This window comes from Marmota monax, unplaced genomic scaffold (genome assembly GCF_021218885.2).
Source record: "Marmota monax isolate L192 unplaced genomic scaffold, Marmota_monax_Labrador192_F-V1.1 WCK01_AAM20220418_F8-fsc00001, whole genome shotgun sequence".
NCBI lineage: Eukaryota > Metazoa > Chordata > Mammalia > Rodentia > Sciuridae > Marmota > Marmota monax.
In genome coordinates this window covers 30857437-30929525 of record NW_026693777.1, presented here as the reverse complement: position 1 = coordinate 30929525, position 72089 = coordinate 30857437, and the positions used below count along the sequence as shown (strand labels likewise).

The 72089-nt window shown below is 36.2% G+C and overlaps 2 protein-coding genes and 1 non-coding gene across 4 annotated transcripts; 2 read left to right on the top strand and 1 right to left on the bottom strand.

Moving 5' to 3' along the window:
• Window positions 1-8221: 8221 nt before the first annotated feature.
• Window positions 8222-22931, bottom strand: Gmfb (glia maturation factor beta). 2 transcript variants are annotated; one of them, XM_046461468.2, is made up of 7 exons: window positions 22787-22931; window positions 18374-18470; window positions 16996-17045; window positions 16389-16438; window positions 15662-15747; window positions 13945-14018; window positions 8222-11943 (listed from the first exon to the last, which is right to left on the bottom strand). In XM_046461468.2, exons 1-7 carry the CDS (start codon window positions 22787-22789, stop codon window positions 11872-11874), a joined length of 432 nt encoding a protein of 143 aa, XP_046317424.1. In that variant the 5' UTR covers window positions 22790-22931; the 3' UTR covers window positions 8222-11871. The 2 variants fall into 2 exon arrangements, with proteins under 2 accessions (XP_046317424.1, XP_046317425.1); XM_046461469.2 differs by having other exon boundaries at window positions 15662-15744; window positions 22787-22930.
• Window positions 22932-30535: 7604 nt separating this feature from the next.
• On the top strand, window positions 30536-71685 carry Cgrrf1 (cell growth regulator with ring finger domain 1). Its single transcript, XM_046460787.2, has 6 exons — window positions 30536-30784; window positions 39476-39615; window positions 58839-59016; window positions 59161-59308; window positions 69910-70017; window positions 70245-71685. Exons 1-6 carry the CDS (start codon window positions 30681-30683, stop codon window positions 70563-70565), a joined length of 999 nt encoding a protein of 332 aa, XP_046316743.1. The 5' UTR covers window positions 30536-30680; the 3' UTR covers window positions 70566-71685.
• Window positions 65248-65411, top strand: LOC124104863 (U1 spliceosomal RNA). Its single transcript, XR_006855547.1, has one exon. It is a non-coding gene; the product is annotated as a U1 spliceosomal RNA (small nuclear RNA).
• Window positions 71686-72089: the final 404 nt, after the last annotated feature.

The following is a 72089-nucleotide window of genomic DNA, read 5'->3' as shown; positions in this document are numbered from 1 at the left end:
GGGTGGGCATCATCCAGTCCATTGAGGACCTGAATAGAACCCAAGGGAGAAGAAAGAAGAATTCACCCTGTTCTGCTTCCTCTCTGCCTGAGCAGGGATATCAGTTTTCTCCTGCTGTTGAACTGTGATTTACACCATTAGGCATAAATCTTGGATCTCCAGCTTGCAGTGGGAAGACTGTGTGATTTCACAGCTGCAAAATTACATGAATCCATTCTTCATTATAAATCAATATACATTTTATATATGTATATATATATATATGTATTTATTTATTTATCTAGATCTATAGGTATTTATATCTATCCCTCCATATCCATCCTCTGAATCCATGAGTTCTGGAGTTATGAATTGAACTAACTACAGATTAAAAATATTTGGAAAAAAAATTGCATTTGCACTAAATATTTACAGACTTTTTTCTTGTCATTATTTCCTGAACAATACAACTATTTTCATAGCATTTACATTGTATTCGGTATTATAAGTAATTTAGAGATGACTTAAAACATACAGGAGGATGTGCATAGGTCATATATTCACTTAAGATAGGAAATAGATAGTTATTGTCAGGTTGTGGGAAAGGAGGAAATGGTATGTTTATTATTTAATGGTATGTTATTATTTAATGAGCACCAAATTTCAGTTTGGGAAAACATAAATTATGGAGATGTTTAGTGGTGATGGTTGCATAACATTATGACTGTACTTAATCCACTGAACTGTACACTTCAAATAATTGAAATGGTAAACTTCATAATATGTATATTTTATCCTAATTTTAAAAATACTTAAACAAGACCTTAAAAAATAGAAAAATAATAATAAAAATAAACAAAAAGAGAAAAAAGTAGAAGACCCTGTGTTTCAGTGTGCAGTCTTGGACCTAGTCCTACTTAGTCTGGAATTTGAGCTCCTCCATTCTCTCTGTAATTCTGTGCAACTTCCTTTCTTTGTTCCTTAAAACCTTTGTTTGTAAAATAGGGAAGATAATGCTTACCTCGTAGAGTTTTATTCAATCATTTATCAAATGCTTACTGATCATCAATAAAATATGTGGCAAATTAATATGTGCCTCAAATATGATCTGTTGAAAATACAACATATAGTATTTAAAAAGCTTAACCTAAATCTAACCATTAAGAACTATCTGGCGGCCTGGGGTGTGGCTCAGTAGTAGAGCCTGGCACATGCAAGGTGCTGGGTTTGATCCTCAGCACCCACATAAAAATAAATAAATAAAATAAAGGTATTGTGTCCAACTACAACTAAAATATATACAAAAGAACCATCTGGGGGTGGGAGAAATCTATCCTAAATTGAGGGGCATTGTATAAAATAAATGAACTGGGCTGTACAATTTCAAAATGTCACTGTGAAAAAAGGCAAAGAAAAATGAAACTGTTTCAGGCTTAAAGGAGATGAAGTATGTTTGAGGGTGGGAGAAGCACACAAATGTGGCCAGATCTTAACAATTGATAAAATTTCTGTCAAGAAATGTGAAGGGTCTGAGATTTGAGAGCTTACAAGTCAGAAGTTTGGCCTGCTACAGTTTTTTTGGGTGCTGGCAGAAGACAAGAAATTCTAGGGTCAGAGGTTTATTCATCATAGTAGTATCACAGGCAGCAAGAGTACCTGATTCTGCCAGTTGCTCCAGCCCCTCAAGTCCCATCAGGGTTAAGGATGAGGGCCCAATTGAACAAGTGAATACCGCACATCCAGTGTTGTTAGGTCACAGCTGAGAAACTATGAGCTTAGGAAACCTCAGTCTTTTTAACAGGCTGCCGGCAAACCTGTGCAACCTTTGCATCAGAGACAGACATTACATTTATCATACCAAACAATAAACAAACCTACCCCTCACTCCATAAAGAGATGTTATCTTCCAAAGCTGTTCCCTATACAAATAGCCTTTTGAAAAGATAGTCCAGAAGAGGCTGGAAAGGACTATCAGGGCCTCTACTCCAAAGAAGTACAGAAATCAAGAGGCCCATGAAAAATGGTCTCCCAACAGTAAACCCAGGTGGATTATATGAGAGTTCATTGTACCTTTCCTTGTGTGCATGTGTGGTACTCGGGACTGAACCCAGAGGCCCTCTACCACTGAGATATATCTCCGACCTCTTTTTTATTTATTTATTGTTTTATTTTTTGAGACAGTGTCACTAAGTTCCCACATCTGACCTCAAACTTGTGATCCTCTTGCCTCAGTCTCCTGAGTCACCATAATCATCATGATATTCTTAGAACGTAAGTTTAAGTTTTTTAAATAGTTAAAACATATATTTATGGAGCACTTATTAGGTGACTGTACCTATTATGTGACAGGGAATGGGAGTCCCTGTGAGGATTATATGAAATAGTGTAGGAAGGAAACCCTTGTGTCTTCCCTATGTCAGTGGAAACATTGCAAGTTAGGGATTGTTCACCTCAGACATTAGGCAATGACAATTTTCCAAGGTAAATTAGAATGATTTTAGAATGATCCTTCAATGATCTAAAGAAACAGTGTGAGATCTGAAAATCCATTCAATAGGCAAAGTATCTTCTTAATGTTCAAGGATCTGACAAATCACTAGACAGCAATACTGGGTTTTAATGAAGCAATAAAGAGTCCAGCACAAGGGTCACCCTAGCCTATGCACAGAGCATCAGCTAACTTCCCATTTATTTACAGTCTGAGAAGCTCTTTAAGTCTTTAGAGCCAATATTGATTTGAGTTTGGAAATTGATCTATTATTGAAAACTTTGAAACTTTTTAGTTAAATATGGAAGACTGCCCATAGTTACAGGATTTGTCCTGTATCAATCAGAATCCCACCAGGAAAAATAGAAAACCACTCTAATAATTTAACATAAGGATTTTAACCCAGGGAATTGTATTTAATGGAAAGGCTGAGACCTCAAGGAGAGACAAGAACAGCAATAAGTAATAAGCATTCCTAAGAAGAGACAGAATGACCAAATACCAGCGGCCAAGAGCATCCAGGGGAAGCTAGTTACCCTAGACTGAGTGGGTGGAGCTGAAGCCCAGAAGAAACAGGATCTCTGGGAGAGAAAAAAAAAGAGTGTAGGGTACACCCCAACCTCTCCTTCCCACTCCCATATCCCACTGGTTGAAACAAACTGACATGAAAGCCTTATATCATCCCTTTTCTATTCCCTCCCAGATTTATTCTCTGGATAAATTAAGCTTGAGAGGTCTGGAATGAAAACACTAGGTATAGGAGGGATGGAATAAACTCAAGACTGAAGACAGAGTGATTGAATGATAGTCTTTATTTGTAGTTGGGAAGCTTCCAGTCCCTTTCCCTTTTCCTGTTCCCCCATAACATTAGCAGCCAGATACATGTTCTCCCAGAGAAGAAACTAAAAAGCAGAGGAATGACTTCATTGGAGGGTCACCACCCAACAAAGAGGCCCTTACGGAGGGACCAAGGGAAAATACCCTGTTCTTTCTCCATCCTACCTAGATATTGGCTGGATTCAAGAAGAAACCACAGGGCAAGGGAACTAGGTGACAAAGCTCCTAAAGGTCAGCCTCCGGGGGACAGAAATCAGGGTAGAGAAGAGGAGAGATGCTCTGGACAGGCGAAATGAAAATATCCAGTACACCAGTCAAACCAGTCAACCCCAAGTATAAAGGAGAAGCATTTCAGAAATACAAACACTCACCTCACACGCACCAAGAGCTTCAGCAAAATGAGATAACGTGATAATGAATACATTGGAGCTAACCAAGGTGATCAAACCAAGAAAGCAAGTGACAGCTGTGCCTCATGCCCTGAGGGCAAACTATCCACATTTTAGAAAGAGGATGGAAAGTGGAGAAGGATGGCTCCAAGGGGAAAACAATGAACTGACAGATTATCTCATGTGTGGAAGCACTTAAAAGATTGCTGGGCATTTGACCAATCTGTTTAAATATTTTGGGAAAAATAGCAATGACTACATAGAAAATTTGGGAAATGAGGAAAGATAATCAATAAGCCAAGTATAGCAAAAATTGGAGAGGGATTAACCTTGAAGAAACTTTGGAAAGCCATCTAAAAGATTTAAAAAAAAAAAAAAAGTCACCCAGGAAAGAACCACCATTTGGATACTTGCCTCACTTTTGGAACTTATGCTAGTCAGTGTTAAGCAGAGATGCAATCCAAAAAAATAATGCTCTACATATCAGCAACACAAGGATGCCTACCCAATTTTTAACCTGTGTCTTTCCTCCTCTCTCCCAAAGAGAGCATGGCAGTGCAAAACAGGGCATGAGGGCATGTGTTCCCTCACCTCCCCACCCTAAGCCAAAAGTCTGGCCCATGCTGATACGGAAAATAATTTTAAAAGAAATATGAGGTCAAATTTTAAAAATGAACAGAATTAAATCGTAATAACAGGAAAGGCACTTCAAACACAAAGCAGCTGGAATATTATGGAAATATTACATCACCAAGGAAGCTTTCTAACCAGAAGGAAAAAAAAAAAGACATTTGACAGGGGACAGAAATAGCAGTTTTTGAAAAATAATTGTTGTTACATTATTCTATTTGAGAGTCATCAATCAGAACAGCTATAGAAATTGGAAAAATACTCGGAGAAAAATGTTATACAGACAATTGAAACAGACGATATAATGGTGAATGTATTGCTACCTTGGGATGGATAAGGAGGAGAAGGCCCCTGTGTGAGGCAGCCTTAAGCTCAATTCAGAATAAAGAGCCAGCCACAGGAATATTTGGGTGGAAAAAGGGAGAGGGTGGGCAATCTTCCCAGGAAGAAGTAAGAACAAAATAAACCTAGCATACCTTAGATGTTGTGGTCTAGGATGAGAATAGGACAAAATGAGATGAGAGGTATGCAGGAACCAGATCTGAGAGCTGACCCCGATTGCAGAGAGAGCAAGCTGTACTTAATCAAGATGCTGGTCTGAAGAAGCAAGTGACTATAATGAAGAGGCAGCTTCTAGAAGAGCTGGGAGGGGCAGTTGTAGTCATGAGCCAGAGGAGTCATGAACCAAGTCAAGTAACCTGCAGCCAAAATTCCTAGTGGGGGAATCAGCAAGGAACCCAAAGAAAGCACTTCCTGGGGGGAAAAAGTTAGTATTTGATGTTGGCCGCACTCAAGGCACCAACTATAGATAACATCTTCATCAGGCTGATAAATCTTTTTGGTTCCCTCATCCAAACACAGGAGGACTAGAGACAACTAGTAATAAGGAAGTTAAGGCAGAATATTGAGGGACAAGCCACGTCTCATTCCCCAACATGGATTTTCCAACACGATGTGTACTTGTAGGCAGTGGAGGGCTGAGAGCTTTAAATAAAGTATAATACTTAAGCATTGACTTGAAAATAGACTGTAATTTTTACGATCTGGTAAAAATTAGCATAATTCCATAATATTTAAAAGTAATCAGAAAAGCTATGGGGTGGGCAAGTGGATTGCTTGAGAGACAAGGAAAGATATAATCAAAATGTTACAATGGATTTCTCTGGGTTGTAGAATCTTTCTCCCTCTTATTTATTTGTATTTTATAAGCTTTCTCTAATGATATATTGTTTAATAAAACTTTTTTTAAAAGGATACTGTATCTATTTCAACAAACAACAGACTTCCCAGTTTAAAGGACATTTGAGATGACTTTTGAAGGTTGTTGATGTTGGCAAGCAGCAGAAGCACAGAGAGGAAGTGTTTCTGTTGGTGAAAGATGAAGAGGCCCAGGGAAATGTTTGGAGGTTAGACTGGAGCTAGTGTAAATTTGGGGAATAATGAAAGATGAAACCAGAACTAGCACTGAGGCTAGGCACTTTTGTATGCAAGAAAATAGGTATACCTTGTTAACTTAAGTAATGGAGGGTTTCTGGTAAGGATGGACATGCAGAGGAATCCAGAAAAAGTTAACCAACCAAGGCTCAGGACATTAAAGAGCATCCCTGTGTCAAAGGGGGCTCTGGGAAACTTGGGGCTCTACATTTAACATTCATACCTGCTTCATTCTATACCGTCCTGGCTTTCCACCATGCGACCAGCACACTGGTTTCATCAAAGAGGTTCCTGGCATAAAAGTTAACTAGTGAGATCGAAATAAACACACAGACTCAGTTACCTTTTTCTATGACCAGGTCCCAGATGGCTCCCCCTCTGGCTCCCACCTCGAACTACCCAGTAGGGCAGCAAGGATTACTCAGGGCTAGCAGGAGAGAGAGAGAGAGAGAGCACGCCAGGGAGTAGCCTTTTATTGGGGAACAAGAAATTCAGGGGAGAATTCCATCCAATGAAGGTTGAGGGGGCTGCACTCCAAGGTCAGGGTCAGTGATTGGCCCCAGGGTCAGTGGTCAAGTCACACCCCCACAGGGGCAGGCTCTCGCACCAGGAGAGGGTCGGGAAAGCTCCGACACAGTTTAGCCAGAGCGCCTCAGACCCAAACCGGGAGTTGCCCAGTCACGTGTGAGAATGGCTCCCCACACTAGCTAGCATCTTTCTTCCCTCTGCTCTGCAGGTTGCTTATGGCCTCTTTTCCAACTAATGGCCTTTTTAAAAGTTCAGCTGTCAATTAACTGCCTCAATCAAGAAAATTGGCCCAGCTCATGGTTTGCTACCAGTTGGGCAACATCATGGAGGCTGGCTGTCCTTGGGTTCAATCAGCTAGATGGGAAGCAACAGAGTCCTGTATGATTAAAGGTAGGAGGGGGCTGAGAACAGGAAGGTACAACCAGGGAGAGTAGGTCAGGCATTTCTATGTAACAAACGGCATACTCGGGCTTGGTTGTTGATAAGGTCTGAATGTGTTCCCTAAAATTCTTGTGTTGGAAAATCAATCCCCAATGCAAATGTGTTGCAAAGCTCTTGTGAATGAACTCATGGTAGCAATTAAAAGGGTTTTCAAGACTGGATTTACCCCTTTCTGCCTTTGTGTCACGTGAGGCTACAGCAAGAAAACCCTCACCAGAAGAAAGCACTTTGATCTTGGATTTCTCAGCCTCTAAATCTGTAAAAAAAATTTACACCCTTAATAAATGACTGTGCCAGGTATTGTTATAGTAGCACAAAATGGACTAAGACAGACATACAATACAGGTAAGAAATAGGCCAAAATATGAAGAGCTTTAAATTCCAGAGTAAGAAATACTTAGCTTTTTGGGTAATTGTGACTGTAACAGTTCCTGTCATCCATCTCTCTCTCTCTCTCTCTCTCTCACACACACACACACACACACACACACACACGTGGGGGCTGGGGAGGGATGCAAACTAGACCCTGCTTTTTCTTCCCTATCACTGAAAGAGGGTAATCTCAGAACCTCAGCAGGAAACTTTCATGAAAACTAGGGGCAGATCTCAAGAAGTGAAGAATGAGAGAACTTTCTGTTTGAAAACTCCCTGATGCTCAGCAAAAAGGTCTTTAATCTGACATGGTTAAAAATGTACTGTATAAGAATATAATATCCACTCAGGGTGTTCCTCATGCAAATGAGTTGGCCCATATTGTGAGGTTAAATGCTTACAAATGCTTTTCACTGCCAAAGAGTGAAAAGGACAAAAAAAATGTATAGTTTTTAGTGAAAGCTGAAATAAATTTAGGAGCTGGCTGTTTCAGTAGTAAAATGGCCAAATTTGAGAAATAAGGAAGATATAAAGATTTCCGGATTCTGACAATTCTCCAGAACGCATAAACTACTCCTTTCTACTACACATAGGAATGCATAAACTACTCCTTTCACAACCAAAATCAATTGTGACTATTACTACATATTTAATCACAAAGAGTATTTGGTAAACTCTAAAAACATGTAAGTAGTGATTTGCATTCATTCTAATATACACCTAATAAACATATACCATGTAGTTCAGTCTGTAAAAAAGATGAGTATTGAATGGATATTTAAATAGTTATAATCTATATTCAATAACAGACCCTTTAATCTGATTGCTTAGCAAGTACAGATCTGACTTCTAATTCTCCCTTTCAAAGTAAAGATGCATAATTTCAAGCAACTCTCTGTCCCAATAGCATTCATTGACATTTTTTTCAAACGAATCATTTTAGCATCAGTCTTTTGAGTTTTGCAAATTTTCATAAATTGGCAAGTGATTTCTGTTTGTTTCTCAGTTTTCCCCAGATACAGTAAACTGTTGAGACAATGTGTGGTTTAAACAAGTTGAGCAAGGTAGGTATCAGTAACACCAAAGGGGTGTAAGAGGCAAGTAAAAAATGAAAAACTAGAAGTACTTTCATGTTAATGTTTTATTTAAACCAGTACAAGCACCATGCTTAACAAAAGACTGTCCAAAATAAACATGCAGTATGAACTAGCAGAGACTGAAACCACAGGTTAAGAAGTTGTGCCAATTGTTGGTTTGATTAAACGATGACAGAGAACTGTTAAAATTCACAAGACTAAACCATTAATGTTTCAAGCCTCCTGAATGAGATTATATTGGACCATCTAAATAAGTGGGAATTGCCCTGGCATGTTAGTGATCTCAAATAATATTCAAGTAATTAGATGTGTATGAATTATACTCCATGAAGCAAGAAAATACAGTTTCTATCACAAGCTTAATGTAGTTGTTTTACACATTACAGGAATGTGATCATTGATTTGAAATGTCAAATGGCCTAACAGGAAACAAGTTTCTCAAGGATATTCAACTTGGGGCCATTGGTTTTATGTGGCCTAGAATATTATTTACATTCTTCCAGAAATACAAAATAAGATTTGTCCTGAAATGTTTGAAACACTTCTTCACATAAATTGTAAAGGTTTAAAACTTCATAGATTCCAGTATTACCAGTCTATTAAACAAATAGGGAGTGCAACCATACCAAGAGTACTTGAATTGATAGAATGAGTTATTCTCTACTTCCACCAAATATCAGCATTTAAACTCTTATGAAAATATCTATTCATCACTAGTCCACATATGGATTAATGACATTACTTGAGTTTAAAAAGTAGTCCGTACATTTTTTTTTTTAAAGTACACCTTCCTTAATATTTGTATGGGTTAGGGGAAAAAGCCAAATTTAATTTGGCCATAAATTCCCCTAACTGGAAACATTTAGTTAAAGTGTCACACCAGGATACAGTTTATGGCTACGTTTAACTCCTGAAAATAGGAGATAAAAAGGGAGGGAAAGTGCTGACAGACATTTTGTTACACAGATTCTTCAATGACAATAAAAATTTAGCAACACCCTCTTAAACAAGAGTATGTTTAACTGCACCAGGCATTTAGTAAACTTTTTTGAAATAGACAATTCAAACATTTATTTTAGAAGTGAATTAAACAAAAACAGTCAGTCAACCAACTATTTTTCCTAACATAATTCTTTAATACCAGAACAAAGTGAATACTATTCAAAACTCAAGACATTTTGGAATTTCAGCATAGTAACCTGAGAACAATTTTCTTCATATGTCATTATGTTGCCACAAAAACCATACTGTGATTACTAGTTGTTTCTATTTTGACATAAGATGCTATGCAGAACTTATGCAAGGCCAATAATTTCAAAACTAATGCTGACTTAGAACACCATGAAGGAGGTTCCCAGGAAAAAGTTGCTGCCAAAAAGGAAAGATTAAGATTTAAGGCTGAATGGGAATGGCTATACCAGAAAGATACGGAATGTAAGAACTGGAATTATGAAATCTGTAGTTAACTATTTGTAGGAAGACAGAAAAAAGAAAAGGAAATGTACTTTAAAAGAAAAATGTAAAATTTAGTTAAAAGGAAACAGAAATATCTGAGAAAATTTTAGAGCATGGAATTTGTAATTACCCTATTGGACAGACAGAATAAAAAATGTTCTACTGCTCTCCTAACGTCAATCTGTTGTCTTGAGAAATACATGTTATTAACAAGGAGACAGACAGGCTCAAAGCAGCACAGTTTATCACAGCTCTTTGCTCCTGTTAGAAACTAAAAGAACTAAGAGTTCTGTGTATGGAAGGTCAATATTATCTGAGATTATGGAGGACTTCCATATTTTTTTAAAAAAAATTAGGCTAAAATCTTAAAAATGAAACAAGGAACCTATTTTAAAAAATACATTCTTGCAGCACTAGTGTTTCTTACTGATGCAAACCAGATAAAACAAAATCTCACCTCCCTCTTAAAAAAATTAAAACCACTCTCTATTCATTTGGATTTCATTTGCATTTCTGAAGAATTATTAGTTAAGTTACTCGATACCAAAATAGCAGTTTAAAGAATTCTTAAACTTCCTGCATGAAGTTTTCTCTCTCTGAAAACTGAAATAAAGGAACTGTTCCATTTATTAACTAAAACAAATACCTACTCTAGCACTTTCCCATTTCCAACTTGTCAATGTTTCCTGACTTCTAGATTAGTGAAGCCAAACAGTTGGGAAAGAAGATGCTCTATTCAATATTGTGAAAATTCCAACTATCTTTCTCTCTTTGTTAAAGTTGGCACAGAACTCTCAAAAATAAAATGCAAAAAATAATATGAATAGAAAATATGCCAACATAAAAAGAATGCCTTTGCTAATTTTGAAATGACTATGCTATTCTTAATATAAGAATCTATTCACCAAATTTGGTTAAGCTTCTTGAGTCTCTAGATCTTTTATTAAATTACCATTCAGCAGTTACTTATGTTTGTTTTTAAAGTATGCTATATATATTATGATTCTTGCTTTATCCAAGGGTTCCCTTTTTTTTTTTTTTTTAACATGACTGGCTTGGTTAACCAAACAGATGACCAGTTTAGACTATCTTCTAACATTTGGGATTAAAAATGTGATTTCTGTTGATGGGTTATTAAGTATGACCAAAGTTTTAAGATAAGCAACTTTTACATATGGCACAAAACTAGTCACAAATATACCCAAAATTACAACTCTCAACTGCCATATTTTCACCTATGCAAGCAGATAGTTGGAATTTTAAAAATAAGAAGTTGATTTTATTACAAATTTTAGATAAACACATTAGAAAATTGTTTTATTTGGACCCTTTAAAAAAGTATTAATTTCACCAAATCTAGAATACTGGCAGTGTAAAAGTCCTAAACTAACTTTAAAGCTAACAAATCAAAGGCACAGTATTAACACACTTAAAATAATTAGTGTTCACAAGACATAGGAAGTGCCTTATAAATGAAGTGTTATTAACCTAGATTCAAAACTATCTAGAAATGACAATGGGGAACGAAGCCCTTGATTATTACAACCTAACAACTGTGAAGACCAAGATGCTATTTTCCATAAGAAGAAACCTAAGAGTCATAACTCTATCAAAAAATCTAACTCCTAGACCTAAAAAATGAATGATTGATGAACATAGTTTCTAGACTTGATTAAAAAGATATAGGAAATCAAGAGGTACAAAATTGATGAAAAATGTACTTGAAATGTAGATTACACTACAGTAAATTACTATTCATGGCTCAAAATTAGGTCACTCAAGTTTTTAACCCCAAATTAATTTCAATGCTTTGACAAGTGATAATATGCTATTTTCATATATAAATTGCTAATATCCAGTATTTGTCAAAAGGAGGCAACTGTTGTCTAGCACAATCTAATACCCACTTTCCAATGGTGTCTGTAAATAGTAACAAATTCTGAACCATAAGTTATAGAAATTAGTCACAAGAGTGCAAAAAGTCCTTGGAGAAAAGTAGCCCACCTAACAATTACAAATATAAGGAAACACTTTACAAAGTTTCATTACTATGAAGATGATTTCCTCTTTGTTCAAACTTTGCACAAATGAAGAATTTTTCTTTACTGCAGGAAACAAACTGTAAGTAACAGTGCATTTTTTAGGCATAAATAAGTATTTATGTCTGGTTCCAGTATAGTCAGGTTAATACATAAATACTTTAAAAACACAGAAGTTCACATTAGTGGAAAAACCCAAGTTTCTCACGTAACCATTCTTCAGTTAGGTCTTCGGTATTTCTTATTTCGAATACCTTAAGAAAAAAAACTTAAGTCATATTTCTGACATTTACACAATACACATTATATATCTGAGTATTATATTAAATACCAAATTCTGCTTCCTTCATATCGGTCATGACTTAACCTACAATAAATTAGATATACTGTTTTTTTTTTCTGCGGGGGTGGGGAGTGTGTACCAGGGATTGAATTCAGGGGCACTTGACCACTGAGCCACATTCCCAGCCCTATTTTGTATTTTATTTAGAGACAGGGTCTCACTGAGTTGCTTAGCGCCTCACTTTTGCTGAGGCTGGCTTTGAACTTGTGGTCCTCCTGTCTCAGCCTCCCAAATCACTGGGATTACAGGTATGTGTCTTGGCACCTGGCAAATTAGATATATTTTTTAGCAGTACTTAATTTCTTTTAAAAGCTAAGTACTCAGTATAGCAATCAAGATGAGAGAAGACAAACACTGTAAAATAGCAGTTTTATAAAACTTACTCATTAGAAGAGACGCATTTTAGTATATACAAGTAAAATCAGTCATGAACTGGAAGAACATACCATGAGTCCTCCATAATTTGGCAAATGGAAATACCAGTTGTAGATTGTTTTGATAAGAATAGAAGGGAGGTCCATAGCAAGAATTTGAATTAACACAGGCCCAGAAAGTATAATGGCTATGGAGAAACAATATATTACAGCAGAATGGATGGGATTATGGATCAGATGTGAGTTTGAATCCTGGCAACCCTAGGCAAAGCATTCAGCCTCTGAACCTGTTTTTCCTATTTATAAAATAGAAATACTAATTAGCCACACAGGGCTATAAGGATTTGAATAGAGTATTTATAAAAATAACTTGTAAATTGTAATGTCTCAACTGTAGCACTTTAGAACACACAAAGGATTATAAAAGACTTAAGACTAAGGCTATTAACAGAATTTGGGTTTTTTTTTCTCTTAGTTTAGTTTTGTTTCACATTTTACAGTGCTGAGGATCAAACCCAGGGCTTTGCACATTCTAGACAAGCACCCTATAGAGTTCCTCCTTAACCATCCAACCCCTTACAGCAACTCCACAATGTTCCCAGCATAGAAGTTAGGAAAAAAAAAAATTGTGTCTATAAATTGATAGTATCAATGATAATCATAAGGGCTGGAGAGAAAAAGCAGATGGCACTTAAAGACAATCCCCAAATTAATGCTTAAGCACCCAAGGGGAAACACTGATACTGTCATTAAAATAAAATCAGAAAGAAAATATTGTTAAATATGGTCTTGACGATACAATATTCTATTTCATAGATTAAATGTATATACTTTTACAACTTAAAATAGTATGTGGAAACTAAATCAAGTTTGAGACAAGTACACCTTACCTTTAAGCTTCAAAAATACCATAAAGGAATGGAGATATATTATATATTAAAGCAAGTATCTCATATACAGTTAGCTACACAATACAGAATTCCAGCACAGAAACCTGAATGCTGATCTTTACCTATTAGACATTACTTTATGGAAGATAAAGAGCTTGCAATAAACTTAATAGTTCCACTGGATTTTCTAAAGTTGTTCACATTCTGAATATGATCTCTTGTATTCAACTTATTGAACAAAAAACACATTTTGGTTTAAAAACTACTATCATTCTATTACACAAAGAACCAATCCAATACAAATTAATAGATGAGCAAAAGCAAATCTAGTATAGCAGAAGAAGGAGAAGGGGAGTGAGGGGCGGGGCAGAAGGGAAAAGAGGGCATCATGAACTGAAATTGATTTCCATGCGTGTATGAATTTGTAGAGATGAACCCACTATTATGTATAATCATAAAGTTCTAATTTTTAAAAAAAGACCACTATCATTCTATTTAAAAATAATAAAAAGTTTTGCTAATTTACAGCTGTGATCAAAATAACCCTCAACTGCATAGAAAATACTTAACTATCTAGACTGCTTTAGTTATTGTCTATACTCTAAAGGAAAGTATACCATCAACAAACAAATCAAATATAAATACTACCTTGGTTAGTTCAGCTGTTTGGACTAACTTATTCTTGCTCCCCGCATACATCATCTGTTGTTCAGGCTTACATCCTGGAAAAGAGAGATTAGTACAGAAATGAAGTGTAGACTTTGAAAAAAATGGTGAATTTTCATTTTAAAAAATTACATATTTAGTATTTCCTTAACTTTTGAGTTGAGAAAAAGTGTGTTCTAAATGTACATGGGCTATATTTTGAATCTTATTTTTCATACTGCCTGCACAGACACAGCTATAAATAAGTCCACATATAAGCAAAAAAATGGTTCTACACCTTTGTAGATCTTGACTTTTAGAGCCTTGCAAATACTTACAAATAGTGTTTAGCACTATTTCTTAAGTTTGACACTAAATATCAAGATCAATTTTATGGATGCTTTAAATACATAAATTTTGAGATGGTGAATTATTGTCTGGTTATGTATTAGGTTAAAAATATAGTATATTTTAGAGGTTAAAAATACAAATAATCAAGTTTAGAAAAGAACTCAATAATAATGGAAAAATTCAGATGATAATGAATTCCTTAAGTACTATTCATTTATTTATTGTTTTGCAATACTATGGATGAAATCTAGGGCCTGGCACACACTAGGCCAGTACTGTACCATTAGGCCACATCCTCAGCCCAATCCATTTTTTTTTTTTTTAAGAGAGAGAGAGAGAGAGAGAGAGAGAGAGAGAATTTTTTTTAATATTTATTTTTTAGTTCTCGGTGGACACAACATCATTATTTTATTTTTATGTGGTGCTGAGGATCGAACCTAGTGCCCCGAGCATGCCAGGTGAGCGCGTTACCACTTGAGCCACATCCTCAGCCCCCATTCCATTTTTTAAAAAAAATATTTTTAATTGTAGATGGACAAAATACCTTTAATTAATTAATTTATCTTTATGTGGTGTTGAGGATTGAACTCAGTGCCTCACATGTGTGAGGCAAGCACTCTACCACTGAGCCACAACCCCAGCCCAATCCATTTTAATATCCAATGTAAGCTACTCCAGGATCACTTTCAAGGTGATAGGTATATCACTGCTGACTACTATTTAAAAGATAAACATAAATATATTATTATTTTTTTCGTTTTTTAAAAATATATTATTATTACCACACAAAGTTCATATACTTATAAACAAGATTAAACAAGATTAAATAAACAAGATTAAAATAAACTTCTGATATCTAAATTATGTCATTATATGCCATAATTATTAAAATACATGTAAGGTTTGACCCAACAATTATACTTCTAGGAATTCATCTTCAGAAAGTAAACACATTCTTAAAGATGATGTTTTGTAATACCTTCTTTCTAGGTATGCACAGAGGTGTATGCAAACACACACACACCTCAATTTAGGTTAGTCAACAATTTAATATTTTTAAAAAAGCATAAAATCTGTCTAATAAAAGATGGTTTAAGGCTGGATGCAGATGGATTACAGGCTGGTACATGCCTGTAATCCCATCGGCTTGGGAGGCTGAGGCAGGAGGATTGTGAGTTCAAAGCCAAGCTCAACAAAAAGTGTGGCAAAAAACAACTCACTGAAACCTGTCTCTAAATAAACTACAAAATAGGGCTGGAGATGCGGCTCAGTGGTCAAGTGCCCCTGAGTTCAATTCCCAGTACCAAAAAAAAAAGATGGTTTAGTTAGATCAGAGGCAAATATACATTATTTAAAGAAATTTACTTACCAACAGGACTGGAGAAAATAAAGCACAGAGGATATGAAACTCTTCCATCATCATGTTGATATTTATAACTATATACAATGAAGGTTTTTCTCAAGTTAAAGAAACTAAAGTCACTGCTCTGAGATAGGTACTTACCAACACCAGGGGAGCTACTGAGTGGCAAATTAATATTTTATTAATTTAGGTCACACTTTCATTATTGTCTTTCTACAAAATAATAAATGGGCCTCAAAGGTAAGTTTAAAAAATCATGTAATTTGTCAAAAAGAAATTTATTAAAGTATGGATTTGATATAGATTTTTCTTTCTTTTTTTTTTTTTTTTTTTTTTTTTATATTTATTTATTTATTTATTTTAGTTCTCGGCAGACACAACATCTTTGTATGTGGTGCTGAGGATCGAACCCGGGCCGCACGCATGCCAGGCGAGCGTGCTACCGCTTGAGCCACATCCCCAGCCCTAGATTTTTCTTTCTTAATTTCTATTGTACATACATTATAATAGAGAATTATTTTTAAAAGAAAATAATTCACCCCACTAAGACATAAACTTTTTCATTTTTCTTAAAGTCTGATCTGTACAGACATATTTTAATTCAGTTTTGATCATGATATAGAAGGAATTCTGGTAAAACATATCTTTTGAAAGTTTAACAAATGAGCTATTTACAATGAAATTCTGACCACTAAAGAAAACAAATCACTCCAAAGCATTAAGAAAAGGATATCGAGGTTGTCGTTCTGGTAGTTCATCTTTAAGTTCATCTGGTGAAATGCCCTAGTACCGTAGAGAAAAACAACTTTTAAACATTTCCTTTCTCATAAGTCTTTAGGAGATATGCTAAGCCTATTCTAATAAGTTATAAATTCATTAGCATATGCCACAAAATAAATTTACTTTCAATTAATAGCTAAACATGGGGCTGTGAGACATACTGTTCTGTTTATGTTCCAACTGTCAGGATAAGCTAACCCCTCAGAGGAAATATCTCATTTTAGAAAAACAAGTTAATTCATTTCACTCTAAATTACTTAGTAACTAAATGCTTGAATTGTAGGATTTTAGTTTTTAATTATTACCTTAAGCTGACTCACTTTTTACTGGACATAACTTCTATCCCTTATCAAAAGGAATTCCATTAATGCCTTAAAGACAGTTAAATTAGCTAGAAAATGCAATACATAATAATTAATCCATGCTTTTCATGCACAATGAGTATGTACTTAAAGGAGGTTTAGAACTTGTTTTAAAGGTATGTGTAACTAATATAAAGTATCTTTTGAATGATAGTAATTGTTTTACTATAAAAATTGTATTTAGCTTATTGAACAAACCTCAAGTTCCTCATCCAGTACCACCAGGCGTTTATCCTTGTCAATCTTCACTAAAATAAAAATACAATATGAGTAAACTGTGATTCTAATGTGACCTTGATCTAACCAATGCATGCATTCTCAATCTTTCTTGGGGCATTTAAAATTTAAACACTAAGGAACACAAGCATAAAACTCATTCATAGTTTTAGTTTATGGTCTATTTGGTAGCTTTGCTTTTTAAGCAGTTAGCTTTTACACTTTACCCACAATTTTCAACACCTAGTTTGCTTATTTAGAACTTATGTCAACTCCTTACATTTACAGTGTATGTGAAGAATTCTGTAACTCCAACACAACTTCCTAGATAAGGTCCAAAGGTAAATGTGACTGGTCTATGGGCAGGGTGGTTAGAACTGCAAGGAAGAGTGGACCTGGGGTCAGGTCAGGAAAGAGAAACCTCGTGTTTGCCAGCTTCTCCAGAGTCAGGATTTCATGCTGCATTATCATTAGTCCGGGAAAGTAAACTATAAAATAGCACTGATATCCATATTAAAATACATCTGACATAATCAAAAGTCAAATCAAAATACGTTTAGATAACCTATACATTTATTTTTTTTTTTAAACTAGTCTGAAGAGCTGGTTATGTGTGGTTTTGCATGAATTTCACAGCAAATCCTATGAAATACAACGTGGTCTCAAAATCACTTCATCTTTTGTGGTAAAATAGTACTAATATACACATTCACTTTTAAGAATTATATGCTCACATTACAGAAATTATTTGTAACAGAACCAGAATTAATGACAAGGTATCACCACTTCTGATTAATTCACACCTGCCAAGTGCATCTCTGTTAAGCATAGTCTACGTAGTTCTACATTTTCACAGCTTTTACCTTTCTAAATCATTAACTACATATTAAATATTACGGATGAATACAAGGAACTCTGCACAGCTTCACATATAGCTCACAGTGGAGAGGCAGTCTGTGAATTATCCTTTCCATTTACAGAAGATATTCACACTTAAAAGCACTCTCCATGAAACTAGAATTCAGTTCTAGAATTGGAATAGTGCCCAAAGCCACTCTGGACACAATGATGAACTTTATCATTCTAGGTATAGGCACAGATTTCTTCCAGGCTTTTAGTTTCCCAAGAAGGATGGAGAGACCAGTCACTACACATGAGAATCCTCATTCCCCAAGTGAACAAGAAGATCATCTTCTCCAGAGCTGTGTACGATTGGCTGTTTCTTAATTTTTAAAGGTAGGGGTAAGGGATGTAACAAATGGAGCAACACTACTTTCTAAAGGTTCAGTTTATTCAACACAGCTATAAGATAAAAACAAGCTAAGATCATGTAACTTGGAAGCAATCACTTTTAGCTTACTTATAATGGCAGCATTGTTCGTTTCTTTGCGAAAACGAAACTTTCTCAGCTTTTCCACTAAATCTTCAGCAACATCACAAACCACCAAAGACTCGCTCTATAAAAGAGGAAAAAAAATAAAATGCCATGACCTCAATAAATGTATGTTAAAGACTTTCAAATTCACCCATCTTTGGATTTATATTGTTTAATCATACACTTTTGTTCACCTTCTATGTAGGATATATTTTAACAGTCTCTTTGGTTGATAAATTTTAAAAAATCAGAAACAAAGCCAGGTGCAATGGTGTATTCCTGTAATCCCAGTGCCTTGAGAGGCTGAAACAGGAGGATCACAATTTGAGGCCAGCCTAGGCAAATTAGCAAGACCCTGTCTCAAGATAAAAAATAAAAAGGGCTGGGATGTAGCTCAGTGGTAGAGTGACCCTGGGTTTAATCCCCAGTACTAAAGTGGGGGAAAAAAATCAGAAACATCACAATATGTATCTCATCAGAACTGTAGAGGAAGGGAGGGAAACAGGAAAAGTCAAGGGTCACCATGTGCTTTTAGATAAGGCAAGCATCATGTTTTCACACTGTGCAGGAAGAACAGGAAAATATCTTATAAATAATTTTTTTAAAATAAAAATAACAAAAGTATAAACACAAGTCCTAAGAGGAAAGATGAATAACATTTTATATCTTAATTGACTATGAACATGTAAAATGAGCTAATAAGATGCAAAAGCAAAACCAGATGAAACAAAAATAAAATTTTAAAGAACTGTTTAGAAATTATGAAGAAATATTAGAGAAACTTGCTCAGAAATCTGGCAAGGAAATGATCAAAAGCACTCTTCTTTTAGTGGTACAATGCATTACTGCAAATGATAGTGAAAAAATATTTTTGTTTTTTATATGTAAAATATCAAACACATACAAAAGGACAAAGCAGGACAGTGACACCTATGTATACCACTCAGTTTCAATCATTTAACTATATTTCATTCAATACCCTCAACAATGCCCCTGCAACCTATGACACAACAAAGGCCAAAAGTAAATTCACTTGGAAATGAGTTCAAAGACAGCCTCGGTAACTTAACAAGGCCATAAGCAACTTAGTGAGAACCTGTCTCAAAATAAAAAAATATTCAGAAAAGGGCTGGGGATCTTTCTCTGTGGTTAAGTACCCCTGGGTTCAATCCCTGGTACCAAATAAATAAATAGATAGCAACATTATCCTACCTAAAAAAAAAGAGACAATAATTCCAGACTCCAATATCCAAATAGTCTTCAAATTCCCTCTTTGTTTTAATTTTTTTAATAGTTGGTTTGAGTCAGGTTCCATACAAGGTCCATTCACTTTAGTCTCATTTCATATATAGGTTTACCCCTGCCTTCCTCCTCCTTGAAATGCTAAATACACATCTCATCATAACCCCAAAGCATTAAAGCTTCCAATTTTACAGTAAAATAAAAAAATAATAATAAGAGCCTGTTTGCTTGATCCTGTATTGGGTAAAAGACAGCATATGCTAAAGCAGAAAATGGCTTTCAATTTTAACTGCCCTTTAAATTCAGAACAATGGTAAGACATAAGGTATGATATATACCATAGGATATGTTAAAATACAATTGGAAAGTACATCCCATCAAAGTATATTATCCAGTAAATAACAATCACTCGGGGATTATGGATTTCCAACCTTTTCATTCTCTTCAGAGATGCTAAGTCATTGGGAGCTTCCTGAAGATAAGATTTAATCCTACTTCATTATTATTCTCTCTTTCAAGAAAGATCACAAAAACCAGAATACAAAAATTTCTATTTTCTCTTTGACCAAAGGCAGAATCCATTAATGAAACTAATAAACACTTCAGATTTTTGTTTAGGCAAAGATCAATTTATTGTGAAAGTTTTATCCTCCAGTTCTGATGCTCAGATCTGCTTGTGTAAGCTTAACATACTAAAAAATATGCTGATTTAACCTGTATAACTCATTTTTGTGTTTTTGCCCTTCTCAAAACCACAATAAGGCCCAAAATTCCTTTCTACAAGGAGGACTGAGGCTTGGCCAACTCTAACTGCTTACACTTAGAAGCATTTACAAAGAAGTAAAATGTCATTAAAAAAAAAAATTATATGGTAAATGTTACCACACAAAGTAAAGTGGAGAGTTGAGGTAAAGTGTTCATTTATTTGTTTATCCATATAATGAATATTAAATTAGTGCAGTACTGTGTTATATGCTAGAGATATAATCGTGTAAAAAGGAAATGAAAGATATCATCCCTTTCCTCAGGTAGCTTATATCACAATCTAGGAGAGAAGGAACCTACACCAAAGGGTCAGGCAAAAATATGTACATTTGTACAAGAGCTAGAAAGGAGAGATACACAAGACTATGAGAACCTGTGACTGGTGAAGAATACTATGGTGATAGGATGATTCCCTGAAAAAGCATCTAGAGTACTAAAACTACCTGTGCAAAGACCTGATTCAAGTGAACTCAAGCACAGACAATGAGCAGGAACATACGCCAGGAAGAATTGGGTCATATTAAGTATTTTGCTTTCTATCTCATAGGTAAAGGGAAACCAATAAGGTGTTTTAAGTAGGATAGGGAAGGAAAACACAATTATATTTGCATTTTGAAAAGATCACATTTGCTGTGGTATGCAGGAAACAGGCTGAGAGCCAGGATGATTACAACAAACCTAGTTAACAGTCAAGACTAGTCCTAATGAGAGATAAAAAGTAGTTCAGAGAAACTGAAAAGAGTAAAGAGAAGTGAATAATGCTAATAACTGTTAACATGTATTAAACACCATGAGAATCACTGTCATATCCTTTACACAAATTTCTCTTCATGCTAGACACAATTTCATGAAATGAGTAGTTATTATTCCAGTTTTGCAAGAAAGTAAGGCTAGGACAGATTAAGTATCTTCCGCCAAATTATGCAGCTAATGGGGCCAGGATTCAACCTAGGCAGCCTGACCTTTGGCCCACTCTCTTAATCATTACAAAGGAGCTGATGAATGGATTGGGTATGAGGTAAAAGAAATGGGTAAGGGAAAAAAGGGTTATAAAAATGTCTCCTAAGCTTCTGGTTTGTATATCATACTGAATGGCCCAACCTCACTGAGTTGCCAAACAGTGAGTCAAGACCAGATTTGAGGCAAAATAACAAGAGGATTCTAGACAAAATGAGGAGACTCTGAGGCACCCAAATGGTGAAAAGCTTCCAGGGATGTTAAAAACTAAGTGGAATATAATATCTGGACTGGATCTCAGAAGCAAGGTCTCAGATACAAGTTCACAAATCATCTGAATATAGGTGATACTTGAAGCCATGAATGTAGGAAAAAGGATACAGAATGGAAAAGTAGAGATTACAATGGAGTCTGGGACTCCTACATGTACCTACTGTCCAGGGAAAGGATAATATGCATGGGAAGCAGATAGACCAAGAGGAGAAACAGGAAGAAAACCAGGAGTTCTGTATTCCATAAGCGAAGAAAAAAGCATAAGGGAAGAAAATACTTCAAAAACTGGAGAATGTCAACACCCTGGAATGCAGCTGAAAGGTCAGAAAAGATAAAAACTGAAAAGAATCCATTGGATTCAGTGACCATGACAAGATCTATTCGATAGAGTGGGTGGTGACAAAGAGTGGGAGGTCAGAGAGACAGCAGTGTTTTTCTGATGTTATTTCTAAGGAAACTTGAGCTTATTTAAAAACCCAATAGGAAGGATCCAGAAGATCCTTGATGGCAATTCATTTAATTCTCCACTTAATTTTTATTCTTGGAGGGAGCCATCATCTCCTTATTCAACAAAACGAAATTTCTGACAGTTTCTTTACGGTCAAGCGCCAAAGCCTTGGGTCAAAAGATTTTCCATAGCCTTAAATCGGAGAATGCATGCATAAGGAGAAATGTTCAGTGTAAGATAGGGGAAGGGGAAGACAGAAAGAAGCTAAGGCAAGGCCGAGAGAATGTAATCAGATTCGAGACCTCCTTGCAAACGCCGCAAGGCAGAAGGTGCAGGGGGCTCAAGAGCTCCTTAGGCCTGGCCCTCCCCAGCCGCCGTCGAAGAAATGCTGGCGTTCGGGGAGCCTGCTGCAGGGCCAGACCCCCTGCCCCTCCGACCTTCAGCTCAGGAGCTGGAGCCCTCCAACGGGAGGGGCCCGGCGAAGAGGGGCCTCCGCCGGCTGTGGCTGCAAGGCGGGTCGACCCCGGGGCAGGATGGAGGATGCTACACTACGCGCGGCAGTAGAGCCTGCGGAGGCCAAGTTTCTAAGTGGGAGCAACCGCATGCAGCTGGGGTGGAAGCGGCAGCTGTATGCAGCGACTGATTGTAGAAAACAGTTAAGACCGGCGGGCTAGTCCAGCCTTCTGGGCCCTGCTCTCCCCACCGCAACTCACCATTTTCCTTCCGGCCGGCAGCAACCCCTAGCCTTCTCTCGTGCCCCTTTAAGAATGGCACGGCAGCCGCCTCCCTTCCTGCCCCGGCGCCCAGCAGAGCCGCCCCCACCTATCAGCTCTGTCGCAGCTGCTCGGCACGTGACAGCAGACGGCGGGAGGCGCAGCTCAAAATTAACTGGAACGCGAGCGCCCACTGCTCAGCTTGGCTTCAAGCGTGCGCCAGATCTTGTTATCCTTAAACTTCAACCTTTGAGAGCAATTTCAAAGTGACAATATTGAGTCAATGATTTTATTGGTAAATGTGTATATTGGTCACAGCTTACCTCCCAAATTTAATCTCCCTCCAATCTAGGCACGCCCTCCTTCCTCCAACACTCTGCAGAATTCCACCTCTGACCCACCCCCGCCCACCATCCTACTCCCTCCTGCCAGGGCTTGGTTAATATATATATATATATATATATATATATATATATATATATATATATATATATATATATATATATATATATATATTTTTTTTTTTTTTTTTTTTTTTTTTTTTTGTAACACGAACTGAACCCAGGGACGCTTTACCACTGAACCACTTCCGCAGTCCTTTTAAAAATGTATTTAGACACAGGGTCTCACTAAGTAGCCTAAGGCCTCACTAAATTGCTGCAGCTGGCTTTGAACTCAGATCCTTCTGTCTCAGTCTCTGAGCTGCTGGGATCACAGGAAGCTGGTTAATACATTTCTTTACCCAATAATATTTATTTACTGAAGTATGGTTGAATGATGATTGATGTTTAAATGGGCACTCTTATGGGCCACTGCCTAATTGTACTTTGAAAACTGAGGTGCCATTTTCTATCCTGATTAGGATGCCATTACAGACCTCTCTACATCTATTAAAATTCAGAGAACTTACACAAAATATGGTGGATCTTACTATATGTAAATTAAAGATTCCGTTTTTTAAAGTGTAAAACAAAATAGACTGTGGAGGGCAGAAGCAGAATCCAGAAAATTTTTAAGGATGTTATTGTAGTAATCTAGGGGAAGACATGACTTGGATGCAGGTGGATACAGTGCTTTGGTGAGAAGAGCCTAGAGCCAATACAAATTTCTGTGTTACAGTTTCTCGGTCTCACCAATATTGATATTTGGGCTAGGTCAATTCTTGGTTGTGGGTTAGTGCACTCTGGATTTTAGGAAGGTTAGCAGCATTCCCAGCCTCTACCCACCAAAGACCAGTCCTACAATCCAGAGTGCACTAATCCACAAAGTAGCCTCCTGCTGCTTGGGCAACCAATGCTCAGCATCTAAGACCATGAAAGTTTGTTGTTGTAGTTTTTTACTAGAGCAATTTGAAAGTTCAGTCTATAAAGGACTAAACTGTTAGGTTCTGTGAAAGTGACAATTTTTCACAATTCCTGTCACATATGGCATCAAAAGCCAAATTGATACATTCAGTTCCATTGTGTAGTTATTGTCTCAATGTTTGAACCTCAAAGTTAGACACATTATATTCCTACCTATTGATATTTCCAAAATTGAGGTAGATTGCCTTCTAAGAAAGAATGTGAGATGTAAAAAGGCCATATGAATGAAAAAGTTGGTAGTTTCAAGAAAAATATATCATGGAGATAATAATTTTTTTTAAACATGCTAATATTCTTGCATTCTTTTATGGGACTTTCTCCTTGGTCATCCAGAAGCACTTATCAGTCTCAAAAGATAAATAGAGATAAATAAAAAGAATACAAAAAAGAGAGAGACAGCTTTTGACTTCAAAAATAAGATTTTTTAATCTCAAGAAACACAATTATCTTGAAAAAGCCAGACACAGTTAAGAAAGGTTTTATGAAATTTTTAAATTTCAGGGGCTGGTGATGTAGCTCAGTGGTAGAATATAAGAGATCTAGGGTTCAATCCCTAGCACTGAAAAAAGAAAGAAAGAAAGAGAGAGAGAGAGAGAGAGAGAGAGAGAGAGAGAGAGAGACAGACAGACATTGATAACATGAAAGAGGCTACAACATAAGGAAAGTCAGTGGCAAGGAAAAGCCTTTCACTTTTGATCTGGTGGAGCATGGAGAGAAGCAGATACAATAAGAACAGAATTGTACCTGCCAAGGGGGAAAAGGAGAGAAGATCCTAAGGTAGGATAGTGGAGAACCTAAAGAAAATGAAGCTGGTAGTCTACTTTCACTGTCAGAAGGTAGAGGGCCCTTGAATTTGGTCCTGGGCAATGACATTCAGTGGCAGAAGTGGTTTAATTTGGTATCCTGAGATAACTGCTTGTTCTCTCAGTAGACTGCACGTGGTGTAGGAGAATCTCCATATTCAGACGTTCCCCCAATAAGTAAAAATGGAGATGATAAACATTCTGGAGACCCAGCAGAGCTAAGAGGACATAGCTTACAAAGGTTTACGACCAGAAGTAAATGGCTAAAATCCAGGATTTCAGCCGTGGGTCTGGCCTGGGGACACCAAAGGCCAGATGAAAACTTCTTCATCTTAGTGAAGAACTACAAGCATCATGCAGAGCTGACATCTCATTTCCTGCCCCCTCCATGAGATCCCATGAACATTTTTTGCAATCAGATATTATCTTAGGGAGGAGCAGGAGAAGAAGGAGGAGAAACTAAAAATTTTCTTAAAATAGATCAGATTCCTAAAAGAGTTGATTAAATTAGAGGAAACTAAGATAGTTTCAACTGATAAATGTTAGTTTCTATTGTCCTCTCTTTTTTGTCTCCCCTACTACTATTCAGTACAGTATTGTTTCAAGAGCAAAACTAGATCAGTTACAGATAAAGAAGAGCCTTTCTTCCTATTTGGGTGTAGGGGTATTGGGGATTGAACCCAGAGCACTTAACCACTGAGCCACATCTCCAACCTTTTATTTTTGATTTTGAGACAGGGTCTCACTAACTTGCTTAGGGCTCTCCAAATAGCTGAGACTGGCCTTGAACTTGCAATCCTCCTGCCTCAGTCTCCCAAAATGCTGGGATTACAAGTATACACCACAGTGCCCAGCCCATTCTTCCTATTGCTGTGAGAATTATACTTTTTTTTTCGTCCCTAGTATCCTTAGTGCTGCCAAGTAATCTCATAGAGAAGAACCTCTTTCATTCATTTGTTCATCCCAAATGTAACAACCAGATGCTTGTGGCACAAACATCAGTTAGGTGAGATTCCTTTGCTAACAAGCAGGATAGATAGACCAGTGAACAGATATACACAGGGACAGGAGGGCTCCCATACAGAAATATATTGGATGTTATGAAAGAAACAACTTCCTAAAGATTAGGGCACATCCAGGAATGCTTCCTGGAGGAGGAAGCTTCAGAGATGAATCCTTACACTTACCTAGAAATTAGGAGGAGGGGGAGGGGGAGGAAAGAATAAGAGTTTTGAGAGCAGAGGAAGAATATGCATGGCCAATTCTGAGATCTGCAAATAGTTCATTTCAATGATTTTAAGATTAACACACCCATACCCCAGTCACACATGGTGGTGAACATCTGTAATGCTGGCTACTAATCAGAAAGCTGAGGTGGGAGGATCCCTTAGGCTCAGTAGTTTGAGAACAGCCTAGGCAACACAGCAAAACCCCATCTTAAAAAAAAAAAACACTTCTCCAATTCTCTCTCTCTCTCTCTCTCATTAATTTTTATAGAATAAGACGTACCTAAAAATCCATGGTATCTTAAAATTTTTCTTAGTGACAAAGGTGCAGCTAAAAGTACCCTCATGAATGAAGGGTAAGTTTTGGGGGCCCTCATTTGCATGGGTTCCTTCCAAAGTCTTTATATTTAATTTTGTATTTGTAAGTTTGTATTCATCTTAGAATGGACTCCCCAAATTATAAGCTTTAGGCCTCGCAAACCTGAAATCAACTTAAGTGTGTTTTAGATGATTGGTAATTCAATAGGGCTAAGATCAGTGTTTGTAGGAGAGGAGGAAAGGAGAACAGGAATAAATGGTGAGATATTGGAGATTTAGAATTCAATTTCAGTGAAAGACAAATATATCATTGTTCTGGTGGAAGAAGCCAGAATTTCAGCTCTTGCTTCTCTCACATGCTTCAGGTTCAATCATTAAGACCCACATACCTCTCCTATGACAGAGACTTGTAGTTCTCTTTGAAAAAATTTTCCCCCTTATATAAGTAACAGAACTCTCTAGTTTAGTCAAGCACATGACTACCTTGAACAAAGACTGTATTTTTGGTCTTTCTTGCCATTAAATGCAGATATGAGGCTGAGATGTGGTCAATGGGAAGTGTGGTGTGTCCCTAGAGTCTGTGTCCCTAGAGTATCCTAAATGGAAATGGTGTCCCAGTTTTCCTCTCTTTTCCCCTTCCTGCTAGTGAGAATATAGACCTGATGGCTGGTGCTGGAACTGCTATTTTGGACCATGAGAGACATTAGGAATTGGGGCCATGTGGGTTGGAACAAATTAGGAGTCTTGGTCTCTTGCAATATAGTGAAGCACTATATTGGCTCTATATTGCCTATCTGTAGACTTTTAAGTTCAGAGATAAATAAACCTTTATCTTTAGTAAGATACTATTGTTACCTTTTTGTCACTCACATATAAATACATTTCTAACAAATAATCCTCTTTTCTGTGTGTCCTTATCACTGTTTTAATCAGAGTTAGCCATTTCTTACATGGCCTTTTGAAAAAAAATCTAGTAATTGACATACCTATATTTACTCATATCTACCTCAGCTATTTCAAATCAATGTTCTGTACACTACCCAAAATGATTGATTTGTAATGCAAGTAGACTGTCACCCCTGACCTCTTCAAGCATACCAGTGGTTTCTTATTGCTGTTTGGGTAAATTTAAGTAGTTAAAATGGCAAGACTCCTGAATGGTCTTTACCCTACCTATCTTTCCATCTTCAGCTCTCAGTGATTCTCCCTTCTCAGCATGCTTCAGCTACACTGGTTTTTCAGTCTTTCAAGTATGTTGTGATCTCTCCCACCTCAAGGCCTTGGTATGTTCTGTAGTTTAGATCCAAAATGCTCTTCTGACCTCTTGTCCTACTGACTGGTAAACCTTTCTTCATTACATCTCATCTAAATCTGTAGTTCTTCAGGGAACCTTTCCTTGATCTATCTTATATTCCTCCATCATGAGTTCTCATCTCCATGTTTCTCTTTTATTTATTTTTTGGGAGTTCTGGGGATTGAACTCAGGGGCACTCGACCACTGAGCCACATCCCCAGCCCTATTTTGTATTTTATTTAGAGTCAGGGTCTCACTGAGTTGTTTAGCACCTCACTTTTGCTGAGGCTAGTTTTGAACTCACAGTCCCCCGCCTCAGCCTCCCGAGCCACTGGGATTACAGGTGTGCACCACCAGTACTGGCCATGTACCTCTTTTAAATAGCACTTATCATAAATTTGTTTTTATACTTTATTCTAGGTTCTTTGGTTAATATTTATTTTTTCCATTAGTTGAAAAACTCCATAAGGACAGGAATATGTCATTTTTATTATTATTTCTCTAATGCCATTTACAATGGCACTTACCTAACACTCAGTAACACTTTTTAAACAAATAAATGAGAGAATTAGTGGAAGTCAAGTCCTGTAGAAATGGGTATGACAAACAAAAACCTTGTTCTACTTTATCCTCAAAGAAAGACAATGTGAGAATTCAAGTTTTGGGCTGTGGAGTAAAATATGTGCTATGGAAAAATTTCACCTTCCAGCACTGTGCAGAATGAATGCATTGGGAAGAATCTATGTTAGAAGTAGAGACAAGTTTCAGTGGCTGTAGCAGATAAACAAGTGGGAAGTGGTAAGGCTTGAGTTAAATTTATGTTAGTTTCTGTTCTTTTAGAGAATTCTTCAGTATAAATGAGTTTTTCAGTCTTTCAAGTATGTTGTGATCTCTCCAACCTCAAAGCCTCAGTTTTCTTTATTATTGGTCTGGGATTTGGTTTTCCTGGTCTGATTAGTGAATTATCCTTATTTGCCTGATTTTTATCTTCCAGTATATTACCTCTCGTGTTTTATTTTTTTCATCTTTTCCTTACATTTCAAATCTCTTTACTATAGTTTTAGTAGGGTTTAGGAGGGAACAAAATTAGATATATATGTTTAATGCCACTTTAATTTGCGACTTCCTACATTTTTATTTCATAATGAAAATTCTTTATTGTTTCCTGGCAATAAAATTGCCTATCAGATTGACCAAGATGTGCCAATATCATATGATGGTAAAAAACAATAATAAAAGCCCTATTGTTGAAAGGGTGAGAATACAAATTCATACATTTTTGGAGAGCAGTGTGTTTTTTTTTAAAGTCTTACAATTGTACATGTTTTAAAAACTAAAACCCTACCTTTTGTAATTTATCTTAAGGAATAATTTAATTCTAAGGATAAGCATTGCAGTGCAGTTTATAGTAAGAAATTTCCAACAATTGAGGACGGATGAAGTAAACTGCTCTTTCACAAATCAAATACTTAGTAACTAAAAATTATGTTATAAAAGCAAGTTTCTCAAATAGCACTACTACATGATCCTTTGCCAAGGGATATGCGAGGTCAGAGGACAAACTTGATTCATCTTTACCAAGCATGAATTTTAAGAGTGACTTTGGAGTGTTGCAGAGATGTCCATTCTCCCTTTCTTCTTCAGTAACAAATCCTGATTTGTAGCAGGGGATATTGCTGCCCAAAACAAGACAATGTTTCTAGGGTCTCAGCTGTAACTACGTATGGCTTTAGGATTAAATACAACCAAAGTGACACAAGGGAAGTATTTTGAGTTGAGAAGCTGATTAGAGTCAGAGATGAGAGGGGATGGGAGGTGAGGGGAGAGAGTGGACTTTTAGCTACTTCCTGTACTTTATAGTTTGTACTTAATTTAAAAAAACGTTTTAAAGTTATGAAAGTGAAAATGAATTCTAATTCGAGGAGTGTAGGGGGAAGAGGGGAAAGGGGAGCAGGGAGAAGGACGATTATCCTCCTTCCTTCCTCTTCTGCTTTCTTCCCGCACCACCAGGCCCTCAATACTCAGGATTGAACCCTGAGAAGTGCTACCAATCCCTATACCCGTAGCTCTTCTATTTTTAGATAGTGTCTAGCTAAATTGCCTGGGTTGGCCTCTTCAGCCAATTGGATTCTCCTTCTCAGCCTCTGGAGTAGCTGATATTACTCGTGTGCGCCACTGCTCCGCTCCCCGGTTATTTCATTTTAAAGAGAATTTTGGACACGCAACGTTGATTTTCCTCTATTTCCAACTTCAAAAGGATGGCAAGGCGTGCATAAATTGCTTGGTGAAGACTCCTTTTTGTGTTTTTTATTGTGCCTATGCGTAAATCTTCTAGATTAAAAAAGAATAGGTGTGAGGTTATTTCACTTTATAGAACCCAAGGTGCCTGACCTTCTCTTCCCAAATTTGCCTATGTAGAGTTTCAGGATTTGGAAACTATGCACGTGGATTTCGGATTGCTTCTCTTGGGCACCAAAACACCTGCCTTTGCCTACATTTTGGAGTCGGTTCCAATTTTTATTTAGAATTTGCCGGCAGAACAATGATCACCATTGGACCAGATTAGCGAAGGAGGTGCTTGCAGGCTACCAATCCCCGGAGTTGGGGGCGGTGCGATTTGGGGCTCCGCCCCTCCACGAAGCCAATAGCTTGAGGCGGGAGCGGGAGGGGCGTGGCACGCTCTGTTGGCGACGCCGTGATTGGTACGCAGGCTCCCACCTCCTGCGAGCTTGCCTCTACTTCCAGCTCACGGGAATCCTTGGTGAGGGAGGAACTAGAAAGTTTGTCCGCTTTGGGGCACCGTAGTGGCTTTTACCCCTGGCCGAGCTGGCTCGGTTTGGCCTGGGCTGGGCTGGGCGGCTGGAGCCGGGCTCAGCCCAGGGGACCCTAATGGCTGCGGTGTTTCTGGTAACGCTCTATGAATACTCACCGCTCTTCTACATCGCGGTGGTCTTTACTTGCTTCATCGTGACCACCGGCCTGGTATTAGGATGGTAAGTGTTCCAGGGCTAGGAGCAAGGGACGAAGGGACAGACAACCCTGGAGAGGGGTCGCGGCGAGCACCAGTGGGCGCAGGAGCAGGAACCCACGGGACTGGGGCGCCTGAGAGGCCGTTGGGTAATCGGTGAGGAGCACTGCGACTGACTGCTGGGGGTGAACCAGGTGAACACCGCACCTGCGTCACTGCCAGGCTTCGCCGTCCGGCCCCCGGAGCTGCGGATTTCTGGAGTGGTACCGGATTGGGATATTTTACCCAGCTTTGTTTCTAGGGGATAAAGCCGCCAGGAAGTGTCTGGTCTTGATGTTGGGATAAAGTACTTGTCCGGCAGGCTTTGTCCCCGATTGAGGCCTACTGTGTGCCCAGAGTGAACCAGTCACCTGCTGTTCAGTGTACAGTCATGGACAGTAACAAGAAGTGATTGTTAATGTTTCTGACCGACCTAAACACTTGACCTCAGATCTTTAAGTGGAACTTTTCTCAGAATCAGTTACCGTTTGAGAATTTAATGATTTCTATGCCCATTCCACAATTCCACACCTTTTGAATAGTCGATAGAATTATAAAAATAAAAATTTTAGAGCTGGAAGAGACCTTAGAAATAAGTTACACTATGGTGTTGAAGCAGTTTGCCTATTGGAGACAAAGAGGACAGATTGTTAAATAACTTCTAAGCAATTCTTCTGGCCCATAGATTATCTTTCTCTCTTGAGGAGATGCCATTGTACTGTGTTGAGTCAAGCCTTATAAATAAAGTTGGAATCATTTTACTAGCCCACAAGGCTGCAGCCTTCATAAGAACCTTTGAAAAGATGGTGGTTCCAAATGTGTCTAATAGTGGTTCTAAGTGATAACAGCTATGACCTGACCCTTCTGAGAGAACGCCACTGAAGAGAAAGACATGAGCTGAATTTTGGAGAATGAATTTTTTTGAAAAGTAGTTGAGTGTGGATAGTTGAGAAGAGAAGGCATTTCAGAGAACACAACTTGAGTACAGAAGTACATTCTAGTAACTAAAGCAGGCTTTGTAAAACAAGTTCAAAAATACCCTTTGATTATTTATGTCATTACTTTAAAGAAAGAACACAGGCCCTTGTCAGTTTCTGAAAATATATGGCATCTTTAGGAACTAATCGAAGTTTTAGCATTTCCATACTGCTCCCCAACCTGCCCGTGAAAGAATGGAAAATTCTTTGTATGTGGATGGGGAAAGATGAAAACCAGTCTTCCATAATTTGTTATTCTTGACCCATCAAGTTTTATTGCTATTATTCATTTCAAGAAAATCTGTAACTAGAAATTAGGAAGGTGTTGCCCAAGTGTGAAAAGCAGTCTTAACACAAGTTTTTAAAATGACTATAATGTTGCTGTAATCCTCTTAAACATAATTTTTCTCCATTAGGAAAATCAATACCTAGTTGATAATTATATTATGTACTTAAATTGAGAGATTGAGATATTGAGAGATTTTGGCATAAGACAGACCGAGGTTCAAATCCTGACTGTCAGGTTTTTCACTTTTTGTATTTTTGGTACCATAGATTGAACCCAGGGTGCTTAACCACTGAGCTACATCTCCAGACTTTTTTATTTTGAGACAGGGTCTTGCTAAGTTGCTTAGAGCTGCACTAAATTGCTGAGGCTTGTCTCGAACTTACGATCCTCCTGCTACATCCTCCTAAGTCGATGGATTTACACATGAGTGCCACCATGCCCAACTATGATTGACTCTGCCAGGTTTAAGGCTTAGTTTCAATATTTAGCAATTACTCAATCATCCATGTAGGTATAAGGGTGGAAGTTCTGCTTCCCAAAGCACTGCTGAAGCCACAAGACCATCCATGTATGTGGCAGTCATTTCCATCCTGATTAGGCCTCATTGAGCCTAACTCAACCATTCTTTTCATGTGGCTTAGTTTTGCCCATGTAATTAAACTTTTGACTATTATTTGCAAACCTAAGCCAAGGTCACAGATTTATTGACTATAAATGAAGAAAATTTGGATTCTATTTTGATCTCACGAAAACAGGGCCAGAGGGTAAACTAAGTAGCCCACCATAATTTTCATTTTTTAAAAGACCTCCCTTAATACTTTTTAAGAGACCTGCCTCCCTTTTGGTAATCTGTTTTCTCTGTCATGGTTTTTACCTCAGCGTAGTTTCTTTCCTATTGCTCATTCTGCTGCTTTGTGTTCACCTATACTGGTGAAAGTAGAGAAAGAATAGGATCATCTGATTACTAGATATCAATAGCAATAGGAAAGAATCATGCCATTGGATGTGTGATATTTCTTTTTATCTACATGGTAGTTTCTGTTAGCTCTTGTCAGTCACTGTGCAGAAAGGAGTCCAAAATGCCATATACATCTTTTAACAGTCTCAAATACTCAAGGATCCTGACTCAGCAGCTACCCCCTGCTTTCCTCTTAACTGTGGGTTATTAAACTGTTGTCTCTCAACTTCATACCACCTTTTCTGACCTAGTTGGAAGCAGCTTATCTATAAAAACAATTGCAAGATTTTGCAACTTGTATCTGTAGGAACATGGGGAATATGTATAAGAATGGATAGCTAGTTTATTAGGCCAGGACATATTCAAACCACCCCTCTTCATGCCATACCTCTGTGAATCTGGGGCAGAACTCTAAACCATATTTCTCTTTTGCTAGCTTTCTGTGTATCAGGCTTTGCCAAGAAAGGAGGGAGACTGGAAGGCTTTCAAGAGTATAAAGGGGCTTTCTGATTTCTGTTTGATTCCTTTTCTTATCTGTCTTTATTCTGGCAGTGGTTTCAAGTTATTCCAGTTTAGTTTTCTACTGTTCTAGAACTAATCTCTACAACCCCTTAAAAATACCAATATCCTTTCCTCAGCTGAATCCTAGCTCCATGGAGTCGCTATTCTAAATTTCTGCACTGTTGTAATTCTCTTCCCTCTATTCCTTTGTCTTAGGAATAATAACTGCTTCCTGCTATTACTACTTCTTTGATATTCAGTTTCCCCCTTTTTGCCTTTTTTTTCCTTCAACTTTTGGTTTAACCCTCTCTTCTTACTGGAATCTAACCCAGGGCCTCACACATGCCAAGTCAGCACTCTATACTGAGCTATATCCTCAGCCCTGGTTAACATTTTTTAATGTTTAAGTTCTCTGTTAAAATAACTGGTGTGGTTTTGTTCTCTTCGCTGGACCCTGGCTGATAAAGTGTTACTAAGAATGGAATCCTAGAAATAAAAAATCATTAGAGATAGGGTTTGGGGGCTGAATTGGTTATTTCTTCAGCTCCTTGCTAATGAGAAATAAGGTTCTAATAATCTATGGCATGTAGTATATTTTAATTTATTAAATTACTACCTTTGGTTAATGGTGATAAAATTATTTCTGAAGCAGCTGCCTTGGGGGACCAAGTAGTTAACGCGTTTGACTGTTACAGCAGGAACAGTGCCTACAGGGGCTGAGGGAGAGCTGATTTGGTTGTTGCTGAGTTCACTGGAGTGCTTACAGAAAGAAAATGACCAACTCAAATTTTGAAACTCTCAAATCAAGTCTCGGAGAATCAGAGTTTCTGTGGTTCTAAAGCACTTTATTTTGTATAGCCACGGGGTCAACCTTGCTAAAAATTTAACCCAGTTTTAATTGTGCTGGTTATAGACTTTACAGCCTTTTAGTGTCTTATTTAGCACATTGATTAGAAAGAAGTGGGTCTCTAAACTTAGAGTGGGGACATCTAGATAGACATGGACACACTGAGAATCTTGAAACCCCAGTTACTCTGTGCCTGCCCTTTTGATGAAGGTAGTCTTTCATGTGTTAGAAATCTAGTCTTCCCTCATTTGAAGATCCTGTGATAACTACAGTTAGAGCAGTCTCCTTGCAAAGGGATATCCATACTTAGTCCTACCTTTTGCCCTGAGATGGAGATCTCTGCATGTTCCACAGTACAGGAGCAAAAATCAGGTCTGGCTGGAAATAGCTTTTCCTATAAAAGAATTGCAAGATTTTGCTAAATTGTACCTGTGGGAACCTGGGAATATGTGTGAGAATGGATTATTAGTTTGTTAGGCCCAGGATATATTCTCAAGAAATTCTGGATCTACAATGTTAACTCATCATCAGGTGCCTGTAATCCCAGCAACTCAGGAGGCAGAGGCAGGCAGACTATTGCAAGTTCAAGGCCAGGCTGAGCAATTTAGGGAGGCCTTGTCTTAAAAAAAAAAAAAAAGCATTGGGGATGTAGCTCCATGATGGCACACCCCTGGGTTCAATCCCCAGTACCACCAAAAAGAAAGAAACAATTTGTTATCTTGTACTTGTTTATCTGACTGAAACTTGATTAATTGGAGGTCTATATTTAATAAGATTGAGTAGCCGGTGTTTGGTGCTTTTTTTCTTTTTTTGGTGGGGAGGGTATGGTGCTCAGGAGCAAACCATTTAGGACTTGTAATTTCTCTAAGAGGATTGATTTACCAACATCACATGAATTTTGTTTTATATATTTTCATTTTCATTTAGTTCATAATTTTTAAAATTCTCCTTGAAATCTGGCTTAGTTAGGAGTTTACTATTTAATCTAAATATTTGGGAGCTTTCAAGATATCTGTTAGTGACTTATTATTTGATTCCACTGTGGCCAGATATAGTTTTTATGATTTGACCTTGTAAATGAATTGAGATTTGTTTTATATCCAGAATATGGCCTCCCTCTCTGGTAAATTTCCTAATGCACTTAAAAAGAATATATTTTTTGCTATTATTGGGTGAGATGTTCTATACCTGTCAGGTAAAATTGATTTGATAGTATTAGTCAAGTCTTTGCTATTTTTACTGATATTTCTATCTATTGGTGCTACCAATTATTGAGTTCATGAGGAGTCTAAATTGCTGACTATGTGGATTTTTCTGTTTCTTTTTGCAATTGTGTTAGGGTTTACTTTATGTTTTGAAATTCTATTAATACATGCGTAAACATTTAGAATTCTTGTGTCTGCCTAATTAATTAATCCTTTTGTCATTATGAAATGGCCATCTGTACTCTTGGTAATAGTCTTTGCCCTCATATCTACTGTGTCCGACATTAATATAGCCACTCCAGCCGCCCCCCCCCCCCCCCACCACAGTGCTGAGAGTTGAACCCAGGGACATTTGCGTGCTGGGCAAGTACTTCCTGTTGAGGTATACCCCCAGCCTCTACAGCTTTCTCTTGATTAGTATTAGCAGGTATATTTTTTCCACATTTTACTTATAATCTATTTTTTTGTCTTTATATTTCAAGTGGGTTTTGTATATGCAGCATGTAGTTAGGTCTTATGTTTTTATCCAATCTGATAATCTTTGTCTTTTAATCATTTTATATTTGATGCTGTTATCAATAAGGTTGGATTTAAGTTTACCATCTTGCTACTTTTTTTCTATTTGTCCTGTCTGTACTTTCTTCCTTTTCCCCTCTTGTTCATTCTTCATTTGCATTAGTTAAGTGATTTATGTTGGTTTGTTAGCAATAACTTTTTTTAGTGATTGCTTTAGGGTTTGTGGTATTCTGTTAATTTTCAAGTAATATTTTAAAGAGGTTTAAGAAAGAAGAAGGAAAAAAAAGAAATAAGAAGAACATTATATTTCCCCACATCATTATCATTTCTGTGCTGTACATTTTTTGTATCAGTCTAAATTGCTACTTGGTATCATTCACCTTTTCCCCAAAAGATTTCCTTTAATATTTCTTGTTGTGCAAGAAATGATGTTGATAATGAATTCTTTTTTTGCTTTTGTTATGTGTGAAAAGAATATTTATTTTTCTTTTGATTTTGAAAAAATACAGGTATAGAATTCTGGACTGACAGCTTTTTATTTTATGTCTTTAAAGATTTTTTTTTGGCTTTCATTAATTCTGCTAAGAATAACTACTGTCTTATGCAGTGCTTCTTTTAAGATATTCTCTTTATCACTGGTTTAAGGCAGTTTGATTACAATGTGCTTGAGCATATTCTTCCTCGTTTCTCGTGTTTAGAGTTCATTAAATTTTTGGATCTGTGGGTTTATATTTTTCAATGAATTTGTCCATTATATGTTTAAATGCTTTATCTGTCCTCTGACTTTGCTCTGTAGACTTCAATTACATGTATATTAGGCTGCTTGAAATTGTCCTTTGTTCTACTGACTTATTAAAAATTATTATTATTCAGTTTTCTTTTCCTGTTTCATTGGGGTACTTTTTATTATGTTGCCTTCAGATTTATTCACTCATCTTTTGTTCTGCAGTCAATCCCATCCAGTGTATTTTTCATCTCAGTATATTGTATTTATCATCTCTAGAAGTTGATTTGGGTCTTTTTTTTTAAAGATATTTTTAGTTGTAGATGGACATAATACATTTATTTTATTTTAACGTGAAGCTGAGGAGCAAACACAGTGCCTCACATGGACTAGGTGAACACTCTACCACTGAGCTACGACACCAGCCCTAATTTGGGTCTTTTTTATATCGTCCATGTCTCTATATAATATGTTCAAACTTTAATTACCTTTTATTTAGTTTTTCCTCCTCATTATAGGTAATATTTTCCTAATTCTTTGCATGCCTATTAATTTTTTTAATAGATGCAAAAATATTGTGAATTTTACCTTATGAGATGCTGGGTATTTTTGTATTCTTGAGGTTTTCTCTGGGTCACAGTTAAGATGCCTGCAAACAGTTTGATCTGGTAGATGCTTACTTCCCAGCTTTATTAGGCAGGGCCAGAGCAGCTTTTTCTAACTGTCCAATAAAATTAAATTCATCATCTTGAATGGATTTCTGTTCTATTTGTTAATTTTATTGATGTCCTCTCAGCATTAGGTTTATTGTCATGTTTTGACATATTAGTTTTCAACCTAAATTTTCGTGGTATGATTTTATAATTATTTACACCTAGATTCTTAGATCAGTCTTAAGACTGAGACTTATAATGATAGTTGTGCTCAAGATTGACATTTGCCTAACCCAGCTCCTGGTATTATAAACCTTGATCTGACCCTTGTCTTGGATAGATAACCTCTACTGGCTTCCTAGTACGTGAAGGCTTAGTTGCCACTGCCTGCTACAAGACTCAGGGCCCATCACACCATGGCATCAGCTTTACTCATAATGTTTCTTTCCCTTTTCAGATCCATTAAGATACTTATTTTTAAACCCAGCTATGTCTCTTTTCCAACAGTTTATTATAAAAATTTTCAAACAGAATAGTAGAAAGAATTATATAGGGAACATTTACCCATCACTTAGATTCTACACCAAAGTTATTATAATTTTCTTATTACATATTTGTCCATTCATCCATCTTCTATCCAATCAACAGTCCATCTTATTTTGGGATACATTTCAAAGGAAGTTGTGCTCTTCGTTCATAAGTACCAGAGCATGACTATTATTAGCGAAAGTTCAGTGTTTGTTTTGTTCGTAGTTCTTTTTCTTTTAAAGTAATATTTACATACAATGAAATGAACAGTTCTCAAGCATATCATTGGCCAAGTGTTATCAAACTTTCTATTCAATTCAACTTTCATCAAGATATAGATTTCATCACCAGTAAAGGTTCTTTATGCTCCTTCCCACTCATTTCCTACTCCTGTACTCCCAGAAGCAACCTTTGTTCTCTTTTTTATTTCTCCCAGAAGCTAGTTTTGCCTACTTTAGAATTTCCTTTCTTTACTTACCTTTTTCTTTCTTTCTATTTTTTTTTTTTTTTCAGAACTGTAAGAACTGTGAATGGAATCCAGGGGTGCTCTACTACTGAACCACAACCCCAGGCCTTTTTACTTTTTATTTTGATACAGGGTCTCACTAAGTTGCCAAGACTAGTCTTGAACTTGTGTCCTCCTGCCTCAACCTCCCGAGTTGCTGGGATTACAGCCATGTGCCACTGTTCTTGGCAGGAATTTTATAATAGGGAATCATATAGTGTTTGCTCCTTTGTATGAGGTTTCTTTTGCACAGCATCGTGTTTTTGAAATTCATTCACGTGCTTATAGCAAAAAGTTGGGTTTTTTCAGTGCTAAATATTACTATTTCTTTGTTTAAAAATATACTGTTTTGCTTACTCATTTCAGCAAGGTCTCTTTAATTTTATTTCTTATCTATTACTGGTATGTATATATAGAGAAAGGAGTATATCAAAGTCTGAAATTTTACTAAAACTGAGTTTAGTCTCATTTTCCTTTCAAATCTGTTCACTGTGTATGTCAGAGTTTACATTTTTACATGAAATTTAAAAATAGAAAATCGCTGATGTAAATGAAGGACTATCTTTGGTATTTTAAAAGTTCTCTTGCCTGATAAATTATAGCAAGTAGTCTGCATATTGAATGTATTTTTGTTTTTCATATCTTTTTTAAAATGTAATAATTCTATACTGTTTTTGCTAGTAAGTATAATTTACCTAAAATCACTATGTTCCTTTTTGCTATTAAGAATATTAACAATATAACTCTTATTCTCAAGAGTATGTTTATTCAGCCAGCTGAACTGTGTGTTGCAGTGCTATGGGACCTCTAATCTCTCTTAATACTAGATGAATTCTGCAAAATAGTATAAGTAAAGTAACAACCTCTTTTAAACAATCTGTGTTAAAAGGACTAGCTTCATGAAGTACAATATACATATGACAATAAAATTTCAACATTTGTTAAAATTATGTTTTATTTTTACTTTTCTTTAGGTTTGGTTGGGATGTTCCAGTAATTCTGAGAAATTCAGAAGAGACCCAGTTCAACACAAGAGTTTTCAAAAAGCAAATGAGACAAGTCAAGAATCCTTTTGGCTTAGAGATCACTAATCCATCTATAGCTTCAATTACAAGTTGGTGGCTATTTTTCAAAGATATTCTTTCATCTCCTTTTTAGCCCTTATATATTTTTTCTCTATTGCTTTCTCTTCATTATACTTTTACCAAACATTTATTGCATATCTATTTTGTTTCAGGGACTAGATTGAATATTGCAGATACAAAGATTAAGTATTTATAAACTATGTTCCTAAGGGATTTGCCAACTAGTAAACAGAGGGAGGTATGTTTACAAAGGAGAAGAATGAAGTGTTAAGGGTATTAGTGAGGAGAATCTGTTAGGGCACTGTGCTATTTTCATTGGTCTTTAGTGAAGTGAGAAATGACGTAGTATGTCTAAGTACAGTTAATGTAAGGCTGCTAACCTTCTAAAGAACAAGCATCTTTTAATGTGACATTAAGGTAGTTTGATAAAAATTATTTTCATATAAAATGTTATTTTTGTGATGGTAATAATAGATGGCAACCATTTGTTTCTGTACTTACTTGGAAAAATAAATTGTCATCAGGACCATTAGAAATAATGAGAATGAATACTAAACAAATAAATGGTTAAATTTCCCAGGGTGCAAAGATATATTTCGGAAAGGCTTCATAGAAGAGAATGTGCTGAGTCTCTTTTATTTTCCTTCCTTTCCCCCTCTTAGTTTTTGTTTTGAGTAGTCTTGACTGATAGATAAGTAGTTATGTAGCTTGGATTTGAGGAAACTTCTAGGTAAAGGAAGAAACATGAGCAAAGCACTATGATATACCTATCATAGGTAAGAAACAAAATAATACATTAGAGGAACAAGAAGTCATTTGTTATGATTAAAACAGGGTGGAACAGGTAAGAGAGAAAAGTGCAGGAAGACTTAGGTTTTTTTGCCTGGGTCCCACATAAACAGATCCTATTACAAAGATAAGCAGTACTAGAGGAAAGACAGGCTTTGGAAGAAAGATATTGAATTTACTGTTGAACTTTTGGACTTTGAAATGCTTTTGTGACAGTTCAATAGAGATAGAGAGTGGGCAATTCTAGATTGAATTCTGTGCTTTTCAAAGATTTTGGGGCTGAAATTCTTACCTTTTATATTTATTTACCTTTCAGGCATCTTAAAAATAAATAAATTTCAGCTTTTTGCCTTATTTTAGCTCCTGCCCATTTTTCTTCTTTCTTTCATTGCTCACTTCTGAAAAGCTTCTTGCTTCTCTAAGTCCCTTTTCCTCCTTGATGCAGCACAGTCTATGTTTCCCCCGTGCCCTCTACTGAAATGACTTTCTTCAACTTCACTACTTATCACTTCTGCCCTCCACCCACAACCTCCAAATCCTGAGTCACTGCTTTTTCTGAAGTACTTAACAGTTGACCAGTCCTTTCCTTCTTGACGTCATGCCTCATGACTTCTGTGGACCATTCTTATCTAGTCATCCTTCCTGCCTCTAACTTTCAGAATCTAATCATCTGTCAAAATCAGTTTACTTAGTCATTAAGGAAAAAGTATAGAATTTCTTATTCTTCCTCCTTAACTGTAAATAATGCTACCCTATGAGTGGAAGAAAATTAGGGCCCTCCCCTCACAGCAGGTAAATTTAAGGTATAACACAGATAAAAACTAATTTGTTTATAAAACAGTAGGTTGTGCATACCTGATTAAAATATACACAATAGTGGTAGCTCTGTGACTTCCAATCTCTTTGACTTTGGACTTGAACTTGCTACAATATTTCATCTGGCTCTTAAGCAGGACTGCCAACAAAAAAATTTACCAGTATAAGGCCATCCTTCCTGCAGTACATTTCTGCAAGCCCAGAAATATACTGAAATAGTGAGAAGAGTTAATACATTGTGAGCAAAATACAGGACATTCATGAGCTACAAAGTGTGAGGAAATCCATCAATTTGTCTTTTAGGCAGAAATAGTTACAAATAAAACCAGCCCTGCAGGGCTGGGGTTTTGACTCAGTGTGGTAGAGCATTTGCCTAGCATGTGTGAGGCACTGGGTTCGATTCTCAGCACTGCATATGAATAAATGAATAAAATAAAGGTCTATCAACAACCAAAAAAATAAAAAATAAAAAACACAAACAAACAAACAAACAAACAAAAACAGCCTTGCAAATGTTTGAAGTAATTGAAATGATTGCCAGTAAGTAAACCTCAGTTATGCCCACATATTAGGCATTAACCAACAGTAACATTCATCAAGTACATAAAATAATTTTCAAAGTGTAGATTTATAGCATGATTGAATTTTTAATTTTTAAATTACTATGGTGTATCATTCATTCTCAGTTTTCTATAGGGAAGGATTTTGGCAGGAATTGTATTTAGCAGAGTAAAATTCATTTCTTTAATTTGTGGAAAGGTAGGTATTATTAAAGATGGCTACATAGGAGGATAAAATAATCTTCTGACAATTTAAAAGGTTATTTCATTTGATACATAGATAGTTTAATTTTCCAGGATTTTTTTTTTCCACCTCTGTACCCGAAATGATTGACATATTGGAAGGTGGTCAGGGGAACATCTGGAGATCTGACTTAAATTGAAAACATATGAAAGAATCCATTTTGTTTTGTTTTGATGCCTGAGATTGAACCCAGGGATGCTTAGTCACTGAACCACATCCCCAGTCCTTTTTATTTTTTATTTTGAGACAGAGTCTCACTAAATTATTTAGGATCTTTCTTAGTTGCTGAGGTTGACCTTGAACTTATGATCCTCCTACCTCAACATCCTTAGTTGCTGGGATTAGAGTCATGTGTCACTGTGCCCACCAGTTTTGTTTTTAAATTTTTAAAATTTTTTTCTAATTAGTTATACATGACAGCAGAATGCATTTCAACTCATTGTACATAAATGGAGCACAACTTTTCATTTCTCTGGCTGTACACAATGCAGTCATACCGTTTATGCAATCATACATAGGATAATAATGTCTGTCTCATTCCACCATCCTTCCCACTCCCTCTTCCTTTCCCTCATTCCCTTCTGCCAAATGCAAAGTTTCTCATTCTTCCCTAGCCCTCCTCCCCCATTAGGGATCAGCATATGCATATTAGAGAAAGCATTTGCCCTTTGGGTTTTTGGGATTGACTTATTTCACTTAGCATGATATTCTCCAACTCTGTTCATTTACCTTAAGATGCCATAATTTCATTCTTCTTTAAGGCTGATATTCCATTGTGTACATATACCACATTTTCTTAATTCATTCATCTGTTGAAGGGCATCTAGACTGGTTCCATAGTTTAGCTATTGTGAATTAAACATGGATGTGGCTACGTCACTGTAGTATGCTGATTTTAAGTCCTTTGAGTATAAACTGATGAGTGGAATAACTGGGTCAAATGGTGGTTCCATTCCATGTTTTCTAAGGAATCTCCATACTGCTTTCCAGAGGGGTTGCACCAATTTGCAATCCCACGTTTGAGTGTACTTTCCCCCCCACATCCTTGCCAACACTTATTGTTGCTGCTTGTATTCTTGATAATTGCCATTCTGATTGAAGTGAGATGAAATCTTAGAGTAGTTTTGATTTGCATTTCTCTAATTGCTAGAGATGTTGAACATTTTTTCATATGTTTGTTGATTGATTGTATATCTTCTGTGAAGTGTCTGTTAAATTCCTTAGCCCATTTATTGATTGGGTTATTTGCTTTTGTCGTTAAATTTTTTGAGTTCTTTATATATCCTGAAGATTAGTGCTCTATCTGATGTGAGTGTGGTAAAAATTTTCTCCCATACTATAAGCTCTCTATTTACATTATTGATTATTTCTTTTGCTGAAAAGAAGCTTTTTAGTTTGAATCCATCCCATTTATTGATTCTTGATTTTATTTCTTGTGCTTTAGAAGTAATGTTAAAGAAGTCAGATCCTAAGCTAACATGATGAATATTTAAGCCTACTTTTTCTTCTGTTAAGCGCAGGGTCTCTCATCTAATTCCTAGGTCCTTGATCCACTTTGAGTTTTGTGCAGGGTGAGAGCTAGGGATCTAATTTTATTTTGTTACACGTGGATTTCCAATTTTCCTAGCACCATTTGTTGAAGAGGCTGTCTTTTCTCCAATGTATGTTTTTAGTGTCTTTGTCTAGTATGAGATAACTGTATTTATGTGGGTTTGTCTCTGTGTCTTCTAGTCTATACCATTAGTCTTCATATGTATTTTGGTACCAATACCAGGCCATTTTTGTTATTTTTGCTCTGTAGTATAATTTAAGGTCTGGTATTGTGATACCTCCTACTTCACTCTTCTTGCTAAGGATTGCTTTGGTTATTCTGGGTGTCTTATTTTTCCAAATGAATTTCATGATTGCTTTTTCTTTTTCTATGAAGAATGACATTGGGATTTTAATAGGAATTGCATTAAATCTGCATAACACTTTTGGTAGTATGGCCATTTGGACAATATTAATTCTGCCATGTGCAAAAACATGGGAGATATTTTCATCTTCTAAGGTCTTCAGTTTCTTTCATTAGGTTCTGTAGTTTTCATTGTAGAGGTCTTTCACTTCTCTTGTTAGATTGATTCCCAAGTATAGTATGTATGTATGTATGTATGTATGTATGTATTTTTGAGGCTGTTGCAAAGGGGGTAGTTTTTCTAATTTCTCTTTCAGAAGATTCATCACTGGTATGTAGAAATTCATTTGATTTATGGGTGTTGATTTTATATACTGCTACTTTGCTGAATTCATTTAATAGCTCAAGAAGTTTTCTGGTGGAATTTTTTGGATCTTCTAAATATAGAATCATGTCACTGGCAAATAGTGATAGTTTCAGTTCTTCTTTTCCTATTTACATCCATTAATTTCTTTCATCTATCTGTTTGCTCTGGCTAGAGTTTCCAGGACTATATTGAATAGAAGTGGTAAAACAGTATTTTTTTGATTCCAGTTTTTAGAGGGAATGCCTTCAATTTTTCTCTACTTAGAATGATGTTGGACTTGGGCATATTGTAGATAGTTTTTACAATGTTGAGGTATGTTCCTACTATCCCTAGTTTGTCTAGTGTTTTGAACATGAAGGGGTGCTGTATTTTGTCAAATGCTTTTTCTACATCTGTTGCGATGCTCATATGAATCTTAAAGCTTTAAGTCTATTGATGTGATGAATTATGTTTATTGATTACTGTATATTGAACCAATCTTGAATCCCTGGGATAAACCCCACTTGACCATGATGCACTGTCTTTTTAATGTTTTTATAAGCTATTTGCCAGAATTTTATTGAGAAGTTTTGCATCTATGTTCATCAGGGATATTGGTCTGAAGTTTTTTTTTCTTGATGTGTCTTTGTCTGGTTTTGGTATCAGGGTGATACTAGCCTCATAGAATGAGTTTGGGAAGACCCCTCCTTTTCTATTTCATGGGATAATTTGAGGAGTATTGGTGTTAGTTCTTCCTTGAAGGTCTTGTAGAACTCAGCTGAGAATCCATCAGGTTCTGCGCTTTTCTTTGTTGGTAGCCTTTTGATGGCATCTTCTATTCCATTGCTTGAAATTGATTTGTTTAAATTGTGTATGTCCTACTGATTCAGTTTGGGTAGATCCTATTTCTCTAGAAATTTGTCAATGTCTTCAAGATTTTCTATTTTATGGGAGCATAAATTTTCAAAATAGTTTCTAATTATCTTCTGTATTTCAATAGTGTCCTTCATGCTATTTCCCTTTTCATCATGAATTTTAGTAATTTGAGTTTTCTCTCTCTTTCTCTTTGTTGGCTGGCTAAGGGTTTATCAATTTTATTTATTTTTTCAAATAACCAACTTTTCGTTTTTGTCAATGTTTTGAATTTTCTTTTGTTTCAATTTCATTGATTTTAGCTCTGTTTTAATTTTTTCCTGTCGTCTACTATTTTTGGTGTTGATTTGTTCTTCTTTTTCTAGAGCTTTGAGATGTAATGTTAAGTCATTTGTTTGTTGACTTTTTATTCTTTTAATGAATGAGTTCAATTCAATGAACTCAAAGCTTGGTATATATTGTTTTAGGACCTTCTAACTTTGAGGGCCAAGAATCAGATACACACACACACACACACACACACTCTTAGTACTGCTTTCATAGTGTCACAGAGATTTTGATGCGTTGTATCGATGTTCTCATTTACCTCTAAGAATTACCTGATTTCTTCTACTATTCATTCATCATTCAATAGCATATTATTTAGTCTGCAAGTGTTGGAGTAACTTCTATTTTTTATTTTATCATTGATTTCTAATTCCATTCCATTATTATTTTATAGAATGGAGGGTAGTATCTATTTTTTTTTTTTTTTTGTATTTGCTAAGACTTGCTTTGTGGCATAACATATGGTCTATTTTAGAGAAGGATCCATGTGCTGCTGAGAAAATGATCATTGATGGATGAAATGTTCTATATATGTCTGTTAAGTCTAAATTATTGATTGTATTATTTAGTTCTGTAGTTTCTTTGTTTAATTTTTGTTTGGAATATCTATTCTGTGGTGAGAGGTGTGTTAAAGTCACTCAGTGTTATTATGTTGTGGTCTATTTGCTTCTTGAAATTGTGAAGGGTTTGTTTGATGTACATAAGTGTTCCATTGTTTGGGACATAAATTTGATTGTTATGTTTTGTTGATGTATAATTCCCTTAAGCAGTATGAAATGTCCTTCTTTATCCCTTCTGACTAACTTTGGTTTGAAATCAACTTTATCTGATATGAGGTTGGAAACCACTGCTTGTTTATGCAATCCATAGGAGTGGTATGTTTTTTTTCCCATCCTTTCACCTTTAGTTTGTGGATGTCTTTTCCTATGAGATGAGTCTCTTGAAGACAGTGTATTATTGGGTCTTTTTTTTTTTTTTTAATCTAATCTGCCAGTCTATGTCTTTTGATTAATGAGTTTTGGCCATTAACATTCAGGGTTATTACTGAGATATGATTCATACTCCCAGTCATTTTGGTTTATTTTTGGTTTTTAACTTCACTTGGTTTCTCCTTTGATTGGCTTTTCTTAAGTGTAGTTTCTCCCTTTGCTGATTTTCTTTTCTTTTTTTTTTTTTTCATTTCCTCCTCATGGGAATATTTTGCTGAGAATGTTCTGTAGTACAGGCTTTCTAGTTGTAAATTCTTTTAACTTTTGTTTATCACGGAAGGTTTTTATTTCATCACCAAATCTGAAGCTTAATTTTGCTGGTAGAAGATTCTTGGTTGGCATCCATTTTCTCTCAGAGCTTGGTATATATTGTTTTAGGACCTTCTAACTTTGAGGGCCAAGAATCATATATATATATATATATATATATATATATATATATATATATATATACACACACACATACACACACACATACATACACATACACACATACAATACACATATATATATACAGATATACACACATATACATATATATATTTTTTATTTGTAGTCGGATACAGTACCTTTATTTTATTTATTTTTATGGGTGCTAAGGATCAAACCCAGTGCCTCACACATGCTAGGCAAGTGCTCTCCTACTGAGCCACAATCCCAGCCCCAAGAATCACTTTTAATCATGGTTATTCAGTTCTGTTTATTAGGGTAAAGTTGTTGGGATTTTTGTTGTTGTTATTTACTGATAGTGTGTTTGGCTTTGTATTTCCATTTCCCCAATGTAGAGACTTTAATGAAATTTTAAGTAGGTACTCAATATGTATTAGTTGGATTTAATTAATTTGGTGCAACAATTCTGCTGTCACTTTGTAAGCAGTTTCCTTGTGGTTTTTTTTTTTTTGCCTGGTTACTGTTTATTATTAATTTATTCTTACCAATCATCTTAAATGGTTCTAAGAACATGAAAAAGAATAAAAAGGTCTCACTTAAAGCAAATTTTTTTTTCATTAAATGAGGAAAATTTTATTTGATTTGATATGGCTGGCGTTTTTGTACAGTTTTTTTTTTTTATTGGTTGTTCAAAACATTACAAAGCTCTTGACATATCATATTTCATACATTTGATTCAAGTGGGTTTTGAACTCCCAATTTTACCCCAAATACAGATTGCAGAATCACGTCGGTTACACATCCACATTTTTACATAATGCCCTATTAGTAACTGTTGTATTCTGCTACCTTTCCTATCCTCTACTATCTCCCCTCCCCTCCCCTCCCATCTTCTCTCTCTCTACCCCATCTACTGTAATTCATTTCTCTCCTTGTTTATTTTCCCATTCCCCTCACAACCTCTTATATGTAATTTTGTATAACAATGAGGATCTCCCTCCATTACCATGCAATTTCCCTTTTCTCTCCCTTTCCCTCCCACCTCATGTATCTGTTTGATGTTAATCTTTTCTTCCTGCTCTTCCTCCCTGCTTTGTTCTTAGTTGCTCTCATTATATCAAAGAAGACATTTGGTATTTGTTTTTTAGGGATTGGCTAGCTTCACTAAGCATAATCTGCTCTAGTGCCATCCATTTCCCTGCAAATTCCATGATTTTGTCATTTTTTAGTGTTGTATAATACTCCATTGTGTATAAATGCCACATTTTTTTTATCCATTCATCTATTGAAGGGCATCTGGGTTGGTTCCACAGTCTAGGGATTGTGAATTGTGCTGCTATGAACATCGATGTAGCAGTATCCCTGTAGTACGCTCTTTTAAGGTCTTCAGGGAATAGTCCGAGAATCGCAATAGCTGGGTCAAATGGTGGTTCCATTCCCAGCTTTCCCAGGAATCTCCATACTGCTTTCCAAATTGGCCGCACCAGTTTGCAGTCCCACCAGCAATGTACAAGAGTACCCTTTTCCCCACATCCTCTCCAGCACTTGTTGTTGTTTGACTTCATAATGGCTGCCAATCTTACTGGAGTGAGATGGTATCTTAGGGTGGTTTTGATTTGCATTTCTCTGACTGCTAGTGATGGTGAGCATTATTTCATGTACTTGTTGATTGATCGTATGTCCTCCTCTGAGAAGTGTCTGTTCAGGTCTTTGGCCCATTTGTTGATTGGGTTATTTGTTTTCTTATTGTTTAATTTTTTGAGTTCTTTGTATACTCTGGATATTAGGGCTCTATCTGAACTGTGAGGAGTAAAAATTTGTTCCCATGATGTAGGCTCCCTATTTACCTCTCTTATTGTTTCTCTTGCTGAGAAAAAACTTTTCAGTTTAAGTAAGTCCCATTTGTTGATTCTTGTTATTAACTTTTGTGCTATGGGTGTCCTATTAAGGAATTTGGAGCCCGACCCCACAATATGTAGATCGGAGCCAACTTTTTCTTCTATCAGACGTAGAGTCTCTGATTTGATATCTAGCTCCTTGATCCACTTTGAGTTAACTTTTGTGCATGGTGAGAGGAGGGGATTCAGTTTCATTTTGTTGCATATGGATTTCCAGTTTTCCCAACACCATTTGTTGAAGATGCTATCCTTCCTCCATTGCATGCTTTTAGCTCCTTTATCAAATATAAGATAGTTGTAGCTTTGTGGATTAGTCTCTGTGTCCTGTATTCTGTACCATTGGTCCACCTGCCTGTTTTGGTACCAGTACCATGCTGTTTTGTTACTATTGCTCTGTAATATAGTTTTAAATCCGGTATCGCTATACCACCTGATTCACACTTCCTGCTTAGAATTGCTTTTGCTATTCTGGGTCTTTTATTTTTCCATATGAATTTCATGATTGCTTTATCTATTTCTACAAGAAATGCCATTGGGATTTTGATTGGCATTGCATTAAACCTATAGAGAACTTTTGGTAATATCGCCATTTTGATGATGTTAGTTCTGCCTATCCATGAACAGGGTATATTTTTCCATCTTCTAAGATCTTCTTCTACTTCTCTTTTTAGGGTTTTGTAGTTTTCATTGTATAAATCCTTCACCTCTTTTGTTAGGTTGATTCCCAAGTATTTTATTTTTTTTGAGGATATTGTGAATGGAGTGTTTTTCCTCATTTCCGTTTCAGAAGTTTTGTCACTGATATACAGAAATGCCTTTGATTTATGCGTGTTGATTTTATATCCTGCCACTTTGCTAAATTCATTTATTAGTTCTAGTAGTTTTTTTGTAGACCCTTTTGGGTCTTCTAGGTATAGAATCATGTCACCTGCAAATAGTGATAATTTAAGTTCTTCCTTTCCTATTTTTATGCCTTTAATTTCTTTCGTCTGTCTAATTGCTCTGGCCAGTGTTTCGAGAACTATATTGAATAGAAGTGGAGAGAGAGGGCATCCCTGTCTTGTTCCAGATTTTAGAGGGAATGCCTTCAATTTTTCTCCATTGAGAATGATGCTAGCCTGAGGCTTAGCATAGATAGCTTTTACAATGTCGAGGTAAGTTCCTGTTATTCCTAGTTTTTCTAATGTTTTGTACATAAAGGGATGCTGTACTTTGTCGAATGCTTTTTCTGCGTCTATTGAGATGATCATATGGTTCTTATCTTTAAGTCTATTGATGTGGTGAATAACATTTATTGATTTCCGTATATTGAACCATCCTTGCATCCCAGGGATGAATCCTACTTGATCATGGTGCACAATTTTTTTGATGTGCCTTTGTATCCGATTCGCCAGAATTTTATTGAGGATTTTTGCATCTAGGTTCATCAGAGATATTGGTCTGTAGTTTTCTTTCTTTGAGGTGTCTTTGTCTGGTTTCGGAATCAGGGTGATGTTGGCCTCATAGAATGAATTTGGCAGAGCTCCCTCTTTTTCTATTTCCTGAAATAGCTTGAAAAGTATTGGTATTAATTCTTCCTTAAAGGTTTTGTAAAACTCCGCTGTATACCCATCCGGTCCTGGGCTTTTCTTGGTTGGAAGTCTTTTGATTGCTTCTTCTATTTCATCTATTGATATTGGTCTGTTTAAGTTGTGAGTATCCTCCTGACTCAGTCTGGGCAAATCATATGACTTAAGGAATTTATCGATGTCTTCACTATCTTCTATTTTATTGGAATATAGGTTTTCAAAATAATTTCTAATTGTCTTCTGTATTTCTGTAGCATCTGTTGTGATATTGCCTTTTTCATCCCGTATGTTAGTAATTTGAGTTCTCTCTCTTCTTCTCTTCGTTAGCATGGCTAAGGGTCTGTGGATCTTATTTATTTTTTCAAAGAACCAACTTTTAGTTTTGTTAATTTTTTCAATAGTTTCTTTTGTTTCAATTTTGTTGATTTCCGCTCTGATTTTAATTATTTCTTGCCTTCTGCTACATTTGCTGTTGTTTTGCTCTTCCTTTTCTAGGGCTTTGAGATGAAGTGTGAGCTCATTTATTTGTTGGTTTTTCCTTTTTTTGAGGAATGACCTCCAGGTGATGAATTTCCCTCTTAAAACTGCTTTCATTGTGTCCCATAGATTCCGATATGTTGTGTCTGTATTTTCATTTATCTCTAAGAATTTTTTGATTTACTCCTTTATGTCTTCTGTAACCCATCGATTATTCAGTAACATATTGTTCATTTTCCATGTGATGTAGGATTTTTCCTTCCTTTTTTTATCATTGATTTCCAGTTTCATTCCATTATGATCAGATAAAATGCATGGGATTATCTCCACCCCTGTATATTTACTGAGGGTTGCCCTATGGCATAATATATGGTCTATTTTTGAGAAGGATCCATGTGCTGCTGAGAAAAATGTATATCCACTTGATGATGGTTGATATATTCTATATATGTCAGTTAAGTCTAGGTTGTTGATTGTGATATTGAGTTCTATAGTTTCTTTATTCAACTTTTCTTTGGAGGATCTGTTAAATGGTGAGAGAGGTGTGTTGAAGTCACCCATAATTATTGTGTTGTGGTCTATTTGATTCTTGAACTTGAGGAGAATTTGTTTTATGAATGTCGCAGCACCATTATTTGGTGCATAAATATTGATAATTGTTATGTCTTGTTGGTGAATGGTTCCTTTTAACAGTATATAATGTCCTTCCTTATCCCTTTTGATTAACTTAGTCTTGAAGTCGATTTTATTCAATATGAGGATGGCCACCCCTGCTTGCTTACGAGGACCGTGTGCGTGGTATATTTTTTCCCAACCTTTCACCTTCAGCCTGTGTATGTCTTTTGCATTCAGATGTGTCTCCTGGAGGCAGCATATTGTTGGATTTGTTTTTTTAATCCATGTTACCAGCCTATGTCGCTTTATTGGAGAGTTTAAGCCATTAACGTTTAGAGTTACTATTGATATATGGTTTGTACTTCCAGCCATGTTTGATTATTTATCTTCTTTTTTTTAAATTTAATTTAGTTTGTTTCTCCATGGTTAGCTTTCCCTCCGCCCTCTGTTTTTATAGAGGCACTTCTCACTGATGGTTTTGGTTATTGTTTTTCATTTCTTCCTCGTGTAGTGTTTTGCTCAAGATGCTTTGCAATGCTGGTTTTCTGGCTGCAAATTCTTTTAGCTTTTGTTTATCATGAAAGATTTTTATTTCGTTGTCGTACCTGAAACTTAATTTTGCTGGATACAGAATTCTTGATTGGCATCCATTGTCTTTCAGTGTTTGAAATACGTTGTTCCAGGATCTTCTCGCTTTCAGCGTCTGTGATGAAAAATCCGTTGTTAACCTTATTGGTTTACCCCTGAATGTAATCTGCCTCATTTCTCTTGTAGCTTTTAATATGTTCTCTTTGTTCTGTATATTGGATATCTTCATAACAATGTGTCTTGGCGTTGGTCTACTGTGATTTTGTGTGCTCGGTGTCCTGTATGCATCTAAAATTTGTATATCCATTTCCTTTTTTATTTATGGAAAGTTTTCTGTAATTATTTCATTCAGCAGGCTACTCATTCCCTTGGTTTGAATCTCTGTACCTTCTTCTATCCCGATGACTCGTAGGTTTGGTTTTTTTATGTTATCCCATGTCTCTTGGATGTTTCTCTCGTGATTTTTAACCAGCCTTTCTGAGTTGGCTAGGCTCTTTTCAAGATGATATATTTTGTCTTCATTATCTGACGTTCTGGCTTCTACTTGCTCCACTCTGTTAGTGATACTCTCAATTGAGTTTTTAATTTGGTTTATCGTTTCCTTCATTTCTAGAATTGTTTGATTTTTTTTATAATCTCTATCTCCTGATAAAGATGCTTAACTTCTTCTTTTATCTGTTTATGTAATTCATTTTCAAAGTGTTCTTTCACTGTTTGGATTTGCTGTCTTGTATCCTCTTTAAGGTTCCATTCCATCTGTCTAAGGTATTCCTTGAGTTCTTTATATGACCATTTTTCTGCTGACTCTAGGTCCTCCTGAATATTTAGGCTGTCCTTCATTGTTTGTACCCCTTTTCTTCCTTGCTTTTTTATGCTGCTCATGTTACTTCTTGTTCTGTTTGACTGCTGAGTTACTATTTACTCTTATAAATTTATTTGATGCTTGGGAGGAAAGATATTAGAAGGGAAGGGAAGAAGTCACTAAAGAGAATGAGAGTAGGCAGGTAGAATTCAAGGAAGGGGGAATAAGAAAATTGAAAAGAAATGAAAAGACAAAAGAAACAAAAACAAAACACACGCAAAAAAGTTAGAAAATAAAGAAAGAAAAGAAAAAAATTTTTTTACAAAAATAATAATGATAATAAAAATAATGAAAATTAAAATTAAAAAAATTATAATAATAATAAAAATTAAAAATTTAAAAAAAAATTAGAAACATTAAAAAAAGTTAAAGAACAACAACAAAAAAAATTGAAAATGAAAGAAAAAAAAAGAAAAAGAAAAAAAAATGATAATAATAATAATAATAAATGCAGTCATAGAGTTCGATTAATTTCTCTTCCAGTAGGTGGAGCTGTGCCCACTGGGTCAAGCTTCTCCTCTCACTAGGTGGGAACCAATCACTGTGTAGCAGCTCTTCCTCACAGACTGGGCGGGTCTCCAATCCTGAGTGCCGAGGGCCTTCTCTTGTGTTTCCTCAAGCCAGGCCGCGCTCACCTGTGACGCTCACCACAATACTGGCTACACGCCATGTCTGCTGCTCCTGGGAGCCCTGTTGCGCTGGTTTCAGTGCAGTTATCGCCTCCTCCCGTGACGTCAGTTCTCTGCCAAGGTGGTATCACATGCAAATGGTGACCGTTCGTTCCCTTTGCCGGGTGACCAATGCAACGGGTGGGTCCTGACTGTCTCTCCCAATCCCCGTTTCAATCCTGTGGCCACTGCCTATGAAGGCTCGGTTGGTTTTTACCTCTGAAAGTTCCTAAGGGCCAACCAGTTATTTAAGCAGGATTGTTAGTCCTGAGTCACGAGAAGCAGGCGAACCGGAGCTTGGATGCAGCCCATCCGGGCTCGGTGTGTGTGTTTTGAGGGACCCAGACTGTACACCCCAGATCCACGTCAGCTCAGCATTGCCTAGTGATCCTGAGCAAACAGCGTTTATACAATTTACAGCTCCCTATGCCCGCGCAGTTGAAGAGGTCATAGACTTGATCTCTCCCCGCCCGCTGCCATGTTAGATCTCCTCAATGATATTCATGTTGCCCTTACAGCTTCCTGGCATAAGCAAGTTCTTGGGATTATACAAACTGTTGCTTCTGTTTCCAGTCCAGATTTCTAGAAATTAAACCCTGCCTCTGTCGCCTCTTCCCCGGGGCCACGCTCAGGGGCGCCGCGCTCGTCCGCGACCGTAGCTGCTCCGCCGACCGGTGCCCAGCCCCTGGGGCCCAAGCGGCTGCTGCCGCGGCTCTCCGGCTCCCTCCTCTGGAGCACGGGTCCCCTCGCAGGGGGATGCAGAACGACCCCAGAGCAGGCTCTGCCCGAGGGTGCAGCGGCGAACAGGCGACCCAGGCGCTTAAGGCTGCGGTCCAGCCTTTGGAGGACAGGGCTCGGCACGCAGCCCAGCTCCAACCTCTAGGTGCGGCTGCCGGACAATGTAGACATAGCCATCAAGACAGCTAGCAGAGAGCAAATGGCGGCTCCCGCGGAGTGGATTTTCGGCAGAGAAACCGCAGCCCAGCCAACAATCCCAATCCACAAACTCTCCCTGTATAAAAAATATTCCAAAAAAAAAGGCGGGGGCGCACTGAGCTTTCTTTGCCTAGGGTACTTACAATCCACTGCTGATTACACATTCACCTTCTCTGCCCGGAGCGAAGTGAAAGAGGAAGCAGATGGGAGCAAAGCGCCCGCGGCTCTGGGCGGCAAAGTGTCCGGGAGCCAAGCGTCTCTTTTTCGATCTCTTTGTTCTTCCTGCTGCTTGGCAAAGTGGTCCGATACAGATTAACGGTGAAAGGAGCTCTTACACGCTGTGGGAAATCTCGATTAAAGCTGCTGCTCTGAGCACCACGCTCAGCACTTCAGCAACCCCCGTGTGCAGCGGCCATCTTCTTCCAGTTTCCTTGTGTTTGAGCTTATTTATCTTGGTAAGAGCTAAAAAACAAGAGAGTTAGGCAGAATAACACATGCAGTATTTTGGGAGGAGTTTGTGACTCTGTTCTCTGTGACCTGTACTTTCATTTTCTCATACCCTGGCTTTAATATCCTCATGCATGGTCTTCTTGTATATTACTTCTCTCTCAAGATTTTTCTTTTAAGATTTGTGACTTTCTTGTCCCATTGTCTCCCTACCCCCACCCAGTGCATTTTAATTATATAGAATAGTGGTTTCATTGTGGCATATTTGTACATACATATGCTATACTTTGATCATACCTGTCTCCCCATTACCTTCCCTTCCTTCTCTCTTGTCCCCTCCTTCCCTTGATCCCCTTCCTCTTTTTGTAATACATTGTTTCTTGCTCTGTCACTCGCTTTCTGTTTGGGGGTGGGAGTGGGAGGACTAGGAATTGAACACAGGGGCACTTCACCATTGAGCTACATCCCCAGCCAGTTTTTAAAATTTTGAGACAGTGTCTCACTAAGTTGCTTTGGGCCTTAATTTCTGAGCCTGGCCTCAAACTTGTGATCCTTCTGCCTCAGCCTCCTGAATCACTGAGATTACAGGTGTGTGCCATGTTTCTCTTTTTTAAATGACTGAATACATTGGACTTATAGTCCTTATTTTTTTCAATTGTTTACCAGGTTTTCTCTTAACACTTGCTTCATTTGCCTAAAATAACTATGTTGGATAAGGGCAGTTGAGAGAACATCCATGTTGTTCATTTTTTATTCTGAAATTTCTGGTTTACAGTTGTTACTAATGTTAATGCTATTGACCTAAAGTGGTTTTGTGTGTACACTGGAATTTAGAAGACTAAGGAAATGTAAAAGTAGGAACTCTTCTGTAGGAAAAAAATGGGTAAAACTAAAGGGAAAATAGTTTTGCATAGGAGTATTTGAACTATCATCAAATAATAAAATCAGTACATTCTCTTCTCAATTTGTATAATGGTCAAGTTTATAAAAGATTGTGGAGGAGAAAATTTTATATTCTATAGTTCTTTTCCATTAATTTTGAATATTAGTTTCAGAGACACATTATTAAAGTCTGATTAATATTCAATTGGTATCAGATACCTCCCCCGCCTTTTAGTTAAGTATACAGAGTGTGTAAATGGGTTATTTATGCAGCTTGGAGTCTCTGGACTTTTTTTCTAGAGCTCTGATTATTTTTATGTAGCAAATAAGTTTTAGAAGTTAGTTAGAAGTACTTACATAAGTTCTATTAGTCGAGGTTTTTTTTTTTTTAATTATTTGTTTTTTAGTTGTAGTTGGACACAATACCTTTATTTTATTTATTTATTTTTATGTGGTGCTAAGGACCTAACCCAGGGCCTTCCACGTGCTAGGTAAGCGCTCTACAACTGCCCCCACAACCCCAGCCCTCAAGTTTTTTTTTTAAAAAAGATTTATTTACATTGTTCTTTTTTAATGTAAATAAACACATATATATGGATATCCTTTCATGTGAGATAAATAAAATATGTATATACTTATCTCCACTTTGCATTTTATATTTCTTACATGCTCTGAAGATCATTGCATAATAGTACATATGGATATTCTAATATGCCTCAATTCTTTTTTAATAACTACATAATATTTTCTAGTATAGTATTTTATTCATTTAATTCCCTATTGATGGACATTTGGGTTGATTCCAGGATTTTGCTATGATATCTAGTCTACAATACATAACATCTTTGCACTTTGTTTGTCACAATATTAAATAATCACTTTGTAGGGTTTTTTCTTTATCTACTTTTTCTGTATGCTTTTTATATTTTCTTTTTCTTATCTATATTCAACTTTTTTTTCCTGTCTCATGTTGTGTGGTTCCACAATGACATAGAGAAAAATATGTGTGATTTTATGTGCGTATGTATCAATTTGTGTATCAGGGATGTTTTTCTTCCACTTCTTTTTTTTTACACATTTAATTTTTTTATTGTTGGTTGTTCAAAACATTACATAGTTCTTGACATATCATATTTCACACTTTGATTCAAGTGGGTTATGAACTCCCATTTTTACCCCATATACAGATTGCAGAATCATATCAGTTACACATCCGTTGATTTACATATTGCCATACTAGTGTCTGTTGTGTTCTGCTGCCTTTCCTATCCTCTACTATCCCCCCTCCCCTCCCCTCCCCTCTTCTCTCTCTACCCCCTCTACTGTCATTCATTTCTCCCCCTTGTATTATTTTCTTCCACTTCTTAATAGCTAATGAAATTTTCTATTCTTCAGTTAACACCTGAGGAGTAGAATCATGTAGTTGAAATCAAATTCTGCTCTAATTCCCTATTCATAGTTCCTGCCAATTAAAATTTTACTTAAGTGATTAGAAATAGCTGTGTCACTGTTACTATACATACTCAGAACCCCAGTCTTTCTGTGTAAATACTGAATATTTGGAATCCTGTGGAGCATTTGCTTTTATTTATTTTTTGTTTTTCTTCTTGTGATACTCAGGATTGAATCCTGAATTGCTCTGAGCTTCATCCCCATCCCTTTAAATTTTTTTTTTTTTTTTTTTGGAGGCGGGGACAAGTTCTCACTAAATTGTTAAGGCTGGCCTCAAATTTGCAACCCTTCTGCTTTAGTCTCCTGAGTTGCTGAGATTAGTCTGGCATATGATTGTATTTGTGTATTCCATACTCTGAATCACTTTTTTTAAAAAAATGAATATTATATCAGAAAGGCTATTAACAAGCAACAGAAAAACTCCAATAAGAGAATATTGAGTAGTTTACAGAATTGCTTGTAAATTCAGAGAGTCAAAATCAGAAAGCAAGCTGTTTGGCCAGGAACAATGACCAAAACTATGCCCTTTTGGTCTAGTCAAGTACACTACTGCCCGTGAGCACTAAATGTTATAGCTTGCACTGCCCACAATATTGGCTGTCGCTACCTTCACACTTGATAATGCTACAACTACACTATACTGAGAAGAGTGAAAAACTCAGTATTTGGAAATATTAGAGAAAATAATCATATTGGTGGTACATAATAAGTCCTGGGGAGTGCAGAATAATAAGTAAAACTAGCCAGGCACAGGGTGCATGCCTAGAATCCCAACTACTCAGAAGGCTGAAGTAGGAGAATCACAAGTTTAGGCCCGCGTTGTCAAGTTAGCAAGACACCATTTTAAAGAAAATGTGCAGTGGAGAGGGAAGACTGCAGGTGTGTAGCTCAGTGGTGAAGTGCCCTTAGGTCTGATCCCCAAAACAGAAAACAAAACAAAACAAAAAATAAAACCTCTAAAATATAATTCATATATCTATTTAGTTTCTATATATCTACTTATCAGGTCTTCTCAATTTATAATATCATTTCTTTCACTGAAAGAAAACAAATAAACAAGGATATTGCTATTAAACCCTCCCTATTTTTGAATCCCTATTCTTTCCTCAGGCTATTTTGCATATTACATGGGACATTAACTGTGTGACAAGACTGTATATTAATGTTGTCAATGTATATATTAATATTAGTAAAGCTCAATTTCTTTTTAATATTTTTCTTACTCCAGTGATCATCTTCTGGACCCCATGGGTTGTGTGTATCCACTTTTGGAGACATCTCCTCTCTCCTGTATGTTTCTTGTCATTAGGATTATATGCATTATTAGAGTGCTTTGAAAAATCTTGGAATTGTCAAAAAAAGAAAATTAATCTGATAATTTATAAGCTTAAATGTATAAATAGTAAGGAAGAATTTTCATTATTGTTAAAAAACTATATAGATGTTGAGATTTTTATATTTTGTTTTGGAGGCCGGACCTTCATTTCTAGGTACATACCCATAACAAGTTCCTTTAACCAACATCAGGCCTGTCCAGCATCCCAAAAGAAGCCTGAGTTTCTCACCCTGTATAATTGTGTCAGATGTCACATTAGGTAATTTCTGTTCTCTTTCTGCTTTATTTTCTGCAGCTGGTATAACCTTAAAAACAGACTGCCTTGAAGATAGCCGCCTTACATGCTACTGGGGGTGCAGTGTCCAAAAATTATATGAAGCTCTGCAGAAGCACGTTTATTGCTTCAGAATAAGCACTCCCCAAGCATTAGAAGATGCTCTGTATAGTGAATATCTCTACCAAGAACAGTATTTGTATCCTTTTATCTGATAACCCATTAGCACATGAAAATTAGACTTTTTATGGATACAATAAAATGTGGCTACGTTGTTGATCGTTTTTGATATATTTTTAATCTTTTGGCTATAGTGGCAATTTGCCTTTACATTTTCAAAAAGTATTAAAAAGGACAGCAAAGAAGAAATATATTGCCAGTTACCAAGAGATAATAAAATTGAAGACTTTGGTTCAGTGCCCAGATCTCGTTATCCATTGGTAGCGCTGTTGACCTTAGCTCATGAGGATGACCGAGAAATTTATGATATTGTAAGTAATTTCAAAATTCTGAAAGCATTACCTCTAAGTGATTTGGATGATGGTTCTTAATTATTTGGTAAAATAAAAAAAAATGTTTATTTTAATTTCTGCGGATATGTATTTGGCCTGGACTCATTTTCTTAAAAAATGAAAACATGGGATGTATACCTTTACAATTTTTATACATATAATAGCACCCTCAGAGTATGATTTTTTTCCCTTTTAGTCACAAGAATATGATTGTATTTAGGAAATAAATTATTATTAAGTTAATCTCATCACTCTGTATTCTGTTATGTTTACCATATCAAAAAGTCTGTTGGGATGCATGTCCATTTTTAACATTTTTAATACTGAACAAATAAGCATTGTAATGATCTAAACCACTCATATTTTTTTTTTCTTTTGGGTACTCAGGAGTCTTTAACCACTGAACCACTTCTCCAGCTCTTTTTATTTTTTATTTTGAGACAGGGTCTGACTAAGTTGCTTAGGGAGTCACTAAATTGCTGAGGCTGACCTTGAATTTGTGATCCTCCTCCCTCAGCCTCCTGAGCCACTGGGATTACAGGAGTGCACCACCATGCCCAGCTTGAAGTGCTTAATTTTTAGAGAGTCTCCACTCTTTCTTTGATAGTTGCAGTCACCTCACCTTATTTTCATTAGAGTCCCTGTACCTTATACATCTGATTCCTATATTTTTAGTAACTACAGTAGCTTGTTTTCTCATTAGTGTTAAATTATTTCTTCAGTCTGGTAGTTTATCTCTATTTAGGAACATAAAACATCTTAAAGATCAAAAGGAGCTGAGCCTTGACAATCCTTTAAGTATTATAGAAAACTACACAGTTTGAACATCCCTAATCTCAAAATAAAAAATGAATCAAATCTGAAAATTTTTGAGCAGGGACATGTTTCCACAAGTGTAAAATTTTATACCTGACTTCATGCATATTAAAAATATTGTATAAAATTATCTTCAGGCTATATGTATAAGGTATATTTAAAACATAAATGAATTCCTTAGTTAGACTTTGGTCACATCCGTGGGATATCTCATTGTGTATTTACAAACATTCCCAAATCTGAAAAAAACCCCAAATTCGAAATTCTTCTTGTCACAACATTTGGGATAAGGATCCTCAACCCATACATGAAATAAATTTTGGTGAAATTGGATCATGGTGATATTGCCCTTACAGTTTACTACTTTTCTGAATTGTTTGATGTTTATTAATAAAGATGTAGTAACATTTAAAAGAATTTTTTTAAGTTGTTGATGGACCTTTATTTTATTCATTTATTTATATGTGGTGCTAAGAATTGAACCCAGTGCCTCACATATGTTAGGCAAGCACTGTACCACTGAGCCATATCCCAGCCCCTATAGTAATATTTTTGATGATACTTTTGTAATATAAAAATACTTTCACAAAAATTACTTTTCTTTCTAATAACTGTGTATTAGGCAGGGCAGATATCCTTGTACAGACTTAAGAGAGTCACGAAAAATTCCAGTCGATACCCTTTATACTCCCTATCCCACAGCCACCCCCACTTGCTGGGAACTGAACCTAGGGACCTATATATATGCTAGGCAAGCACTCTACCACTGAGCTACATCCCTATTCCCTATCTTAAAAAAAAAAAAAAAAAAGGGAATAGTTTCCTGAGATAAAAATGCACTGAACTTTGGAAACTACAGACTGTTATTGGAACATGTGGCTCTGATCATTTGCTGTTAAGTCTCTATTTTTTTTTTTTTTTTTTTAATATTGTCAAACTGAAGCTCTGTTGAGGTGAAGTCAGCCTCCCTCATTTAAGTCATGGAGTAGGGACGGAGGAAATGAGATTTAGGTCAAACAGTCAAAGTTGCAGGTATGTAGGATGAACAAATCTAGAGATCTAATGTATACTATGGTAATAATATATTTAGGGATTTTTGCTAAAATATTAAGTATTTTGACACAGGAAAAGGAGGGGTACCTGAAATGATGAATATGTGAATTTGCTTGACTATAGTAGCCATTTTATTATGTATATACATATCAGAACATGTTATATACCTTAAATATGTAAATTAAAAAAATCATATCCACAGTAGTGTATTTCCAGAACCTAGTGCAGTGCCTAGATTCTCAATAAAGGTTCAGTAAGTGGGGTAGTGGGGGTACTTCATATCAGGTAGCGTTAGTGAACCTTCCAGACCTTGATGGCAAAACACCTTAGTTGCCTATGTATAAGTAGTATATGTGAGAGATCTAGTTTTCTTTCTCTGTCCTTGCTTTTTCAATTGCAGATAAATTAAGACCTGTTAAATTTGTGCTACGTATTTCCAGTCTCTTCCTTCTTTACTACCTACCCGTCAAGGTAACCCTTATCTCACCATTGTGTTACTCACCTTTTCTGAGTTCCTTGGGTTTGGGTTCCATAATTTTTCCATTTATTCAAAACAAAAGGACCTGATCTCAGTCATTTTGCTTCCCAACTTCCCCTGGGCTTCCTTTCCCCTGACTGACTGCTCTTTTTTTATTTCAGGTGCTCAGGTTTTCCTTCTTTGTTTTGTAACTTACTTTCTCCATCTGAGCAGGGAAAGATTTTGTGTGTGTGGCAAAATGTATATAACAGAAAATTTACTATTTTAATCATTTTTCAGTGTACAATTTAATGGCATATAAACAGAGAAGAATTTATTATCAGGTTCCCTGATCCAAATGGAATGAAGAATTTGGCCTCGCTGTAGTTGTGGAGGCTTCTCTCCATAGGGTAGCCAGGATGCCTGGCTCCTGAGGGTGAACAGACATTTTATCTGTTGTTCATGTCTCCCTGTCTGGGTCATTTGTGTGTCTTTTAATGTCTGTGAGCTCTATCCCCTTTTTCCACCTATTTTTTTTTCCTTCTCCTTATCTCAGTTTGAGGCTAGTATTGGCATTAAATCATACTTGTTTGTATAGTTCATGTTAATATTCTCTGTTCTTAATTTTAAAAGCAAGGGAATTATTTCATATCTGTTTTTCATGTGGGATTTTTTTTTAGGGTCATGGAGTGTAAATAAAAGCCAAAAAAAAAAAAAAAAACCCACACACACACATACACAATTCTCCCTTTCCCATTATAATAGGAAAGAATTGCTTTTATATGGTATAGTTAGGAACCAGCTTTTTGTTTTAAGCAATTAAACGAAAACAATAATTATTCCTGTAAGATTTTGAAAATGTTAAATTTTACAGAATTACATTAGGGTTTATTTCTGTAATATTCAAATAACATGATGTGGCAGAAAAAAATTAGAAAACCTAGATAAGCTAGGAGGAAAGTGTAACCAACTGTGTTCTGTCACCCAAAGATAACAACTGTGAATATATGCTCTATCTCCCCAGATTTTCATATATCTACTTAAGAAGAGGATCAAGTCGTACATTCTATTTTGTAACCTGTTTTTATTTAATAGTATATCTCAATATCTTTTCCATATCCTTTTAAGCCTGTAAAGAATATTTTGTTAGGGGCTCAGTGGCAGAGCACTTGCCTAGCATGTGTGAGGCACTAGGTTCAATTCTCAATACCACATATAAATAAATAAAATAAAGATCCATTGGCAATTTAATATATATATATTGTGTTTTTACATTCACAGCAGGCTTTTAAAAGCTTTTTATTGATACATAATTTCAGAAAGTTACAAAAATAAAAAGTAAAAGAATACTCATATACTTTTCTCCAGATCATCTACGGTTAACTTTTCTTTCATCCAGATCATTAAGTTGATCTTATATGTGTAAATTTCATGTAATCATATGATATATTATCATATATTTTTTAAATGATTTGAGCGCAAGTTGCATGCATGATGACTCTTTATCCTTAAATATTTCTGTGTGTATTTCTTGACATTAGGATGTTCTGGTCTTTGTTTGTTTGGTTGGTTGGTTGGTTTTTGTTTGTTTGTTTCGGTAATGAGGATCGAACCCAGAGACTTACACTGAGCCATATCCCCAGCCCTTTTTTTTTTTTTTTTTAAATTTTGATACAGGGTCTCACTAAGTTGCCTTGTTAAGTTGTTGAGACTTTTTAAATTTAATTTAAAAAATTTATTCTAATTATTTGTACATGACAGAATACATTTATGCACTTTGATATATCATACATAAATGGAGCATAATTTTTCATTCTGATTGTACATATAGTAGATTCACACTGGTCATGCAGTCTTATATGTACATAAGGTAATAATGTCTGTTTCATTCTACTATTGTCACAAGACTGGCTTTTGAACTCACAATCTTTCTGCTTCAGCTCCCCCAGTGCTGGGATTACAGGTGTGTGCCACCACATATGGCTTAAGAATGTTCTCTTATATAATCATAGTACAGTTACCAACTTTATAAATTTGACATTGACATAATATTTTATCCAACCTATTACCTATATTCCAATTTCTCAGTTGATCTAATAGTCCAACTTCTAGTCTAACTCCAGAATTTTTTCTTTATCATATATTTTTAGCCTCCTTTCACCTGGAACATTTCCACAGCCTTGCTTTGTTTTTAGCATTTTTGAAGAATTCAGTGCATTTTTGAGGAATAGTTGCATGCACACACCCTTTTTATAAGCAGAGCATTCTCATGTTTTTCTAACATTTCCTCATGGTCAGATCAGAGTTGTGCACTGGCAGCTAATAAACTGCCTAAGTGATGAATCTTCCTTTTCAGGCCATAGCCTCTAGAAGAATGCAGTGTGTTTTCTCTCATTGATTATGTTAGTTTTGATCTCTCAAAAGGTATTATATAATTTCTCCATTGTTCTGGGTTTGTTCTCCCTTGATCTGTGAAGAGGCAGTTTAGCTCTCATGAGGGTATTTTTGTGTGCAGAAAGTTTCAAATTGATATTTATGTGGTGATAATCACTGGAGAGTCCTAGTCTTCTGCTGGAGACACTTTAAGACCATGTAAATATTCTGCTTTTTATCAAAAATTTCCACTGGAATTGCATATCCATTGATGATTCTTGCCAGATTTTATCTTTACTATGATGAATGAAAAATGATTATTCTCTAGCCCCATTCCTCCTTCCAGTCAATTCTTAGTAGGCTAATGAAGTCATAGTCTTCCGTTTTCTTCCATTTGTTTATCGGTTTGTTATCTTTTTGACCTTCATACCCGCCCCATGGTTTATAATTCATTACTAGATTTAATTATTTTGGTGCTCAAACTTCCTGGTATCCCACTTCCTGTCAATACTGAGCATTTAAAGTCAGAAAAATCTGAGAGATATAATCAGGTATTCTCTTCTACATCTCTTTAACTTCATCCCCACATACCACAGTCCTTGTAGATAACCAAATTCATTGTTCTTTTTAACCTTCACTATGTTTCTTTTCCCTTCTTTCTTACACAAAAGGTAACACACTATAACCATACATGCTCTTTTGTATTTGACTTTTTTCACTTCATTGTATCTCAGTAGTCATTCCACATCAGTTCCCAGAGATATTTCTCACTTTTTTTTTAAACAGGTGCATAGCATTCCATTGGGTACAGACCCATAATTCCAAAAGACACAATGTTGACAGCCATAATCCTGAGTATTAAAATTCCAAAAGATAAAAATACCAAGATTTTAGTTTTGGAAAAAATAATTTTTAAAATTCTTTAAAAGACATTTATTTACATTTTTAAAGGGAATTTATTTGAGAAACATTAAAAAAAACCCACAACATAATACTTCATTGGCCACTTTATAAAATATAATAGCAATACTGTTTGAATATTTTGCAAGCTTAAACACTAATGCTAATGCTGAGGATAACAGGTATGAGCAGACAAAGCATATTCATGAAGAAATAGGTCAAAAAGCAAAATGCCTGACACATCACTGTGAATGGTAATTGTGTGCACCCAGCTGTATGACTGAAGTCATCTGAAATACCATAATCAAAAGCATAATGGATACTTACCTTGCAGGGGAGTTACCATGATCACGAAGGTGGTTTTCCCAGGATGAGGCATATCCATTACACTGCGATGTGCTGACCCCTGCGATTTTCCCAGATGTGGGAAACTAGACTGCATAATTTGTGGTAGCAGGGGACTGCATTCTTACTCTTACCCTCTTAAAAGAAAAAAGGGGGGGGGGAAGCCATAATGGGTTACCATTACATTTGCAGCTCTCCAAAGTTCTGAGATCTCAAGAATTTTATCTTTCACAAATGTAGATATTCAAAAAGGACATCGCTTCATTCATTGAAGTTTTGGTGTTTTTAATGTACCTGCACTTATAATATTTATAAAGTCAACATTGTGATAATATACTTTTATAGAGTCATATTTGCAAAAAAAAATATAAATTAGAACTCTCTAAAAGTCTTACATAATTTATGCCTATAATATTGGAAATGCTAACCTGAAATACACAGCATAGCTAATTGTAAAAAATGAAAAAAAAAATTAACATGTGAGGAAATACTACAGGGATAGATTATGGGTATTTATATAAAGGTAGTCCATAAGAGCAGTCTGACTTTCATGATCTTTATATTTTAAATTATACATTGTGATGAATAGCTGTATTTTTTCCTTTTGGGCAAAGCTGTCCTTAGAGAATATGTTCACATTTTCTATATGATGCTTCTCTTTTTGAAATTCTTCTACAATTTCATATATGCCATGAGTACTCCCTATTTAATTTTCCAATCATTGGTTTGTTTGATGTGCTTTTACATCATATGGGTAATGCATAGACCATTCCACATGCACTTGTTCAGATCACATATTTGGTAATCAAATAGCAACACTTGCTTAAATGTCTTCTTATCCTTCTGTGCACGTACTTAAAACCAGTCAGTCAAACATCTCTAGCTTCTTTAGGCACATGTGATTTTAATTCATTAAGAGCCCCTGGAATCTCATTATCTGGAAGGAATGCCAATGCAGATAAATGATGGCACTTTTAATCTGAAGTTTCAATTGTTTCTATATGGTGTGGCAAATATCTCATCTGAATTTTCTCCCAAGTGTATTGGGCTTGGAAAAAACAAGCCTTATTGATAACACTTTGAAATTCCCTCTTTGATCAAACTTAATTCCAAAACTGTCTTTACCATTTAGAGATTTCATTGAACTCCATTTTCTTCTCCAAAGTCTATGAAATTTTCAAATAAGAGTTTAAAAGTACTTCATTTTTTCTAGTCATTAATACATACATGGATAAGTTCTAGAACCTCCAGACCCTACAGGGGCATGAATGGCATATGTTTGATTAAACAAACAAAAACCTAATGGGGATAGCTTTGAAATTGTCATCTATTAACCAAAGTGAAGCACAAACTAGTTTTTCTGTGTTAGATTTAGTGGTAAATGTAAGTGGTTAGGGATTTGACTATTTTCCATGAAGTCAAAGACCTAACCAGGAATAGTTCAACAACAGAGGAACCTCTGTGTCAGCAAGCATCTTTGGTTCAGAAGGTCACTAAGCCTTTCCAATTCTTTTTTCTTTCCTGAAGGGATGCATGGGGCTATATATGAAGGGGCAGAAATAGTACACAATTAAATAACTTGGCAACTGTTCTATGGATAAATCAAAAACACACTGAAGCCCTTCCCCGGAGTTTGATTTTCTTACTCTTATATAGTCTTTTAGTTCTATAGCTGCTTTATTTAGTTTTTGTTTGGGGGATTTATCCAGTAGTGAGAGAGGTATGTTAAAATTACCCAGTATTATTGTGTTGTGGTCTATTTGTTTCTCATAATTGAGAAGGGTTTGTTTGATGTACATAGATGCTCCATTGTTTGGGGCATAAATATTTACAATTTTTTTTCTTTTATTTATTTACTTATTTTTTATTTTTGTTTTATCTTGACATATCATACATTTGAATCAGATGGGATATAATTTCTCATTTTTCTGAGTGTACAGGTTGCAGAATTACATTGGTCATGCAGTCACGAATATTTACAATTATTATGTCTTGTTGATGTAGAATTCCCTTAAGCAGTATGAAATGTCCTTCTTTGTCCTTTTCTGATTAACTTTGGCTTGAAGTCCACTTTTTCTGATATGAGGATAGAAACCCCTGCTTGTTTACAAGATCCATGTGAATGATATTTATATAGCCTTTTTTAAAAAATGGGAATTGTGATTTTTAGGACTTTAACATTTGGGGTTTTAATCTTTTGGGCTTCTGATTTGGAGGACTTTGATGTTTGGGAATTTCAGCATTTGAAATTATGGCATTCATGATCTTATCCTTTGGGAACCACACTCCATTGTGTGTATGGTGTGCATGTTATCTTAGTTATTGAGCCAGTCTTTTATGCTTGGATACTTAGGTAGTTTCTAGTATTCTGCCATAACAATCTTGTACTGGATAACCTGTGCATTTGTAATTTAATATCACTGGGGTTGTGTAGGTGGAGTATGAATGAAGGTTGATACATATTGCCAGGTTCCCTTAATTGGGATTATACCTTTGGATATTATACCTTTAGAATTTTTTAAACTTTTTTTTTTTTTACATTTTCACCAGTGATATATGGGAGTGACTATTTCTCAAAAGTCACTTCTGAATTTTTGTCAATTTGATGAGTGAGAAACAGAAAAGTTTTGATTCTAATTGAATGTCTTTTGATGTGGTTAAGGGCCATGTTTATATCTTTTTATGAATTATTTGTATTTTTTGTCCACTTTTCTATAGAATTTTGGTCATTTTTTTCTTCAGTTTTTAAAGATTCTTCGTAAATTAGGGATATTAACCAATTGTGATTTACATTCTGAATATTTTATTCTAGTTTGTCATATCTTTGACTTTGTAGTGCCTTTTTATCATGTATTTTAAAATTTTTACCTAGTCAAATATATCAAACTTACCTGTCTCTGGGTTTTTTTGTTTGTTTTTTCGTTTGGTACCGGGATTGAACTCAGGGGCACTCAACCACTGAGCCACATCTCCAGCCCTATTTTGTATTTTATTTAGAGACAGGGTCTCACTGAGTTGCTTAGTGCCTGGCTGTTGCTGAGGCTGGCTTTGAACTCGTGATCCTGCTGCCTCAGCCTCCCGAGCCTCTGGGATTTCAGACGTGCTCTGGGATTACAGGCACGCACCAGCTGCCTCTGATTTTTATGCTTGTTTGTTTTGGGGTTTTTGTTTTTCCCTCTAGGATCTGGGAATTGAACCCATGGGTGTTCTACCACTGAGATACATCCCCAGCTGTTTTTTAAATCTTGAAACAGAGTTCACTAAGTTACCTAGGCTGGCCTCAAACTTGTGATCCTCCTGCCTCAGCCACCTAAGTAGCTCTGTTTACAGACGTATGCCACCATGCCCAGGCTACCTCTGGGGTTTAAGTCATAGTTAGAAAAGTCTTTTCCTACACTGAGACAAAAGAAATTTACCAGTTTTTTTCTAGTACTTGTTGTTAGACAGGTTTCCATGGTTATGACCTGACAAGAACAACTTTGAGGAGGAAAAACTTATTTTGGGCCCATATAGGTTCAGTCCATGCTTGACTGACCTCACTGCTGTGGGCCAGAGGTAAGGCAGAACACCATGGTGGAGGGTATGGTAGAGAAAGCTGCTTGCCTCATGGCATCCAGGTAGCAGGAAGAAAGTGAGCCAGCCAGGGACAAAGTATAATCCCCAAGGACATACCCACAGTGACATATTTGTTCCAACCACACCCACCTATCTACAGTTACCACCAAGTAATCCACTTAAATTATTAATCCATCAAATGAATTAATCCACTAACCAGACTACAACTCCCATAATCCAATAATTTTACCACCAGACATGCCTGCATTACCACATGAGGTTTTTCTGGGGACATCTGTATATCACTTGTATAATTCTATTTTTTTTTTACATGTTGATTTCTTATGATTGGAGCTTATTCTTTTTTTTCGAGATGGGGGATACTGGGAATTGAACTCACGGGTACTCAACCAGTGAGCCACATCCCCAGCCCTTTTTTGTATTTTATTCAGAGACAGGATCTCACTGAGTTGCTTAGTGCCTGGCTTTTGCTGAAACTGGCTTTGAACTCTCGATCCTGTTGCCTCAGTCTCACTGGGATTACAGGCATGTGCTAATGTGCCAGGCTTGGAGTTTATTCTTATATTTTGCATAAGGAATGAATCTAATTTTATATTTTTCAAAATAGGTATCCATTTGACCCAATACTGTTTATTAAAAAGGTTTTTTGCCTGGTGATTTGAGATGACACTTTCATCATATTCTTGCACATAATTAGGTCTGTCTCTGCACTGCTTATTCTGTTTCACCTATCTGACTCTTCATGTGCCAGTATCACACTGTTTTAATTTTAGAGGACCTTGTGCCATACCAGGCAAGAGCTCCATATGAGAATTTTAAAGTCAATACCTTAGGTCTATAAAAAAAGCTCACTGGAATTTTTATGGGGATCACATTCATAAATTTGAGTATAATTAAGATACTTGTAGCAAAAATGTATAACTAGCAATGGTTCTTCAGTGACTATAATTTATAGAGATTAGATTTTTTAAAATATAGACTCTAAGAAACATTTTTTTCACATAATTCTAAAATAATATTATAAGATTAAATAATGACTAGTGTTTAATTTTTATTTTAGATTTCCATGGTATCAGTAATTCATATTCCTGATAAGACTTATAAACTTTCCTGCAGAATATTGTATCAATATTTACTTCTGGCCCAAGGTCAATTTCATGATCTGAAGGTAAGTCGTACCCTGTTGTCTTATCTCTCCCATTTTTGTTTATGGAGCTTCAAAGAACGGCTGTTTACAAAGAGATAATTATATTTTTCAGTTAGTTATTATAGAAGGTAACTGTTCTTTGCTAATGGATTTGCTAGCTCATAAGTTTTGAGTAGCTCTATGACCCCCAGATTTAAAGAGTAATTGTCATTTATAGTTATTTTTACACTTGTTCCTTTGATTTTCAGCAACTTTTCATGTCTGCAAATAATAATTCACCTCCTTCCAGCAATCCCTCTGCTGAAGAAAAAAATGCAGATCGAAGTTTGTTGGAAAAGGCTGGACTGTCTGAAAGTGAAGTGGAGCTGTCTGAAGAGAACAGCAAGGACTGTGTGGTTTGCCAGAATGGAAGTGTGAACTGGGTGCTCTTGCCCTGCAGGCACACGTGCCTGTGTGATGGCTGTGTCAAGTATTTTCAGCAGTGCCCAATGTGCAGGCAGTTTGTGCAGGAATCTTTTGCACTTTGCAGTCAGAAAGAGCAAGATAAAGACAAACTGAAAACTCTTTGAAGATGTTGTTACAACTGTAAAAGTACACTTTCTACCTAAGATGCAGAAATTTGGGTTCTTAGAATTAATCGTAACATGGAATCTACAGTATTGACCATAAAAGAGAATTCTATTTTAACTTCTTATTTGTACAGTACATGGATGATGAAAATTAATTATTCCTTCCTATTCAGTATGGTGAACGTTGGAATATGATCTATGATAATACATAAAAATTCATTTAACTCTTGAGAAGAATATAAACATTTGGCCTTTTTTCTACTAGAATATTTCATTTATTGTTGATTAGAAAAATCATCCTGGAAAGCAGCCTATCCAAAATTTTAGATGGTAAAAGTCTCAGGATTGCTAACTGTTTTCCCTTTGACGTAATCTGGAGTGATATTAGGAAAAATTAGGAGTTAGAAAGGGCTTCTCATTTTAAATCCTTCCTTGAAATATGCTTTTATAAATGTCCATCTATTTGGTTTCTAATTTCTCTTATCATCATAGTTACCAAATACAAGTCTTAATTTTTTAATATAGGTTCTTAAACCATAAATGCAAAATATAGTCATTGAGTGTTCTCAGTGTATCATGGATTAAAATGATACTCATCTAAAGGAGAAAGATATATAAAACCTGGGTAATAAAGCTTCTGGGATAATTAAATTTATTAGCTCATTTGTCAAATGTGATTAGAATAGTAGAATATGCTGTACCAGGAAAGCTTTGTGAGACTCTCAATGCCTTACCTTAGATTTCCTTCTGCATGGCAAATCTATCCCAAACTGGAGAGGTTTTAGAGCTAGAAAAATCAGTAAAAGAACAAATAACTGTTTTTTTTCCCAGGGTATTTTTATTCCAATAAACCCAGTATCCCTCTGAATAATAAATTATTTTGTTTATCCCTGTTTTATCCTTAAGAGAGTCAAGGAACTGATAAGCCAAAAAGCCCCTTCCCCAGTTCTCCTCAAAATGGCTAAGAAAAACAAGGGAAATCAGAGATTCCTAAGTCCTTAGTGAAAATTACCTTCAACTCACCAAGGCAAGTAGACCATGGCAAGTGAACTATAACATTCAGGGAAATTTTCAAGTCTTTTTTGTCCTATTTATATTAAAAATAATGCCTTACCTTTTATATCAGTGTTTTTAAATATCATTTCATTCCAATCAGATATTGATAACACTCTCAAGAAGATCTTGTTCTCTGTTTTATAAGCCAAATCAAACTTTCATCTGCATTCAATAGCTATGTAATAAATACCTTTTAGGGTCTGGGGTACAAAGGATCAGGCAAGGCTCTTGACCTTAAAATATTTGTGCCTAAAAAAGAGTATTGATGGATAGAAACACATCCATCCCCACCCTTGGAAATTCCTAAGGCTCTTTGCAACTCTGCCAGTGGAAGCAGCCAGCCCAAACTGTAGTCTCTATTGCACTTGGCCCACAAATTAACAATGAATCCTGAAAACTCACTTTGGAAATTGGGGGTTACTCAGATCATTTTCTCTGTCCTGGCTTGTACCTAAACTGTCCTAGATA

Coding starts and splice junctions, on each gene's coding strand:
- Gmfb (XM_046461468.2), bottom strand. Junction 14,019..15,661: donor TATTTTCTCCAGTCCTGTTG/GTAAGTAAATTT, acceptor TCTCTTTTCCAG/GATGTAAGCCTGAACAACAG. Junction 11,944..13,944: donor AAACAGCTGAACTAACCAAG/GTAGTATTTATA, acceptor TTTTTTCTTAAG/GTATTCGAAATAAGAAATAC.
- Cgrrf1 (XM_046460787.2), top strand. CDS start 30,681: ATGGCTGCGGTGTTTCTGGTAACGCTCTATGAATACTCACCGCTCTTC. Junction 39,616..58,838: donor ATCTATAGCTTCAATTACAA/GTTGGTGGCTAT, acceptor TATTTTCTGCAG/CTGGTATAACCTTAAAAACA. Junction 59,309..69,909: donor ACCGAGAAATTTATGATATT/GTAAGTAATTTC, acceptor TTTTTATTTTAG/ATTTCCATGGTATCAGTAAT.